The 59,209-nt window shown below is 37.1% G+C and overlaps 5 protein-coding genes and 1 pseudogene across 9 annotated transcripts; 3 read left to right on the plus strand and 3 right to left on the minus strand.

Moving 5' to 3' along the window:
- Positions 1-1,420: 1,420 nt before the first annotated feature.
- Positions 1,421-3,133, plus strand: LOC149000174 (hydroquinone glucosyltransferase pseudogene; annotated as a pseudogene).
- A 1,452-nt stretch (positions 3,134-4,585) lies between these two features.
- On the plus strand, positions 4,586-7,554 carry LOC149000175 (Tetratricopeptide repeat (TPR)-like superfamily protein). Of its 2 annotated transcripts, XM_089141012.1 has the most exons (2): positions 5,000-5,084; positions 5,161-7,554. In XM_089141012.1, the coding sequence occupies exon 2, from the start codon at positions 5,165-5,167 to the stop codon at positions 6,617-6,619; it is 1,455 nt and encodes a 484-aa protein (XP_088997138.1). In that variant the 5' UTR covers positions 5,000-5,084; positions 5,161-5,164; the 3' UTR covers positions 6,620-7,554. The 2 variants fall into 2 exon arrangements, with proteins under 2 accessions (XP_088997137.1, XP_088997138.1); XM_089141011.1 differs by having other exon boundaries at positions 4,586-7,553.
- A 3,878-nt stretch (positions 7,555-11,432) lies between these two features.
- Positions 11,433-15,419, plus strand: LOC149000176 (serine/arginine-rich splicing factor RS31-like). Of its 4 annotated transcripts, none has more exons than XM_089139620.1 (6): positions 11,433-11,521; positions 11,787-11,912; positions 13,699-13,811; positions 13,955-14,193; positions 14,280-14,519; positions 14,616-15,419. In XM_089139620.1, the coding sequence occupies exons 2-6, from the start codon at positions 11,807-11,809 to the stop codon at positions 14,656-14,658; spliced, it is 741 nt and encodes a 246-aa protein (XP_088995746.1). In that variant the 5' UTR covers positions 11,433-11,521; positions 11,787-11,806; the 3' UTR covers positions 14,659-15,419. The 4 variants fall into 4 exon arrangements, with proteins under 4 accessions (XP_088995746.1, XP_088995747.1, XP_088995744.1 ...); XM_089139621.1 differs by lacking the exon at positions 11,433-11,521 and adding an exon at positions 11,528-11,694; XM_089139618.1 differs by lacking the exon at positions 11,433-11,521 and adding an exon at positions 13,114-13,435 and having other exon boundaries at positions 11,824-11,912.
- A 74-nt stretch (positions 15,420-15,493) lies between these two features.
- On the minus strand, positions 15,494-23,959 carry LOC149000177 (Peptidase C78, ubiquitin fold modifier-specific peptidase 1/ 2). Its single transcript, XM_089139617.1, has 8 exons — positions 23,764-23,959; positions 23,563-23,662; positions 23,392-23,466; positions 21,110-22,023; positions 20,882-20,996; positions 19,316-19,411; positions 19,108-19,233; positions 15,494-15,845 (listed from the first exon to the last, which is right to left on the minus strand). Exons 1-7 carry the CDS (start codon positions 23,817-23,819, stop codon positions 19,150-19,152), a joined length of 1,440 nt encoding a protein of 479 aa, XP_088995743.1. The 5' UTR covers positions 23,820-23,959; the 3' UTR covers positions 15,494-15,845; positions 19,108-19,149.
- A 6,054-nt stretch (positions 23,960-30,013) lies between these two features.
- AE7 (MIP18 family protein (DUF59)) lies at positions 30,014-36,446 on the minus strand. The gene is made up of 6 exons (XM_089140408.1): positions 36,049-36,446; positions 34,790-34,932; positions 32,408-32,511; positions 32,214-32,313; positions 31,180-31,225; positions 30,014-30,830 (listed from the first exon to the last, which is right to left on the minus strand). Exons 2-6 carry the CDS (start codon positions 34,916-34,918, stop codon positions 30,730-30,732), a joined length of 480 nt encoding a protein of 159 aa, XP_088996534.1. The 5' UTR covers positions 34,919-34,932; positions 36,049-36,446; the 3' UTR covers positions 30,014-30,729.
- A 12,617-nt stretch (positions 36,447-49,063) lies between these two features.
- On the minus strand, positions 49,064-54,555 carry LOC149000179 (4-coumarate--CoA ligase 2-like). The gene is made up of 6 exons (XM_089139835.1): positions 53,172-54,555; positions 50,914-51,112; positions 49,979-50,124; positions 49,801-49,868; positions 49,599-49,704; positions 49,064-49,448 (listed from the first exon to the last, which is right to left on the minus strand). Exons 1-6 carry the CDS (start codon positions 54,240-54,242, stop codon positions 49,332-49,334), a joined length of 1,707 nt encoding a protein of 568 aa, XP_088995961.1. The 5' UTR covers positions 54,243-54,555; the 3' UTR covers positions 49,064-49,331.
- Between the last annotated feature and the right edge of the window lie 4,654 nt (positions 54,556-59,209).

Consider the following 59,209-nt stretch of genomic DNA (forward strand, 5'->3'; position numbering starts at 1 on the left):
CATAGATCCCTCTGCAAGAGACCAATATGTTAGCTTTTTGGAGATCTAGAGCAAGGAACTTAGTTTTGCCGGGTTGGCTACTCAAGGGAACCGGCGAACTGGCGAAATATCGGCCATATAGAAATTTTCGCCCCTAATTTTTTTGATTATTTTTACTCAATAATTTTGGTAAATTTGATGCTTATCCTAATCTGATGCAAATATGCGGTAAATTTGAATTATTTCCTAAAAATTATTCTATTTAAATTCTCTTACCTAGTCACATTTAATATGTTACCTTATGAGGCCTATATCATTAGGACATAATTGGAACGATTATCAAATCACTCTGAAAATTCTTTTATAAGATTCATTAATAATTTAAATTGTTTCCATAAATTATTTCATTTATACACTCTTCCCTAATCACATTTGGCATGTTGACTTTGATAATTTTCGCCCACCAGTTTTGGGGGTATTTTTTTTGTCATTTTGAGCCCTAATTTGATGCAAATACATGGTAAATTTAAATTATTTCTTAATAAATATTTTCATTTAAATCTCCTGCCTAGCCACATTTAACGTGTTACCTTCTAAGGCCTAAATCATTCGGATATAGTTGAAATGATTAACTAACGATTCTATTACAAAATCTCTTCATAATTTAAATTGTTTCCATAAATTATTTCATGTATATACTCTTCCCTAACCACATTTGGCATGTTGACTTTTGAGGACTAGATCACTAGAATATAGTTGGTAAGATTGCTCATTAATCTTGAAGATCTTGCTATAAATTTTTTTTCCTATTTATAAGTTATTCTATGTAGATTCTCCTCCTAATTACATTTAGCACATTAACTTTTGAGTCTTGAATTATTGTGATAAAATTGGTAAACTGTGATAGAATCGCGAGAAAAATCGCCTAAAAAGTGCAAGAAATAGTATAAAAATCACACACGCAAAAAATTAAAAAAATGGATTTTTCTGAAATATCGTGATATCGCGATATATCGCCAGATATCACCGATTCTCCGCGATGTCTGGTAAATATCGTTTCGCCCCCTGAAAACATTTGAAAATTGCACCAACCCCATCCATGCAAGGCTTTCAATATTACAAATCTTAGGAGAAGGCTCATCTTAGTGAATTTTCTCATAAATTGATAACAAGTCCAAATTAAAGAGTTATTACACAAGCCATATGTATAGGTGACTTCACTTGCCAAAACAATTACAAACATTAAAATCCCACTGAAGAGACGAAAAATGAATTTTCCTTTTTCAATTCATTCTTTCTCATATAATTTCTAGCAAATTCTAGAAAAAGTGAAACCGTCATCCGTCATTCAAAAACCAACCCTACTTTCTTGTGGTGGAGAAGACCAAACTAAAAACACTAGGTGGGGAAGTCTTCTTCTATATATAAACCCACCTCTTCTTCTTACCCTTCATAGCTCCCTGGAAGTCTCAAGTCCAAACTACCATGGAAGAAACACAGCAATCTTCCCACATTGTGATTCTACCGTCACCAGGAATGGGTCACCTTATCCCATTAGCAGAGCTAGCAAAGATAATCGTCTCCCACCACAATTTTACAGTCACTTTTGCTCTTGCAACTGATGGTTCTGGTTATAATGCACTAAAAGCCTTTGTAGATGCTCTACCCAAAGGCATAAACCCAATATTTCTTCCACCAGTTAGCTTTGATGATTTGTCTGAAGATGTTTCTGGTGAAGCACGGATCTGCCTCACTGTGACTCGCTCTCTTCCTTCTCTCCGTGAAACACTCAAAACCCTAACCACCACTACTCATGTTGCTGCTTTAGTTGTTGATCTGTTCGGAACAGATGCTTTTGATGTTGCCAGAGAATTTGATGTTTTGCCTTACCTTTTCTTTCCCTCAACTTCTTTGGTGTTGTCATTTTTTCTCCATTTGCCAAAGCTTGATGAGAAGTACTCTTGTGAGTACAGAGACATGCCTGAACCCGTTAAATTGCCTGGTTGTGTACCGATTCATGGTTCAGATCTCCTTGACCCAGTTCAAGACAGGAAGAGTGAAGCTTACTCGTGGATTCTACACCACTCTAAACGTTATTCTTTGGCTGAGGGAATTATGTTAAACAGTTTCATGGCCTTAGAACCGGGTGCAATCAAAGCTTTAACTGAAGAGGAGGATCTGACCAAACCGCCGGTCTATTTGGTTGGACCACTTATACAGAACCCTTCAAGCGATACTGCTAACGAGTCTGACTCTGAGTGCTTGAGGTGGTTGAACAATCAGCCACCACAGTCAGTTATATTTGTATCATTTGGGAGTGCTGGAGTCCTCTCACTAGAGCAACTCACTGAGTTGGCTCTGGGCTTGGAGCTGAGTGAGCAAAGATTCTTATGGGTTGCTCGAAAGCCAACTCTGAAGGGAGCATATACTGATATCTTGAGTGTCAATAGCTCTGAAGACCCTTTGGGTTTCCTGCCTGAAGGGTTCTTGGAGAGGACCAAAGAGAGGGGCTTCGTGGTTTGTTCATGGGCTCCTCAAATTCAAGTGCTTAGACATGGTTCAACCGGAGGGTTCTTGACACATTGTGGATGGAATTCAACCTTGGAGAGTGTTGTACATGGTGTACCTATGGTGGCATGGCCACTTTATGCAGAACAAAAGATGAACGCAGTGATGATAGTAGATGATATAAAAATGGCATTGAGGCCTAAAGCCAAAGAGAATGGGTTAATCGAGCGTCATGAAATTGCGAAAGTATTGAAGTGTTTAATGATAGAGGAAGAAGGGAAGAAAGTAAGAGATAAATTGAAAGAGCTCAAAGATGCAGCAGCCATAGCATTGAGTGAAGCTGGTTCTTCTACACAGTCGCTATCAGAGGTTGCAAGCAAATGGAAGACCCATGCAGGAATATAAGAATGTTCTCTTGACACCACTATATATGTTGTGTGCTTTCCAGCTTCATAGACTACCTATAGACTACTAAATAATTTGAAGATGATGACATGAAGGATGTGATGATAGTGTAGATTTGTAGTTTGGTTATAATATGCATTGCCTATCAATAGTGGAAGTGTGTGGAAGAGCACCTGACAGTATAATATGTTTTTATTTGCTTAAATAATAAATAAATAACAGCTTAATGTAGGAGGGAAAAAAAGAGTCATCAATAGTGTGCTTTTCATCCTCATAGCAAAACTAGAGATGATAAGATAAGGCATGAACATATTAGAGTTGGTCTAGGCAGAGTAGCTCTGATAAGTGATAAGCTTCGAGAAAGTTGTTTGAAGTGGCACGGTCACGTTCAACGAAGACTTATAAATAATCCCCTGTATGGAAGAGTGATTTAATCGACCAAAGATGACTTTGAGAGAATGGTGAGAAAATATATGCATAGCTTAGATTTTATATCTAATATGACCTTAAACAAAGATGATTGGAAAGCAAGACTCCATATAACTGACTCCATTTAGTTAAACAATGCTTCTTTTTCTTGTTATAAACTAAGGGAATTTTGCTGAGTCAAAACTACCAATACTGCTATAGAATCACACTCAACCCACAATTTCAACACACCAGTGCATTATACTTATCTTCAAAATTCGTCATAACCCCCAAGTAAACACAAAATGCCCTCAGCACTATTATAAATGAATCACAAAACACACTTTTACCCCAACCATCCTCAGATTGCCAAGGTAACTTCCATCAACATTTAGCTTTATCCATCCTTGTTGTGGCTTAACCTAGAACACATCTTGTGGTTAACTTGGACACACCATCTTTAAGTGTAAATCGAGCAATCTGGAATTTACAAAGCTCCCCCATGAGATGTTCTTGCTACTCATGCTTTCTCATGTTGATCAATCTCTGTTTGAACTTGACGAATCAACCACTACATTGAATGTAGCTTCCATCAAATCTTCTTAAATTCCTTTCCGGCGCTCATGCTTTCTCATGTTGATCAATCTCCTTTTGAACTTGACAAATCAACCACTGCTTTGAATGTAGCTTCCCATCAAACCTTCTTAAATTCCTTTCTAGACAATATAATCTGTATTGAAAATTAACTAGTAAGCTGGGGTTGGTTGTGTTTCAGATTTGTGTTATATTATTGTGACAAGATGATTATGATATCGATCCCATTAGCTTCTATAGAAGCTTACACCAGTTAGCCTTCCTTGAAACTAAATCTAAAATCTAGCAACAGCCTCACAAGCACTGTATCTTAAGTCCCAAAGAATCCAGCAAAATGTATAGAATGATCTGAATAAACCCTTAGTATAAATTGTAAGGAAGGAGAAAGAGGGTGGAGGGGAAGGAAGAGAAAGCTAGCTCAAACACTACCTTATTTAGTCGGGTTTGAACCGGGTTTGGACCGGATGGTTTTTATTGACACCCATAAACTCAAACTTTACTGGACCATTCCTTTCGACCATTATTAATTGCTGTCAGATTCATGTTGGCCCAATGGACGTTTTGCATGTGGACTTTACTGGGGACATCTGGTGTCAATTCTCCATTGGTCATTTAATCACAATGCAATCTTTTAAGATAGGATCATAGATTCCCACTTTGTTGTCTTCTGCTTGTGTTTCTTATCCAATTTTTCACAAAATCTGGGAGGGTTTTCCTGGGTTTGTTTCCTCTTCCTCTATTCAAACTTTTACTCGTTCAGATGAAACAGTTTTCTGCAATTGCAACACTCTTCATTCTTTTACCCACATGAGCCATTCCATCTTCTCTAAATCTTCTATATCTGGGTAAATGGTGATGACCATGAACCGGTATCATCGACTAGATATACTATCATGGTTCTGATGACAGGATGATTAGCACTCCAATCCTGAAACAAACCCATCTCTGGATAGCACAAGAGGATCCTTTGCAGAGACCAGATTTATTAAGGTTGAAGGAGAAAGAGTGTCTTTCTCTGTTGCAGAGGTGCAAAAATACTGAAGAATTCAAGCAGTTCCATGCTCAATTCCTCAAGTTGGGATTAGATGGGGACCCTCGCAAATCAGGCAGCCTTGTCGCCGCCTGTGCTTTATCGGATTGGGGCAACATGGACTATGCCTGCTCGATTTTCCGGCGAATTGAAGAAGCAGGTACATTTGAATACAACACCATTATTAGGGGTCATGTAAAGGACATGAATTCTCAAGCTGCCCTTCTCTTGTACAGGGAAATGATTGAGAGAGGTACAGAACCAGATAACTTCACATACCCACCTCTTCTTAAGGCCTGTGCTCATTTGTCAGCACAGCAAGAAGGAATTCAGATCCATGGGCATGTTTTTAAGTTTGGGTTGGAAATTGATTTGTTTGTACAGAACAGCTTGATCAATATGTATGGGAAGTGTGGGGAGTTGAAGAATTCCATTAGAGTTTTCGAGAAGATGGATAAAAGAAGTGAAGCTTCTTGGAGTGGCCTTATTTGTTCTTACTCTAGATTGGGGTTGTGGAGTGAATGCCTAAGGCTGTTTAAAGACATGAGCAGTGAGGGTTGCTGGAGGGCTAATGAGAGCACACTAGTCAGTGTTCTATCCTGTTGTACTCACTTAGGTGCCCTTGATCTAGGGAGGTGCATACATGGTTACCTATTCAGGAATACAAGTGGATTCAACATTATATTAGAAACATCTTTGGTAGACATGTATGTCAAGTGTGGATCTCTGGAGAAGGGTCACTCTATCTTTCACAGTATGCCCAATAAGAATCACTTGTCCTACAGTGTAATGATCTCAGGGTTCTCCATTCACGGACGCGGTAAGGAAGCTCTAAAAGTCTTCTCTGACATGCTTGAAGAGGGATTAGAACCAGATGCTGTCATATATGTGAGTTTGCTTAGTGCCTGCAGTCATGCAGGTCTTGTGATCGAAGGTCGCATATGTTTCACTAGGATGAGACTTGAGCATCATATGGATCCAACAATTCAGCATTACGGATGCATGGTCGACCTTTTGGGCCGCGCAGGGTTGCTTGGTGAAGCATATGAAATCATCAAGAGCATGCCAATGGAGCCAAATGATGTCATATGGCGTTGCTTGCTCAGTGCCTGCAGAGTTCATCAGAACCTAGAATTAGCTGAAATTGCAGGTGAGAAGCTTTTCCAGTTAGACCCACATAATGTTAGTGATTATCTACTTCTATCAAACATCTATGCAAAAGCTCACCAGTGGGAAGCTATGGCAAGGGTGAGAAAAGGAATAGCTCAGAGGGCCCTGACCCAGACTCCGGGGTTTAGCACTGTCGAGGTGAAGAGAACAATACACAAGTTTGTGTCACAAGACAAGTCACACCCTGATAGTGATTCTGTATATGAGATGATTCACCAAATGGAGTGGCAGCTCAGATTTGAAGGTTACATCCCTGACACTTCACAAGTTCTTTCAGATGTTAATGAAGAGGAGAAGAAGCAACATTTAAGTGGTCACAGTCAAAAACTTGCTATTGCCTTTGCTCTTATACATACAAGCCAAGGTTCCAGAATTAGGATTGTTAAAAACCACAGAATGTGTAGTGATTGTCACACATATACTAAATTCATTTCGAAGATCTTCGAGAGAACGATTATCGTTAGAGATCGAAATCTCTTCCATCATTTTGAAGATGGAAATTGTTCTTGTGGAGACTACTGGTAAATGATCTGTCATACCTCCTCCAATTCAGAGGAGCAAGTGACTTTTTGCTTATACTTTATATGGGTGATTTTAAACAACTTTTCTTAAATAGTCTTCCTACAAGGAAACTGGCTCAAATGGATTCTCAAGACCCACATGATGAACACATTGAAGGTGTAACTAATACACAGCCACATCTTTGTTGATCAGCAGTATCATGTTAAGGGAACTTAGTTTCAGCAGTAGAATTAATGTGAACCTCAAACACCGAGAAGATTTGCTCTTTCTAATCAAGATAATAAGATTTCAATTCAGAAAGTTAAGAGGGTCTACAACCTCACAAGTATTACATTTTACAAAAGGTCTTGGGTGTGCAGCATTGGCAGGATAGACCAGCAGGATCCATGGTATATGGTTAACAAGTAAAAACAGAGCCAATCTTTGGAGAGAATACTGAATGGGCAGAATCACTTTCTACTGCACAAAAGCAAAGAAGATTACATCAACAAGAGGAAACAGCTTGTTTGTATTCCTGTACAGTTTCAACCTAATTCACACATTGAATTTGTTTACTGATCTTGCCAGTTAAAAAAAAAAGTTAATTACCTCTGTTTTAATATGAGGACTTGTCTTATACATGCCAGAGGCACAAATCTCCTATGATACATGAATGGAAGAAATATTGCCTGATGAGATTTCCTTCCTTCATGAATCTTCGCTAAACAGTTTCTGGAGTTACCTCAAGTTACTCCAGGAACTCCACCCAACATAACCCCTTCACTATTCATGGTGGCATTCAGAACTCAGAAGCTGAGTCAGTGATTTGGGCTCAATCTGCAAATTTAGAAGAACAAAATAATCAATAACAATGTGCACATACACAAATTCAAACACATTAGAACTCTGAATATGGACCTTAGTAAACTTTCTATTTCATACACTGACAATCAGAACCTGGAAATCATTTCACAATGATAAAACAATAAAATAGCACCAATATGAAACAACTGAACTCTGAATCAGAGGTATCATACAACTAAACTCCACGCCAAGTTAGTAATCTGACCAGTACTGATAGAGTGATAGGTGAAGATTTTCTGAACAGCCTAATTAGCTGCCATATGGCAGATTAGATGGGTTCCAAATTTTGGGGTGAGGTACACCTAAACCTTGAGGTACCCTACCAAGATATCAGTTTCATCCCACACAAAATTGCCAAGTGGAAAAAGAAAGCTTGACCCGAACTCTTGTTCCTAGTTTTGAAGATTGACATGCAAAGGCATCTTGGATAGGCGACTTGAATGACGTACCCAGTTTTTGAGATTTATGATGGAAGCAGAGGACTTTGAAGATTGACCCACTTAATGGGTCTACCCTTTTTCCTGATTGAAACTCCATTATCATGTATGTATCTTGTTCTCTTGTAGAGTTATTGTGAGATTCAAGAACTTTTGCCTTAGAATTTTGAGTGAGAGTTTTGTAATGCTGTTTTGGTGATTGATTGAAAGACCATTGTAATCTTCTTCCTACATGGTAGAAGTTCTTTTTGCCTATCAAAGTAGCACATAGCATTGAATTATGTTAAATCTTTCTGTGTTATGTGTGACTTCAATTTTTGTACCTGAATCGAAGATAGACCCACACCAACATATTTGGGTTGCCAACTGAATGACTCGTTTTGTGAAATATGTGATGGACTTCTCACAAGTAGAGAGCATGGATGACAGGATGGATCAACCCATTTACCTGATTGAAATTATATACAAATGTATCTTATGTTCTCTTATATAGTCATTGTGTAATTTCGCATTTTTGCCTTTATGTTCTAGGTGAGAGTTTTCGTAATGTCATTCTTAGCGATTAATTGAGAATCCCCAAGATGTGGAAATTCTCACTCACAAAAGCCATAACAACATTAAATGAGTGGCACCTATACATCCTCAGATCAAGTTAAATGTAGATGGGTGCCTCTTCCAGAACAGACAAGTAGTAGGCTATGGAGGTATAGCGAGAGATTACCAAGGACATATGCTTTTTTGCTTTGGATGAGGAGTGGAAGCTTAGGATATCCTTAAGATAGAAGCCTTAGCCATTCGTCAAGCACTGATTTGGGCTCTTGACTTCAAATTATCAAAAATTGAGGTAGAATCTGATAACCAAGCGGTCATCAATATCCTGCAAAATCCCCTCCGAAGACTCCTTGGAAGGTATACCCAATAGTTGCAGACATTTTGCACCTCAAAGAATCCTTTGAGTCTATCTTGTTCAGGCACGTTCTACGCGAGGCTAATATCGTGGCAGACTCTTTAACCAAGGATAGTGCTCTTACATAAGAAGTATTCTTAACTATCAACTCCCCTCCACCCTTATTTATTGGCTTTTACTGTTTAATTTGTTAGGTTTAGGTTGTAATAGAGGTTTTTCTTTTCAATAAAACCTTTATTTCTTACCCAAAAAAAAAGATTGTAATTTTTCCAGTTTCGGGGGTTTTCATTCCATTGACACATGGCGATCTTCACAAACACATCCGGTAGTTTCCTTGTAAACAATTTTTTTTTGTGCCAATGGAGGGGTTAGTAGTATAGTTAAGAACCTGACTTCTTAGTGGAGAGGTTGTGCGTTCAAACATTGCCGGCGGCATATGTAATATCCCTATCACCAATTTCCTATATATAAAAGTGTCTTTGTATCGAAAAAAATAATTTTTTTTCTCACATTGATGATCTGAAGGTATTTGAATGCATCTAAAGTAAACAGGGGGGAGAGAGAGAGGGAAACGATTAAGGTAACATATTTTTTTAATTTAAAATAATAATGTCCATTAGATTTTATTTAGCCATGCATCTCAAATCCTAAGTAAAATGAATGGAAATTGACTATATCAGGAATAGACATAATAAAAATCTAGAAGGATTAAGGGCAATATTATAAAGTTACAAAATATTAAGGGTAATTTAGGAATTATGAGATTATCTAACCATAAATTAACAGAATTTATACTATTACACAAATTTAAGAGATATTTTTGGGGTGCTTCTCCCAATTTGATATATGAACAAATTGCACTGGCACCCCAAAATGGAGGCTTTAAAGCACACTTTATGTTTAAAAAATAGACACCCCAATTACATGAGTTTGGAGATTTCAAATCTATGGAGTCATAATTTATAAATTAAATGTTTGGTTGTGGAATGAAATCTGTGGATTCATCCTAAAAAAGATTTTGATCGACTTGATTTTTGTGAATGTGCAAATGTATAGCTTTTTTGAAATCTCTGGATTTCACCCCTTACCCATAAATCTACAGATTCACGTTCTTAGTGTAAAAATGTGAATCTCTAGATTTCATGAATCTAGAGATTTTTACAACCAAACGGGTATAATTCTAAGATTCATGAATCTAGAGATTTCAAATCTCTGGATTCATGTAACCAAACAGGCCCATAAGGGCATCTGGATATTTCAAATATCTAGAGATTTCAAATCCATGGAGTCATAATTTATAAAATTAAATGTTTGGTTTTGGAATGAAATCTGTGGATTCATCCTAAAAATCTATTTGATCGACGTGATTTTTGTGAATGTACAAATGTATAGCTTTTTTGAAATCTCTGGATTTCACCCCTTACCCATAAATCTACATATTCACGTTTTTAGTGTAAAAAGGTGAATCTCTAGAATTCATGAATCTAGAGATTTTTACAACCAAACGGGTATATTTCTCAGATTCATGAATCCAGAGATTTCAAATCTCTAGATTCATGTAACCAAACAGCCCTAATCCATTCTTGTTAGTCAAACTGTTTATTTTTCTTTAATTCCAAAAATGCCTTTACCAAAATTTGAGTAGGAAAAAAAAGTAAAACATCCAAAAACAATGTCTTCATCAAATAAGCTTTGTATGCTGAAGAATGTCTTTATTTTATTTTTTTAGGTAAATGAAAATAAGATTTCTTGGAAGGGTATAATAGTCTTTGCAATAATATAACTAATCATTCTAGTAGAATAGGACCTATGCATTTTTTAAACATAAAGTGGGGATTTAGTGTTTTAAACCTCCATTTTGGAATGCCAATGCAATTTGCTCTTGATATATTCTTGGAGCTTGTGTTTTTTGCTATTTATTTTGGTGGCCATCACAAGGGGTGCAAGTTTGGCCCAGCCAATCCTATCCCGCCCTAAGCCCGCCCAAAACCAAAATAGGGTTTGGGCTCAAGATTTTGGCCTTGAGGGCAGGTTAGGACCAAAATATTCTAGCCCTAACTAGGGCCTGAGGTTATTCTTTGGCCTCCCGGGCCTATCCTAATATCCCTGCTTTTTGGCCTTGACCTTGGCCCTAATCATATCCATAATTTTGTCCATGATAGTTAATCTCAATGAATTAGGAACATAGACAAGAATAGGGTCAATTAGGGTCAAGGCCAGGGACAACTAGGGCCAATCAAGGCTAGCGACAAGGCCAATTAGGACTAGGGACAAATAGGGCCAATCAAGGCTAGGGACAGAGCCAATTAGGGTCAGGGACAGAGCCAATTAAGGCTAAAGACGAGACCAATCAGGACCAGGGACAATACCAATTAGGGTGGGAATAGGCTTGGCCAGGCCCTGTAAGACTCAGGGTCAGGGACAATAATCATTGGCCTTGAATTAGGGAGAGTGCGGGAATGAGCTAAGATTAGAATATATAGGGTGGGCTGGGCTGGGATTGCGAAAGCCTGGTCCAGCCCAACCCTGTTCCAGCCCTAGCCATCACTACACGTGGCGTTATAGAATTTTTTTTTTTTTTTTTTTTTTTTTTTTTGGGTTAACAGCGTTATAGAAATCTAAGACGCCTCTTTTTAAGGGAACGCAAAACCAATTCGCAAGGTATCGGTTATCCTCGTTGCTAGGGTTTCACTTCGCCTTTCTCAAAGAGGATCGAAGGTACGGGTAGGAAGATCTGTTTGTTCGCAATTAGGGTTTCTGATATTGGATTCTGTGGTGACTTGTTTGTTTTGCTTCGTCGCGTTTCCTCTTATTCTATTGTTGCAACGCAATCTCAGTTTATTGATCCATTCAGTTTTCTCTTTTATCGGATAGCGTTAATTTCAGGATAGGTTAGGGTTCCTTTGATTCCTTGATTTCTGTTTTCCTTCTTTTTTTTCCCTTCTTTTGGATTTTGCTTCTACTAAATGCGTTAATTTTTTAGGTTTCCGCTGTATTGCCAATATGAAGCCGGTGTTTTGCGGTAATTTTGGGTATGATACTCGCCAGTCTGATTTAGAGCGCCTGTTCAATAAATATGGAAGGGTCGATCGTGTCGACATGAAATCTGGTAAATCTTGCGCCCTTTCCCCCCTTTGTGTTGAATAACCATACTTTGATCTTAAGTATATATATATATATATATACAGGTTTCTGGTTGATTGACATTCACATATACTGGGTTCTTCCATTTGATTCATATAATTCTCTACTGGTTCATAAACCTTGTCGCTTTGATTCATAGTTTATTCTGGAAGTTCAATTTTTCTTTTTTTTTTTTTTTTTAAATCGTGTTTATTTGCTTACGCTGACTTCTTGATCATTCTACGGGAGTTGATTTTCATGTTTTATTTTTCCTTTCTCGGAAATTCATTTTATTTACTTCTTAGTAATTTGACACTGTTCTAATTGTTCTATGTAAAATAAAATATGCACCAGAGAACTATATTTGTTTTTTTAAATATGAAACAATTTTGTGGTAAAAATTTCTAGAGTTTGAACCTCTGAGTATCTAATCTATAATTTCTGTGTCGGGAAGGGTGATCCATACTGCCTCTAAGGATGCCCTTGATTAGTTTAATCATGGAATAAAACGGGAAACAAGGAAGTGTCTTCTAGCAATTGGTTTTTTCTGTTTAAATTTTACTTGTGTCAATTGAAAGCAATTAACCTCATGCAACCACTGGCTGTGAGAATTTAGCTACGTTTTCTTTTGTTTTCTCTTTTTTCAGTTTCTTTTAGTTTTATCTTATTAGTTTTTTCACTGATTCATTTGTTAGTTCTTAAATGTATCTTTGAAGAATTTTGGTTCTTGGTCTTGACTGACTTATGGGGTGCCGACCAGGGGGTTTTCCTTTTAAGTTTGAACCCTTCTATGGTTTTGCTTAAACCCTTCCATGGTTTTGCTTTAATTTCTCTTTTGAGGGTGGGTGTAAAGAAAGTGTTTTAGATCTGTTCCTTTAAGGTTAAAAAAAAAAACCTGGCTGATCTGGTATATTTACTTATTTTATTTTGAGGTTGGGTGTCAGACTTTCAGCTTAATAGAAAATATTTGAATTTTTGGTTCAAGAATTTCAGTGTATTCTCAACGGTTTTGTCTGGTCAGACACTGGTTTCCCGATCTTCTTTAGGGATAACATGTTTGCTGGGTGTGGATACGTGGCTACAGATGTGGTATCTATATCTTGTAATTGCTTCATTAAGGGTTTGAAAAAATACTGCATTTCTTTTCTTGGAAAAGAACCTGGTGTTAAATGTTTATTTTGACGCAGGAACTACACTAAGGGAAATTGAGCTCCTTTCTGGGCTCAGCATCATCTGTGCAATAACCATCCATGGCAATGGAATCCTTCCTGCCTCGCTGCTCATCAGCACCTTCATTCCACAAATGGCATGTTCTGCATTTTCTTCATTCAATCATCCGTCATTCACCCCACTGTCCAAAGTTGCTATTTTACAAGATTGATAATGAAGGGATCTGTCCAATCAATCATGCCATGCCTACTACTGATCATAGTGAGGTCAATCAATTCAGTAATACCAATGCCAATGCCATCCCATGGCTAATACTGCTGAACACTTGCTGCTTGAATGGTGAACCATGCACAGCCATGACTTTTCACTTCTGAGACTTTTGCGTTTAAATTATTATGCTATCATCATGATTTTGTTCATCATGCAAGGCCTCTCCATTATTCACATCCTTGTGTATCAGGCTTTCCAATATTTGCAGGTGTTGTATTTTTCTGTTATTCCAGGGAAATAATATCCTGTAATTGTTTGCTGACCCTGTGTGGAAGTAAAATCCAGTAATTACTGTCTTCCTCTTCTATCTTACTTCTCTATTGTTGCTACAGGTTTTGCCTTTGTTTATTTTGATGATGAGAGGGATGCTGAAGATGCCATTTCTCGTCTTGACAACACACCATTTGGTTACAGCAAACGCAGGATATCAGTAGAGTGGGCAAGAGTAATAATCTCCTTTTATTTCCTATGTCCATTTCTACTGTCTAGTTTGCTTGATAACGATATTATATTGGATCTTTATGTATATATGGTCATTGACTTAGCTTGGTGAGCTGATTCATGAGATGATTTTGTTCTTTCTTTCAGCAAGGTGAGCGGGGAGGTCCACGTCGTCATGGAGGCTCCAAGTCAATGGCCAACCAGAAGCCCACTAAGACACTTTTTGTGATCAACTTTGATCCAGAAAGCACAAGGATCCGTGACATTGAAAAGCACTACGAATCTTATGGGAAGGTTCTTCATGTGCGAATTAGGAGAAACTTTGCATTTGTGCAGTTTGAAACTCAGGAAGATGCTACGAAGGCCCTCGAGGGTACTCATATGAGGTTTTTATCTTGCCACCATTTTTCCTTTTGTAGTGCTTCCTATGTTATACTGTTCATTATTAATCAGCTTTTCCATTCAAATGCAGCAAGATACTGGACAGAGTGGTGTCTGTTGAGTATGCCTTGAGAGATGACCGTGAACAGAGTGACAGACGGAGTAGCCCTAGAAGAGCTGGTTATGGGAGACGTAGGGAAAGCCCATATGGTGGAAGATCAATTAGTCCTGTGCAACGAAGGAGCCGCCCGAGTCCCGATTATGGGCGGGCTCGCAGTCGCAGTCCAGCCTATGACAGGAACCGCAGTCCAGATTATGGCCGATATCCTAGGTAAGGAAGATCAGTACAATTCCCACTTGTATTGTGGTTTTCCAAAATGTTGGATTCTTTATTGATTCATCTTATCACCCTATGGTTTTGTCACAGCCGGTCACCTGTGCGGTCACCTGTGCGGAGGTCAAGAACCTGAAGCAAGCTTTTTCAGCACTGAAAACAAAAACATTGGGAAGGTCATCGGTGTTATTTTGTGATAGGTATATTTCCATGGATGTAACTTGACCTTTAGTTAGTGCTTTATGTTCCTGCTTTGAACTGGTTAGTCTTTTTGAAGGTTGTACTCGTTCTTTCTCTGGTTTTGATGTAAAATGCTGTAAAGATCAGAGGGTTTAGTAAAGTACATGATTTTATTTCTTAGAAGAAAAAAAGAAAGTTAATTGTAATTGTCGTTATGTTTTGATCTCGCATTTTCCGGAAACTATTTCGGTTTGAGCCATCTGCGGCTTAGCTTTCCTTTGGTGCATGTCAACTGCAGCTCCTACTTCCCCATTTCTTCTCCTGTTAGAAGAATAGAGAGTGAACCCAGATGAAGTTCAAGCTGCAGACTTCTTTAACTGCCTACGAATGATGATTCTGGAAGAAAAAAAAAGAAGAGGAAAACATGGTAGTTGCAGAACATCAAGTCTTCAACTAATATTATGACTGCGGTTTTGATATCTAAGAACGTTGCCTCCTTCATGAAGTATGCCTTGAGAAACCAAACCCACCAACCCGAGACCCTCACCACCATAAACATGACCTGGGCCACCAACATTTGCAGGATCTCAAGACACGAGTGAGAATCTGGGAGACTGGCTGACTGGGTTCATGGTAATGCTTTCAATCTGGGCGTTTATTTTTTGTCACTTCTACCTTCACCTTCGCCTCCTTTGTCCACGCAGTCACCACTTAAGGGATGCTAGCATACGTTTAACATATATATATTCCAAAAGGTGGAAAAGATTGGATGCTAAGAGATTTCAACACACCCATGAAGATATGTGAATGGATGAGACCATTATACATCGACTGCGCATTAACATAATGATACATTGTCGTTACAAATGTTCAGGAGGATCTACAACAAATTGTGTCAAATGAGAGTACTATTAACATGAGAAACATTATCTGGGCATGCTAATTGTTCAACATGAAACTGTCCAATACAGTTCTTCCGAAACATCTTCCTATGGTGGTATCTGAACAACTTGTATCTGTGAATTTAAAATGAAGTATTATTTACAAGACACTATCTATTTGTATAATGGAGTATCCTATAATGAGCCGCTGGACACCTTTCGCTCCAGCTTTCGCACTGGCACCGGAGTACGTATGTCTGCTCTGTAGAAGCACAGTAACTGGTGAGCAAATAACTCAGGAAGAATACATTTAATCATGCTCATGGATACAACATCATGTTATAGTTAAAAAAAAAATTGGAGAAAGAAAACCTCATGCTATTGCATGATCAAAATCTATAAATTTGATATACAATCACTGATCATAAAAGTAGCTGTCAGGTAACCTTGTCAAGTAAATTCTTTTTGGGGAATTTTCAGTGCCCTAAGGAACCCCTTCAAATAATGCCTGCCACCTCGTGAGGTATTCAATTTATCAACCAAACCCCCTATAGGATGAAAATATATCAATGACACCCTTTGCCGTTAGAAAAACAACAGTTAAATGCTTATATAAGCAGTTAAACTTTTAGGGAAAAAAAAAACATGAATAACCTTAAACGAAAAACCTTACCCTCGCCTCATTTCTCCATCTTCTTTTATCGTTTACAATTTCTTCCTCTCTCAATTGTAAATCCTCATAGTTTGGAAGATACAGTCATGAGTACGAAAAACCCTACCCTCACCTCATTTCTCCATCTTCTTTTATCGTTTACAATTTCTTCCTCTCTCAATTGTAAATCCTCACAGTTTGGAAGACACAGTCATGAGCATGGTAGAAGATCTCGCTCGAGAGAGAGATCTCGACCATCTCGGTGAGATCTCGGTCGAGATATACAATTTTTTTGCGTCAACTCGGTGGCCCATCTCGGTGGATTTTAGGGTTCCAATTGGGTTGAAACTTGATATTTAGCTTATTTAAGGCCTTTTGAACACGTTGGTGGCCTTGGATTTGTCATAAACAACCCTATGTATGATTTCTAAGTCTACTCATAGTGTGAAACCGAAATGTAGTAGGATTAGGGAATGCAATGTTATACAACATGTAATATAGAACCTTTAAAGCATATAAATGAAAAGCAAGTATATCAAATGCATCAACTAACTTCAATGTTATCAAAATTTCATCCATATGAGTATCATAATCTCAATTTTCAAGAATAAAATCATTATCAACCATTAGAAGTTCTATATAAGTCATTAAATCATAAATTCATAAGACAAGTAGAGAATGATTGATCTTCCTTGTTGTAGATGTGTTAAGAGTAGTTGCAAGTGAAAATTCAGCCAAAATCCACAAAAAAAGGCAAAAATTGAGAGTTCCAGCGAGATCCAGGGCGAGATATGGCGAGATATGGCGAGATATGACGAGATATAGCGAGATATGGCGAGATATAGCGAGATATGGCGAGATCTCGAGCGAGATATCCCAACTCGCAGATCTCGACCTCCATCTCGTCTCGCCAAGGTGGAAAAACGAGATATCTCGCGAGATCTCCCACCATGGTCATGAGTAGTGTTTTTAAGCTTAGGATATAGGGGTAATATTGAAAATTTGTAATAAAAAACCAACCGAGACTAATTGTCTTAGTAATAGGGGTCTAATGATAAATTGGGAAACTCAAAAGGTGGCATTAATATCATGGGGTAACTCAGAGGGTGGCATTAATAACCGTAAATGGAAAGCCTTATGCTCCACTCATTTCATCATCTTCCTTTATAGTTTGCGAGTTCTTCCTCTCCCAATCGTTAAATCCTCAAAAAGCTTCAGAGATATGGTTCGTAAGTAGTGTTTTAAAACTTAGGATGTAGGAGAAATTTTGGAATGGCTAATTAAAAACTAAATGAGACTAATGGTGTTAGTAATAGGGGATCTGACAGAAAATTTGGGTAACTCTGAGGGTGGCATTAATATTAGTGGGTAATTCAGGGGGTGAGACTGATTATTTTCCATCTTTAATATACCGTAGATCAAGTGTAAGGAGCTATTTTAATGGATTACTTAGGTTGGTCTTGATAAGATCTTGGTTTATGTGGCCCTCATCCAATTGAGTCTGCATCAAGAATCCTTATTATCCATCTATCAGATCTAGATCTCCTTCTAAGGGAATTTTCTTCCGCACGTCACCTTCCTCTGATCCTAAGCACAGCCCAAACTTCCATTAGAAGAACCTCCATTCCTATGACTTCTCAACTGTCCTGACTTTTAGGACTCTGTGACCAACCAGCAGAATTCAATCAAATTCCCGAAACCCCCACATTATTCCCTGAAAGCCCCATCTCTATCAGATTATTAAAACCCTTGATCCAGCCCATTCTTGGATTTTCAGATTCCCAGAAAAACCCTAATTCCTAACTAAGACCTAGTGCAATCTAACCATTAGAGCCCTTCAAGACTGGAACCATGTTTGGTCTGTACCTACCCTTTTAATTGATACAAGTTACAGCGACTATGAGGTACATATTATAAAGAGAAAACACAAATCATTCTCATAGCCTAAGAAGGATTGACAGTAATATTAAGGTCACAGAATATGGTCACGACCAGGGGCTAGATTGAAACGCACAGAAAGCAAGCAAAATCTGTGCACCCTAGGCCGAAACACCAACAAATTATCACGAGCTGTAGGACGGATTTAGAATAAGAAGTGAAATATTCTCACAAAAAATAGTTACGAAAGAAGTTACAGCACAGTTCTTCTACCAAAAAAGGAGTTATAACACATCTCCCAAATTAAAAACTAACAGACAATCATAGCAGGGCCAAATGGAAGCAATGGTTTCCCCCCATAGGAAGCTTGAGAAGAGGCAGGATCGAAAGAGATGTTTAACAACTATTCCAACAAAGGGCACAGTTGAGGTTGATGAAGAGGAGTCTATGGATGAGAATGCTTGGTGGGGAGGCAGAGTTGAAAGCTCTCAAGACCGTGAAGGCATGGCAGGTAATGTGGCCTTTGAACCAAACCGGGGGATACCAAGTGACTGGTTGGCTGGGTGTTCGGGCTATGTTCTAAGCAGAGGAGCAGAATGTTCCAAACAACATATTTATGATCATAACCATAAGTATTGATGATCATACATTGAATATTTATAAGATCATTAATTAGCTGCCACATGGAATTTACAATCAATAACCACAAGTCCAAATCACCCTTGTACTCTGGGCACAGGTCTTACGTACCAATTGCAGATAGATGGATAAGGATTAGGAGTTGACTTGGATTTTCACTCAATCTCCATACAGAGTTTTCATTATCAAATATGTAATATTTTGCTGAACTCTCATGAAGACTATTGACTTTGAACAATAAATCAAAAATATTTCCACACAAGTACACATCAAAGATACTAAACCAAAAAGCCAGAGAATTTGATAGCTTTTCCTGATGAACCTCAAAAATATTGAACTGGATTCTGATAAATACCTTAGAAAATTGTAGAATTCCAATTGTTGACTGCCTAATCTTCTAACATTCAAAATATAAACTATCCAGGGTCTTGAGCTGCTCCATCTCCTCCACTTGTGCAATCCCAGGATCAATATAACATAGCTAAAGAAAAAAGAAGACAATGAATAAGACCTAAATATGGAAATAAAAAATAAAATTAAGATTTCATTAAATGCAGTGTAACCTGGTACTGGGGCTTCTTCAGTGTGTGTACCCCTCTTTTTATAAATCTTTGCCAGCCAATATTTTTCCTAAGTGAGTTTTCTAACTCCACTGTTCTCTGCAGTCCCAGCACAACATTGGAAAGAGCTCTGTAATTAGTGAGTTGGATAATAAAAGTATTCTAATCTTTTTCCAACCGAGAGAAGAAATACAGAATTGACTATTAATATCCAAAATAAATTGAGCTAGCTTTTTATGAACATTTCCTTCCAGCAGATTGAAAGCACCGGATAAGGAACAACTTAGGCTCTTCCTAACCAGATCAGGATTTTGTTGGACCTTGGGCCAAAAACACAGGGAAGCATACCAAACTGAGTTATATATGGTGACGATGATGGGGTAATGGTATATTTGGTCCAACCTTGGGGATATGTAAAACTCCAGTGTGTCCATGCATAAGGCCTTTTTTTTTGGATGAATTGATTATCCCTAATTATTCTTGCTTGTTCCTAGGTTAACTCAAAACTTCCAGAAGTGCACCTCCAGCAATTAATAATGATGGAAGGTTGGACCATCAGAAAATGAATCTAACCATCATAATATATACAGGTAAAATAAGATATGTGCTGGAAAGTAGCAACAACCAAAATCCAATATTCCAGATATTGTTGTGGGGATAATCAACAAGAAGGCCATAGACATGCTTCCCAGGAAGATCATTTAGATTCACAAGTATCCGGCCTATCTGGCAAGGAAGACCAAAATGCAGAATCCTTCACATGTTCATGTGAACATATAGTTATGCATTTAATTATCAAGAAAACTAACTGTTCAGAAAAAAGGAAGAAAAAAAATTTTATCCACCAAATTTAGCACAAAGCATAAAAGATTATTTATTAAACTCAATTAATTCAGAGAAATCTGGCCTATGTCATGCAACGTGCAACATCCAAGCATCAGTATAGAAAAAATACCTCAGCTTAAAAACTGGTGTCAACCTAAGAAACTAGGAACCACAGGGGATTAAAGGTGCTATATCTAATCCTAAATCCGCAGGCATTGAGTTTCTGTTTCTTTCCCTTTCTCACTGCCCTTTCTGCTTCTAATGATTAACCAAAGGTTGTGATGTTTACAATGTGAAGAAGGAAGATTCTATTCCCAACTAGACCCCAATAAGAAAACAAAATATAATAGCCCAATACCCATCCTAAAGAACAGTTATAAACTAAAACAGTATACATTGAGCAAAATAATGATTCATCCACATGTTTCAACTAAAAGGTGGGCCTTGGTGCAATGGTAATGGTTGCTTCATTGTGACCAAGTGATCAAAAATTAAAGTCTCGGAGATAGCCTCTCTTGAAAGCAGGGTAAGCCCACATACATTATGAACCTTCCCAGACCCCACAGTGGTGGGACTCCTGCGCAACTGCAATCATTATAATGCATCTGTTTGCTACCGAATCATGAGGTTTAGTCACAAAAAAGAATCAGACAAAAATTGTAGAAGAAACAAAAGGGCAAGGCAGAAGGGAGGATGAGCTGTCACTGTAGCATTTCATGAAGTTGCAGGAACAAATTTACTTACATGACCAGGATCTAAAACTAATAGGAAGTATTGTTCTGGGATCCCAGGACGCTGTCTTTGAACTTGAATCCCAACAATTGTTCTTGAATGCCCAAAATGCTGGAAGTACAATGGCCTGCATATTGGTGTTCATAAGTCATAACAAAGTACAGCAGTCAAAAACATAATCTTCTGAAAGCTTAACAGAAAAGGTGTGTAATGAGTATACAAGACAGAATTACCACTCACGTTTTATCACTGACAATAACACGTTGATGAATTCCCTTCTCAGACTCGTCCGAAAAATATTTCCATACCCAATTAACAAGGACCTGATGACCTTTAGTCATTCCCATCAGATGGGTACCAAGCTCATCATGATCTGGCAAGTTACCATTGATCATTGAGATGGAAGTGTCCAATTCATTCCCACTCCCATTCTGAACACTAGAAGTTTTACTGTCTTCATGCTTGGTGGTTCTTGCCCAAACAACATGATGTCTTCTAAGTATAAACTTGTCCATTGGTCCATAAACAGATTCTACTTTCCGCTTATTTCTACCATTGCTTTGCACAAAGTCTGTTCTAGGAATTTCCTCCCTACCGAAATCTACTATGCGTGCACGAAGCCCAAAAGAACGGAATAGTGCAGCACATTCTGTGGTGCCAATCCATTTTTTTGTGCCATAAATTTTTTGTTTAAATGAATTTGAACCAACTGCATCAAAACCCCTTTTCCAAGCGATTTCAAGCCATCTCTGAAGTGATGGGATATCTGGAACAAATCCTGAACCGCCAAAAATGATTTTCCTTGCTTCCTGCCTTTGTATTATCAAATGGGAGCTCAGCATTTGAATATTACGCCATCCACAACCCCATCCAGAATCCTCTGATTTAATGCTCTGAAAATGATCAACATGCTGACATAAAATAGTGGTGGAATTTCCCGTTTCCAGTTCCAAACACTTCTTCAACAAGTCCATTAGACCACCCTCAACTTTGTAAAAAGTGCTTCTAATCTGTAGTCTTTCCAAGCTAGTCACTTGTTGTTCAATAGAGCTTTCTCTGTGATCAGTTGTGTTGCCACTCGAAGTTGAGGAACTAGCTTCTAAAGTCTCTTCAGAAACAGATGAGAATGGTCTTTCCTCACGTACATGTTCATCCTAGAAATGGGTTATTATTGAGGATTGGATAAACAAGGAAACCAATACAAATTAATACTGAGAACTAAACTGCAATCTAATCATTGGTTAAAAAAAGCTTCTAAAGGTCAGATGACAATGTAGTCTCCCTCTGCTTATGTGTAAAATGGAGACTGGAGAGTAAGATTAACTCAAGTGGAGATTTTTGTGATTATGAATAAGTATCTAACATAGAATTTACAAAATTTGTCATTTAAGCTCGTCAAATATATTTCTTAACCAAATAATCTCATCATTTCTTCATACAAATCCAGATTATTTTTTTAGAATAATAATGAAACATTGGAAATGTATGCCTTAACCCATTAATCCCATCATATTTCCCTATTCGGTCCAGGTAACATTGTGAGAAGTGCAGCAGAATAAACAACATCTAATGGGTTTTCTAGTTAGTCATGCTATCATTCTTGAAATGATTAGAAAGGTCCTTATTTCTTTAGTTACATTTCCCTACATTTTATTATATAGAAACCTCACAATGCAACTAGGTGATAGTTAAGGTGATAAATAGGCAAATCGACAACAACGCACCCCGGCGTCATATATATAGGATGGACACCTTATAGACATTATAAAATAATTTGAAACAAATTAAAGACACCAGCACTTGGAAAGAATAGTTGCATATAATAGATTAATATCCATTAAAAAGCAGACCAATCGTTCAGAACAAACTAGCTGTAAAAAACAGCAGCTAGATACAAATTAAACAAAGAAGATATTGTGCTTCACTAAATGATACTTGATGTTACCTTGATCAGAGCTGATTCTAGTAGAGTATTATCAATTAAGTAGAACACATACAATTTTTCAAGATTCAACAGCTCTGTGTGTAATTGGAAAATGGTACATAGAATGTAGCCCCAAAAAAACCAAAACACAAAACAGAATAAGATGCCTACCCAGCCGACAAGGCGATGCCAACACGTATGCCTACATCCTACATCCAGTAAGGTGATGGATCACCCTGACACCCTGAACTCCTCAAGGCGCTTGACCTCCAAGTGATGACTTGACAAGTATGATAGCAACCGGACAAACCATAAAGTGGTGATTAACAAATGTATACAAATAGATGCACTCAAGCTAGAAGCAATGGAAACAAGAAAGTAAAGAAGCATAATCAGGGATTATAGGAGAAGTATCTTCAGGGGCTAATGATATCAGTTAAGCCAACTCCACTGCCCTAACAGGTTCATTCAGACAAAGGTAGTTTTCCCGGTTCTACTAAGCATAACATATAATTCCAAATTATTAAGCATTAGATAAGAAATAACGAGAACAGCGAATTGAAAAGATAACATCAAAAGCACATACAGAAGCACATACAGGGAGGTTAAAAGGGCTTTCTTCATGAGCTAAGGCAATGAGATATGCTAACTCCATGTCCCTAGCAAGCTCGTCCTGAAACATATAATTGCAAATCGTTAAGCATAAAAAGATTCGAAATTATGTCAAAAACCAAGCTGAAAGGAAAGCATCGAAGAACAAAGCCCATACAGGAAGACTAGAAGGGCTTTCTTCAGGGGCTAAAGCAACGAGTTTGGCCAACTCCATGTCCCTTGAAAGCTCCTCTTCTACGAGATGATTGTTAGCGTGCCTGTAAATTCACCATGAATCCCCAATATCCAAGCATTCAATGAACCCTATTCTAAAAGAGAATCAAACAGGAACAGAAACAAGCATAAAAAGATCGATTACCATTCGAGTTCTGGTGAAGGAATGATTTGATTACAGAAGGGACAAGATGAAGACATTTTATGATTACTAGCTTGTTCTGAGAGGATGAAAAATACAGAATAATCTTTTCTTCTTCTTCTTGAAGATACCAAGTCACATCACAGCAACGTATCATATCTAACATTGGGGAGAACCCATTCACAGTTGGTGATGCTTCTCCTTCGCGGCTGGTTTTTCATTTTTCGGCTTTCGAAATCTCGAGTTAAATAGGTGTGTTAAATTCTTGGACCGGATTGACGACCCCAAACCGAACCAATCTTATAAGATTTGAACCAGACCAAACCAAACCTTATTGGTCGAGGTTATGTGTTGGACAGTTGGAGCTTCAAAAACCTATCGGGTTTGGTCCGATTAATCCAATTCGATAGTGGCCTGTTAACCCAAACCTAATGGACCAAACCAACGAGCGAACCAAATAGTAAAAGCATATGTAGTGGAAAAATTCTAATAATTCATATGGTTGATGCTTAAAACCTATTCGATCCTGCGGGGTGGTGGTCAAACTCATCTCAAAGATTTTTGCCGATAGACTCAAAGGTTCACTCTCAGGTATCATTTCCCCCTCTCAATCGGCCTTTGTTCCTGATAGACTTATTTCAGACAATATTTTTATGGCTCATGAGATTTTTCATTATGTGAAACATCGGAAAAAAGGGAAAAAGCGATTTCTAGCTATGAAAATGGATATGCGAAAGGCCTATGATAGGTTGGAAAGGCCTTTCATCAGAGCTGCCTTATTAAAGTTGGGATTTTCTGTGAGATGGGTTGATACGGTCATGGAATGCACTACTTCTGTTTCATACACACTTTTGGTCAATGGGGTGGAGAAAGGTTCTTTTTGTCCTTCTCGTGGAATAAGACAAGGTGACCCCCTTTCCCCTTTCATCTTTATTCTTGGTTCTCAGGTTTTAAGTTCCATTATACATGTGGTAGAAAATCAAGGTTTGATTAGGGGCATCAGTGTGAAGCGAAGGGCTCCTTGTATCTCTCATCTCCTCTTTGCTGACGATTGCTTATTGTTCTCTGAAGTTAATCTTCATCAGATCTGTCATCTCAAAGCCTGTATGGATCTATATTGTCAAGCAAGCGGTCAGGCAATTAATGAAAGTAAATCCTCCTTTACCTTCAGTCCCAACACTCCCATTCGGTTTCGAAGGTGGTTTTCTCGGGTTTTGAGAATCAAGTATGGGGATGGGCCATCCAAATATCTTGGTTTGCCTTCAGATTTCGGGATCAAGAAATCAGATATTTTCAAAGAAGTGGGGGAAAAAGTCGTTAAAAGAACCCAAGGTTGGAAAGCCAAGCTTCTCTCCCAGGCTGGACGAGAGGTCCTTATTAAATCTGTTGCTTCTGCCATTCCTTCATATGCAGGGTCTCATTTCCTTCTTCCGGTGGCTCTTCACAACACTGTGAGGCAAGCAATATCGAATTTCTATTGGGGTCAGAAAGAGGAGGAGCATAGGACACATTGGATGTCTTGGTCTAGATTATGTAGATCTAAAAACAAGGGGGGACTTGGTTTCCGTGACCCCATTCTTCACAATAGAGCTCTTCTTGCTAAAGTAGCCTGGCGTCTCTGGGCTCAGCCGGACTCTATATGGGCCAAATTTATCAAGGCTGTGTATTTTCCACTGTGTGACTTTATGGATGCGAGGAAAGGTACTGGTTCTTCTTGGGCATGGCAGAGTATTATTATTGGGAGAGATATTCTTAGACTGGGTCTCATTAGCTTGATTGGCACAGGCGAACAAACCCAGATCTGGGACTCAAACTGGATACCAGGCTTACCAAACTTTCGGCTCTTTTCTTCCCAGCCTAGCGGTTGCTCTCTTCAGTTGGTCTCTGATCTCATAGAGCCAGTTTCAAGGTCTTGGAATAGAACATTGTTACAGCAATTATTCACAGATCAGGAAGTGCAGGCAATTCTAAATATTCAGCTTGGCCAACTACCAGTAGAGGACTCTATCATCTGGGGAGGTGCATCTAATGGAGTCTTCTCTGTTAAGTCAGCCTATCATGTTCAGTGCAACCACAGAGATACACAAGCTGCCTTCGCTCCCTCATCTTCCCGTCAGCATACTTGGGATGAAGTCCGACCCGAGGCATGGAAAAGAATCTGGAAAGCACAGTGCTATCCAAAAATTCAGACCTTTCTGTGGAAAGCTGCGAATCAAGCTTTGGCTACAGGGGAGAATCTGCAAATTAGACAGATAAGAGGCGACCCTGCATGTAGAAGATGCGGCTCTGACGAGGAATCCATTGACCACATCTTGTTTGCCTGTGATTTCTCTCGAGCATTATGGTTTGGTATGGGGCTTTCTGGCTTGTTTGGATCACACAACCAGCCATCGTTGACCAGCATTATCAATACTTGGGGGCACTGCCCATTTCCTGATTCAAGTGCAAGCAGAGAGGCCCTCAGCATCTTTTTCTTTACATGTTGGTTCATTTGGTTGGCTCGAAATGATCTGCTTTTTAATAGGAAATCGTGGACGCCTGAGCAAATCATGGAGAGATCTTGGAAAGCTTACCGGGAATTTGGAGGTTCTAGAAATCCAGCAACTGATGACAGCTCTGAAGTTCTTCGGCTTTGGACTCCTCCTTCGGCTCCTTTTCTTAAGGTCAATTCTGATTTCTCCTTTTCTCCACCCGAAGCTATTGCAGGTCTGGGTTTTGTAGTGCGGGACAGCAGAGGCCAATGTATCCATGCGTGTTCGATCAATAGCTCGGTTTCTTCAATTCTTACTGGAGAATCCCTAGCTCTCAGGGAAGCCCTATCTTGGGCTGCGCAGGCTAGGATTCCTTGCTTGGTTTTTGAGTGTGATTCTCTTACCTTGTGTCACGCCGTTGCGGATCCTTTCTTTCCTTTTGATCTGGAGGCTGTGCGCGTGGTTGAAGACATTAGGCTCATGCTCTCTTCTGAACCTTTGTGGTCGGTTCATTACATTTCTAGGTGGGCTAACTCTGTAGCCGATACCCTAGCTAGGAAGGCCCGGTCCGTGGCATGTAGGACTGTCTGGTCTAATTCCATTCCTTGGCTTCTTGAAGCTTGTAATCAAGATGTCTTGGGTTTTTCATGCCCAGCTTCAATTTAAAGATACTTTTACCAAAAAAAAAAAAAAAAAAACCTATTCGATCTAAAAAAAAAATCTTCTACTTTTTTTAAGAAAAGAAAAATTTTGAGTTTGAAAAATTATTGATGACCCCTTTCCCGGACCTTGCTTGGGTCATGCATCATAAATGCACAAGACCATCAAGCCATGCACTTTAGGCTGTGGGACCGGAATTTCGGTCAAAATTTCGACTTGATGATCCTGCGCATTAATATGTGAATATATATAGTGCTGTCATTTCTTCCTTTCTTGCTTGTGGTCATGTCATATTTTTTGGTAAGAATTATAGAATATATCATGATCTAGAGTAGGTTTATAATTAAGTAAATAAATATTAGGACTGACAGTATTATTTTGTGCAAATGAGACACATGATAACTCAGGAGGTTGGGTATTGTTGGGGAATATAGTCCACCCAGTGTTATCAAGGCTATATAGCCAAGGGAATAGCTCATGGATTGAAATTGATGCTGCAATTCGCAATTCGGCTTGATTCCCTTTGAGCCAACCAAAACCGAATTAAGGATCTCGTACTGATTCCTCAAAAACAAGGATTTAATTCCTACTCGTAAAGAAGAAACCCAATCCATGTAAAGTAATCAAGTTCACGAATTTCCTCGCCTTTGATTTGCAAAACCCTAACTTCTTTAAAAATAATCTCTTTGGGAATTTAAATTTACTTGTTTTTCCCTTTGTTAATACAAATGACCATATGGATAAAGAAATTAACTTAAGAATGAAAAAAGCAATGAAGAGAATAATTTTTTTTAAGGTTCTCTAATGATGAAGAGAACATTAAGTTCGGAAATCTAGAAGACCTTCTCCAACAGCATTTGCCCCCCACAAGGACACTGTCTCAACTGCTTTTGCAAGTACCTTAGGGACACGCACCTTGCTCTCAAGTTCTTGATCTTTCTTCATTTTTTCTTGTTTAAGTTCAAAAGCTTTTCTGCTAAAAATACTTGAAATGGTAAGATATCTTTGGATCTCTTCATCAAATTTTTTCAACTTAGCTCTCTCAGCTTCTCGCTTCATCTTCATTTCTAAAAGAATCTCAGCTGCAGCAATATTATAAGTGACTTCCTCAACCCTTTGTCTTAACCAACCAACCTCCCACCCACTCGCTCCAGCATCCAACACTTCTTCTTGCCACTTCTTTACTGTCTTTCTATCCAAGCTATTGTAGCCTATCGTGTGCATCTCAAGAACTATTTTGCAGATAAGAGCAAAAATTGCAGAACGAAACTGTATTGATTGAAGAACACTGTTGACTCCAATATCTCCATATTTATCCCATATAGCCTTTGCTGTGTCCATAAGAGCTGGTGCAACTTTGTAGGGCATTGGAGCAGGTGCAAATGGATTAGAAAATGCTACTACGTCTGAGGTTCCTCCTGAATCACCTAAAATGTCCCACTCGATACCTGGATGCTCATGAACGTTTGATACTGAATGATGCAATGGAGATCGACGTCTTTGTGGTGCATTTGGATTAAGTCCTTGTTCCAGGAGAGGCGATGAGTCTTGGATGATCTTTTTTTCCACCAATGCTACAACGAAGGTTGTTAGAACAAACACTAAGAAATCATAAACAAATTGAAATAATATAGAGATTTAATGTAATTCACGCATTAATACGATGTGCTACGTCCACGGATGAAGAAGATGAACTTTCACTTTATATGAAAAATACTACAATTGAGATCTCTTAATCAATTCCCAAAAAAACATTAACAAAAAATTCACTCAAATGTTTTTCAGCCCGAAACCACACCGTTGACACCCCTAGGTTGAATCTTGAATAAGTGATAAAGTAAAATATTATTTTTGTTTTTGTACAAAGTTTTATTTTAAGATTAACTCTTTATATTTCTAGAACATGATAACATATTTGGCAACACATAATCTATCTCTGGACCATGAAGAAAACCTTTTTTTTGGACTATGAAGAAAACATATACATATCTATTATGCGAAATAATTTATATTTGGAATTCAAATTAAATTTCAAAAATCCCATCAAATACTCAAAGAAATTGGTGCAGATGGTGATAATTGTGATTATAGTAGTAATAGTGGCAGAGGTGATAGATCAAAAACCAATCCCAAATGGGTAATTAGGTTAACCTGATTTCTAAATTAACTACTTGATCTCATGTTTTAGAAACTCATTTGTGGAACTAATAATTCATTATCAGTAATTCAAAAAAGATTATATGGGCACTCACCATTTTCCTCAGGCTTAAGTTGATGCTCTTCCGGTTTTGTTTCATTCTTTTTTATTGAATCATCTTGGGGAACCCTGTTTGAATCCTTCCCTGGCTCATCAGCTTTACCTGGATATAGATCACTGGGAGATCGCGGTTCAGCCGGCGGCGCTTCCATCGATCTTGATCTTCACGGTGGCGGCGGAGATGGATGTGGAGCTCAAGGAACCAAATTTTCTTGTGTTGTCTTAGAACTTGAACAAAAAATTTTAGAACCAGTGATGGAATTTTGGATTTGAACCTTCCCAAGTGAAGCTATATACCAATTTCCAACTAGTAAACAGTAGCCATGAAGGCATTAAATGGACAATTTGAAGGTCAACTATTAAGACATGTTCTATGTTGTTTAACCCAGTCCCAAGCATGCTGGTACATCTTCATGAAAAATGGCTTTTCTTCTGATCAAGTTAACATTTGATTTTGGACAGAAAAAAAAGAAAGTTAAACATTTGATTTACTGTTATTAATTCAATAGATGACTCTATAATGACCTACCATGTAGATTAATTAGCAAATTTTAGTCTCAATCCTTCAAAAAAAATTGGAATAAAGAAGGTCTCTATTATCTTTGAAAAAAGAAAAGGAAAACTAATGTTTGGATATGAAAACATTTCTAGATTCGATTTTCAATTTGACTAGGATTTAAACTCTCTTCACGCAAAAATACATTAGACTTACAAGGATATCGATCTAGAGTACAGGACCTCTACCCATTAAGGTAAAGATTTAAACTCTCTTTATACTTCTATACCACACATTAAGAAGGAAGTCCACCTCTTAATTTTACTAGGGCCCTCTTGGCTTGGGAGGGAGGTGTATGTGCCGACCAATCACCTGGGGGTGCAAGTTTGGCTTTGATTGCTCAAACTTGCCATGAGCTTCACTAGGGCTTGAATTTAAGATTAGGGTCAAGGAAGAGTGCTTGATCTGACCCAACTCAAGCCTGTAAAGTCCAAGTGTTAGGGTTATGTTATATCTGTCTAGACCCAAACATAGCACAGGTCTAATGAGATGACAAATTCTCAGGCTGATAGATGAAATAATTGAATTGAAAACTACAGTCCACTTTTAACTCCAAAGATTAAGAAAGAGAAATGAAGAATACAAAATTGAATTTTTAATATTACAACCTGAAAGAGAGATGTGTCTGTCTCTCTCTCTGTCTGGGTTTGAAAGAACATCCAAAGCTTAACATGCAGAACAGATAATGTATCTTCTGAAACTACAAATTTTACAATGAACCTGGCATCAAAGACTATAAATTTCAGTAATCCCTTCATAACATGTTTTGTACTAAAAAACAGAACATGTATGATTTATATTTACAACTACAAGAATAAATGGAAAAACTTAGTCAAAAAGGCCACCAGAGTAGGAGCACTGTAGTAGTTCATGAACAGAAGGATTAATTTGCTCATGATAAAGAAATAAAATTCTTGAAGGATCTTGGAGATTGATTTTCAAGCAGAAATGAATTTGCTGTAGATAATGTTGTTGCTCGTCTTGAATTTCTTGAAACAGGACAGGGATTTCTGGATGTTGTTTGGTCAACCGTAAGTAGGAGCCAGACATTCATCAACCATATTCAAGAGGTTCGGGTTTTCTAGGGCTGCTGCGACTCGTTCTTTATCATTCAACTGCTTGTTTACTGCAAGTTAAGAACAACATCAGCAACATATTACAAAAAATTGAATCTCTGAGGCCAATATATAAAGAAGAAAAGAAAGATTGAAGTGAAGGCCATAAAAGAAATTCATCAAGAACAATAAAGACATTTGATAATAAACAAATAGGAGTTGCACTACTTTTCTGCAATATCCTCATCATGTACAACCAGTCCATGAGTGCAGATTTTAGAAGATAACGTATAATAAACCGGACAACATCTGATCAATATCAAAAAACTAAGTTTTTGAGGTGAATAACACATGTACTATTAGAAAATTTAACTGTTTCAAAGTTGCTTCTTGAGAGAAGTGAACATCAACCACAAATACCTGCAGCTTCAGTTGCATGTGTTCCTGGTGCTACCCTGACATCCACCTGATTAAGCAAAAGGAAAACTTAGCCAAAACAGCACTGTGAATATCAAAATTAGAGCCATCTAAATATATGGAGCATATATCAGGTTTTACATCTTAGGACAATAGCTGGCAGCTAGAAGACAACAAAACTAAACATCACAACCCTTGCAAAAAGAATTAGCGACCACCATGAAATTAAATAAACACCAATACAGCCACTGTAAAATATATTTATTTGAAGGTCAATGCTCCTCCCCCCAACCCCAAGGAAAAGAGGGGGGGGGGGGGGAGGACAAAACGCATTTCTTCCAGAGTGGTAAGAAGAGACTGCAGTCAAAATTGTCTTGAATTTCATATAAATAAAGAAGACATGGATCACCTTTTTAACAGGGTGGGTCATTCCAGCTAGGAACTTTTGGATATTTTCTGACTATTATTTCAACATTGTCTGTTATGTAAACTAATCGATTCTGAACAGAGAAAAACTATCAAAATCCATGGTAATATTTTATTAAACATTTTTACATCAAGAACTGACTTTGGGTTGTAAGCTGACCAATATCAAGGATTCATTCTCCCAATAGTGGACTGTTTTTATTACACCAGCCTACTTTTTATAAAAGACTGACTATTGAATGACATTAAATATAAGTACTAAACTGTTCCTGACTTGGTCGGGGAAAAGACTGATTCCAGACAAAAAAAAAACTGCTTCCCAATTTTTAGTAAGATCCATTTTCCCTCTCCCTCAAACTTGCAAGGCAAAAGAACAACAGACAATAATATCTATTGATAAATAACAAAATTGGCATATTGGCCAGAGAAGAAACTAGAACTCAGAACCTATGTGTGCCATTTGAACAACCCCTACCTCAGGCTCATGTACAAAAAGAAAAAAGCAAAAGAAAACTGAACAACTCTTCAAGAGAGACTGGTAGCACTACAAGAAGTATTAAAAATCAAAAGCCTTGTTCAGGTTCAAGCATCATGGGTGAATAGGAACACACCTTATAACGAGAAGGTAGACTCCGCATTAGTTTCACCTGTAAACAAAGGCCAATCACTGTAGCCATACTGCAATGTTCAACTGTTGGAGTAAAAGTGATCCTGTTATAGTATACAAAATTAGTGTTCTACAAAAAAAGGGGGGAAAATAATGATACATCACAAATCTGTAATAGATTCAATTTTGTGCCCTCACCTGACACAATTTCGCTCGTCATCCACTTCAATTGCATCTTCAGTAATTACTTTCAGTTCTTCCAAAGAATATGGATGCTCAGGATCTTTTATATCTCTAATATGATTTGTGATTGTCAAGGAAAAAGCATTCTCTTACTCTAGACCAGAGTAGTAACAAAAAGCAATATGGATGCTCGGGATCTTTTATATCTCTAATATGAGATGTGATTGTCAAGGAAAAAGCATTCTCTTACTCTAGACCAGAGTAGTAACAAAAAGCAATATGGATGCTCAAGATCTTTTATATCTCTAATATGATTTGTGATTGTCAAGGAAAAAGCATTCTCTTACTCTAGACCAGAGTAGTAACAAAAAGATGCCTGCTAGCTGATACAAAAACACAACAGATACACTGCACAGAAAAGCTTCTGAAGAATCTCTCTATTTTGTTCTCATTTACTTTTGCTTTTGAAGCTAACCAAATTAAATAAGGTAGCTGAGTCCCACTAAGACCATAGAATGTTAAACAGGCAACTAAATCAGCGATTTAAGAACTACTCCAGAATAGTATGACACCTACATTATACTACTCGAATAGTCTCAGATGCAAACTGATTTAAAATTTTATTGGGAGCCTGGCATAAGCCAAACCCTTTAGATCGCAATGCCCAAAGTACTACTACATATGTTCCTTAACACCTACCTTATGCACAGGTTCTCTGTGCTTCTCCATAACTTGGCTCCTCCTCCCAAAAAGGCTAAGAGGCCATTTGTTTAATGGAACAAAATGGGGTGGACAAAAAGGTGCAGGAAAAGTGTACCTTTCCTGACAAATTATCAAAATGTAACTTTGTTTGTTTAGGTGAAGTGAGAAATTGTCTATTGAGCTGGTAAGCCTTTCTTCCCACCCTATGCTTCAAAAAGTCATACCCATTTTAGTGAACTCAGTGACAAATGACAAAGAACTAACTTTTTTTTATTGTGGAATCCACCTTTTCCACTTTTTCCCACTTTCCTATCCTTACATTTTCTGTTCCCTCATCCCACTATACATGGATCCAGCATATCTAACTATTTCTGTCCCCTCATCCCACCACCAACATATCCAACTATCCCACCCCTTTATCAAACACACACTCTTAGACTAATTCTAGTAGGAAGCATAATTCTTTAGCCTTCCAAGGCCAAGTTGCTGAGTACGAATTTACCACTATTGCATAAAGGCCACCCATCTGTTCCATCCTACACCCACTCAGTAAAGGCCAAGTACAAGCACCTGGGCAATAAGAAGCACAAAGGAAGGACGTGGACAAGATTTAATTAGGAGTCTGATAGTGACATAAGACATGTCACAAGTATTGTTAGTATTACAGCATATATATCTGAATAAAGTTTTACTTCTTTGCATTTACCTAAATACATATTGGAAATTTTGATCATTTCATTCAGAAATTTTGGGAATTTAACCAATTTCAGTCTGAAAATGGACCCATTTTTCTCATCTGGTTTGGGTATTTCAGCATCTTGCATCCTGAAATGGCCAAGCAAAACTCATTAAGAAAATAAATACAAAGTTTCAGTGACATTTTGGTCTTATCTGGTACTGATTCAAGTTAAGGATTTATATTTTCTGATCAATTACTCTTCAACTTGTAATCGGGAACATTTCTGACTAATTTTTAAATCTCAATTCTCATTGAACTTAAAATTGGACATCAGACCTCATTCTAAACCATCCTATGATTTCAAAATCTGGTTTTGACATGTCTTAACTGACAATTGAGTTTCTACAATTCTCATAACAGGTTTTTATGTCAGTCCTAGTTTCCGTTTTCTTATTCTAGCTTGAAAATTAACTGTTAATACTTGCATTTTTGGTTGCTAGTTGATCATCTTTCTAACACTGTTTTGGATTCACCATAATCTGAAAAAGATCCATTGATCCTATTCTAGGGTCATACACCCTGTAAATCGTCATTTGAGGGATTATTCCCAGATAAATTACAGGCCTTTAACCAGAACATTACCTGCACTTAAACTTCAAGTTGTTACTTACCAAATTTCTCCTGAATATGGTGACATATCGATCTCTGTTTTCTGGTTCAAATTAATTTACAGAACATATTTCTTAGTATTCGAGAAACCCATTACCAGCTTTCAAATTAGACATACAATCAATTAATGAATATGATGCATATTCCTACAGAAAATCTCCTGAAATGCCTATTCCTTCCTATTTTCCATTGTTGGCCATCACAAGAGACTTTGTAAGATAAAATACGGTAGTAACTATGACCATATTCATGCCAAGCTACCAAGATATGGATTCTGAATATAGAACAGAAAAACATAATTGAGTAACAACTAACCCCACAAACTAACTCAGATGAAGTAAAAGGATATCAAAAATTTCTTGTTGGTCAATAGGCTCGGCCGTATATTCATCAACAACAGCTGGTGGTGCACTACGGAGTCGACGCTCTTTTCTCTCATACACCACCGGATTAGCATTAATTAAGGTGGAAACCATTTTCAGAGCTTCTTCTGCAGAAAAAGAAGTGAAATGATAAAAATTAAAGGTCAGACTTGTTATTGTTGGATTGGTTTCAGTGTAGGAAAACAATTCATAATAAAATTTGATAACAAAGAATTTACTGTAGAAACATTCCAACTACTCTCTGCCACATTATTAACTTCCTTTTCCTAGATCCAGTTTACATCAGGAAATAAGTTAACCAATCACTATACTGACTGTTTTGCACCTTACTTTCCTTTTATAAATCTTACACCAATTGGACTTAAAAGGACGATAAAGAAAAGCATGGTGAACGGACCAAGAACAACAAACTGAGTTAGTATCTGTATGCAAGTTTCTGTAGAAGGTGCCACCCAGCTCCTTTTATATCAGATATAGTCAATTTACATATTCAGACTTCAGGGAGCATAATTTTGTTCAATAACCTAAAAATAAAAATTTAAGCTAAAAACGAAGTTAGATTTACGACAAGACTTAACAAGAAAGAACCAACCAGATGAATAATCATCATGAATCTGTACACTAGCTATGTCAGAACCTAATGAAAAGAGCTGAGTGACAGATAATGAAACACAAACACAGACTAGATAATGAAAAACACACACACATACATAGACACATCAAGAAAGAGAGAAAGAGGAGTTAATGTTCAGGAATAAACAGAAGAACAAGGAAAAAGACACATAATATCTGATTCAGCCTTAATCATAAAGCAGAAAGAGAAAAAACAGTACCATGGAAGCCCACCAAAAAAAAGGGTATAAAAAATATCATTCAAATCACAGACAGAAAAATTGCAAAAAACCAAAGAATTTTCAATTTATTACACAGTACCCAAGAGCTGCTAGGGCGTACAACAGCTAAAGTGCCTCCTCTTCCCCAGCCACGTTTCAACCCAAACAACCCCGCCCCCTTTATTTAGGGTTCTTCAAAATGAATCCACTCTGTCCAGAATTTGAGATTCACTTAACTCCCAGACAGAACCACTCTTAAGAAATTAGAATCCCTTCTCTAAAAAATAAAAAAATATGGCAGATTTCATGGAGTGTTAGAAGATTGATACATACACAAACAGAGAGAAGCAGAAGAACGAACATGAAGAAGGAAAAAAAAGGATGACCCGCCTAGGATTATAGCCAAGCTCGTTTATTCCCGCTTAAAATCTTTTCTTCGATTACACTCCTCTTTGATATGGTTTTCACTTCTGATTTTTACCTATTTTCAAAAATCAACTAAAAATCATTTTCAGTCAAAATTGTTCAGTAACCAATAGGTAACATTGATTTTGTACTAAAAAATACGTCTAGTATATATTTCTGCAAAATGATTTCTTTTAGGTTATATAGCTTGTATTGGAAGAGCTTAGGAACCCAAGGACTAGTTTGGTTGACTAAGTTGTTTAATAAGATTATGAGCACAACATGTGCTCATAACTAATCAGGTTAGTTGGTCTTCCATCTGCTGGCCTACTTCGGAAGGAGGCCTGGGTATCCGTCGAATCTCTGATGTTAACCTAGCCTGCCTCCTCAAGCTCATCTGAAAAATTACCTCAAAGCATGACTCCATTTGGGTTAAGTGGGTCTATTCTTACCTTCTCTGGTCTGATTCCTTGGACTGCTCTGTTATCCTCCAACCCTTCATGGGTATGGAGGAAAATCCTCTCGCTATGTCCCCGCGCCACCTCTACTATTTCTACCATCATCTCCTTCAGCTCTTCCACTTCCTTTTGGTTGACCTGTGACATTCGATGGGCATTCTCTATAACCACTTTGGTCCCTGCACTGTCTATGATTCCCATATCCCCAAGTCCACCCCCCCTCCACTTTCATCTCTAATGGTGCCTGGTCCCCCCCCCCCCCTTCTAGCTCCCCTAGTGACCTTACTATTTGGCTCCCTTCCCCTCCAAAACCTTTCCCACTTCCTCTGCCTGGAACCTCCTCAGACCCCACAACCCCAAACCCCTTGGCCCCCATTGGGATGGTTCAAAGGCTTCATTGCCCATCCCTCCTGTACCCTTTGGAGAGCCCTTAACCTTTCTCTCCCCACCCAATCCTTCCTTATTAGCCATCACATCCCCACTAACCCCAACTGCATCCTTTGCTGGAATAGTTTAGAAGACCTGAAGCACATTTTCTTTTCTTGCCCTTTCTCCAAAGCCATCTGAGGGAAAGCCCTAGCCACCATTTGGCCCCGTTCAAGGCGATCTTTCAAGTTTACTTGTGATCGGTCTTGGCACTTCCATTTACGATCGGATTGGTAAGCTAGTGTTCAATGCCTCCATCCACCAGCTTTGGTGGGAGCGCAATCTTCGAAGATGGACTTCCAAATCCCGCTTCATAGACTGGATTTGGAATGCCATCTATTTTGATGTATCTTCTAGATTGACAGCTATCCCCCACCCCCGGCCAGTAACAGGCTCATTGTTGTCTCCTAGGGTCTTAGTTCTTCTTTTCAGTCTTCTTCTTAAAGACCTTGTTCGCTTTTTCTCTTTTAAAATAATTATTTATTCATTTAAAAAAAAGATTATGAACACAGGGAAAATGTCAGATGAATGGAGAAGAAGCATCGTGGTTCCAATTTACAAAAATAAAGGAGATATTCAAAGGTGTAATAACTATAAGGGCATTAAACTGATAAATCATACTATGAAATTATGAGAGAGAGTAATTGAAACTCGTTTGAGAAACTTAACTACAATTACGGAGAACCAATTTGGGAAGATCTACAACGGAAGCTATTTATCTAATTAGGAGACTTATGGAAAGGTATAGAGAATGTAGGAAAGACTTTCATATGGTATTTATTGACCTAGAAAAAGCTTATGATAGAGTTCCTAGAGCGTTAATTTGGCAAGTACTAAAGAAAAGAAGTGTTGCAAGTAATATGTAAACATAGTTAAGGATATGTATGATGGTTCGGTGACAAGTGTAAGAACAGTGGGGGGACAAAGTAATGAATTTTCAATTACAGTTTGGCTACATCAAGCATGGTGGGGAGCGAGATCTCGCCACTCCAAATAGCGAGATCTCGGTCGAGATCTACCAAAATTTTGGCGTAATCTCGGTGGGTTTTAGGGCCCCGGTTGGACTGAAATTTGGTATTTAGCCTATTTAAGGCCTTTTAAACACATTGGTGGCCTTAGATTTGTGAGAAAATAACCCTAGGTATGTCTTCTAAGTCGACCCTATGTGTAAAATCAAAGTGTTGTGAAATGCAAGGTTAGACAACATGTGTAATGTAGAGATATCAAGTAATTCATGTTATCAACTATAAAGTATCAAATACATTACACATCAAACTATCAAAGAACTTAAATGTCTTCAAAATTTTACAACCATAAGAAGTTTTAGACTTTTAGTAAGTCATAAATCATAATCCATAAGTTCACAATCACAAGAGTATGTGAGTAATAAGATTACAAGACTAGAAGACAGCAAGAATATCACTCAGCATTCTGCATCAACTGATTCTGAACGGTGGCCACATATGACTCCTAAGTCAACTCATCACTGTAGTATGTCACATATCGGTCTAAATGTCACATTAAATTGGTTTCCATGAAAGTGTAGATCAAAGCTTGTGGATCAACATATATTTACATTAAACTTACACACTCATTGTAAAACATTCTATTTGAAAAATCAAATTTGAGGGGAAATCTTACCTTTGTTGAAAATCCAGTTGAAATAAGCTTGAATGATGATAATTTGATGTTGTAGATGTCTTAAAGATATTTAGAAGTTGAATACCCAACAAATTCCGGCCAAAAATCAAGTTTTTGGCAAGTTTTGACAGTTGCAGCGAGAGAGAGGCGAGATCTCACCGAGATCTCGACGAGATGTGGCTAGATCTCGGCGAGATGTGGCGAGATCTCCCATCTCGCAGATCTCGCCTCTCCTCTCGTCTCGCTATCTCAAAATAGCGAGATATCTCGTGAGATCTCCCACCATGACATCAAGGATCAACTTTAAACCCATATCTATTTGCACTTGTAATTGATGAATTAACCAAAGACATTCAAGATGAGGTCCCCTGGTGTATGCTTTTTGCAGATAATATTGTGTTGATAGATAAGACTCAAGTGGAGATTAATACCAAATTAGAATCATGGAGAGCAGTTTTGGAATCAATAGGCTTTAAACTAAGTAGAACGAAGATAGAATATCTACTTTGTAACTTTAGTCATGATCAGGCAGATGATAAGGAGATTCCTCAGAGTGATTGTTTTAGGTACCTAGGTTCAATCATAAATAAAAAAAAGGTGATACAAAGGATGATGTTTCTTAAAGAGTTAAAATAGGGTGGATGAAGTGGAGAGGTGCGTCCTAGGTCTTCTGTAATCGGCGTATTCCATTAAAGCTTAAAGGAAAATTTTATAGGACCGTTGTTCGACCAACCATGATGTAGTAGAGTGTTGAGCTGTTAAAAAGAATCGTATAGATAAACTTAGTATAGCAAGAAATGAGGAGCTAAAATGGATAAGTGGCAAAACTAGGAAGGATAAGATAAGGAATGATCATATTAAAGTTGGTTTAGGAGTTGCTCCTTCGAGAAAGTTGTTTGAGGTGGCATGGCCACGTTCAACAAAGACCTATAAATGTCCATATATGAAGAAGTGATATAATTCAGATTGAAGGGACTAGAAGAGCTAGGGGCAAGGAAAAAAATTCAGTAAAACCAAGATTTCAACTCAAGAAAAGGACGAATTTTTTAGGTTTCGACCGAAAAACATGTGATCTTTTTTTGAAACTTTGACCCTAGGTTTCAGGCCTTATATGACGTACATTTCATTTGATTTATTGCCTCTTTCCTATTTAAAGCATAATAAACACAATGGAACTAGTATTTTGACAATAAAATACCATTGAAAATTTATCATTCAATTATACTAACAAATGACTTGGCTCCGACAAGTACAAAATGTATTGCATACAAGCATAGAATCATCAACATACATGATTGTATGGTAGAATGGTTACATATACAACAAATCAACAAAATAAAATGACCAACTAGATCAAGTGATGGTGTCCCACATATATTAAGTTGAAGCCTATATATCATATATACATAAAATAAATATACATAATTTTAAAAAATAATTATTAAATCAGAAAATGAAAAATGGAAGCAAATAATAAAAAAAATAAGTTTAACAAAACACCATCATAGATTATAGTCCTAGGCTAAACATATATTAATTTCAAGGCAATACAAGATCATTTAAGGCATGAACAAAACGAAATTAAAAAAGGGGAAGTTTGGAACTGTTGGGTATGGCCCATGTTCACATTATTGCTGCAGGAGTTTCCTTTGTAGCTCTTATGGCTTAGGAGGTGTTTGGAGGCAAAGATAAGCAAAAGAGGTGCTTGAAGGCAAAGGAGTCGTGGAAATTAAGTGAAAATGGGATAGAAAGCAACAAAAACTAAGGAAGAACAAATTGAAATGTTGAAATGGTCAAATTTTCGGTCAAGATGGTCGAAATTTTGGTCGAAACCTCCGAAATGGCGAAATCTCCGAAATTTCGGTCAAAATCTGTAACTTTTTCGAAATAATTGGAATTCCGTTACTTTTTTGAAAAATGCTGACATTTGGATCGAAATTTCAACAATTTCAGTCAAATTTTCTTCTTCTAGGCTAGGGGTAGACCTAAGATACCTTAAAAGAAGTGGTGAGAAAGGATATGCATAGCTTAGGCCTTGTATCTAGCATGGCCTCAAACAGAATTGATTGGCCCACCCATTTAGTTGGGACAAGGCTTATTGTTGTTGTTGTTGTTGTTGTATAGCCTATATGGGAAAAAATTAAAGGTATAAAAATCCTCTAGCACCATGAATGGTAGGTCATTCATTATAGCCTTTCATAAATTTAATACCAAACAACACATCTAACACGAAATTTACAAATCCACCAATCATATGCCATACCAAATAATAATAAGAAAACAATTAATACATAACCCAGCATATCACCCAATCATCAATCCTCAATCCTCATAGGCTTCATTGTTTTGGTTTGCAAATTTTCCCCAATACGCTTCCCATCTTCCACATTGCAATGTTCACGACCGCGTCATCATCACTATTAGTATCATCGTTTTCATCATCAAACACTCTCCTCTCTGTGTTTTCAAAAATTCCAATATGATCCTGTTTGTTTTATGATAAAATAGTGTCGTTACACATGAAACCACAATCAATATTTGTGTCATCACTATCAATATCATTGTCTCTCAACATTTCAAAGTTCAAATTTCACTCACCATCAAAATCCAATTTTTGTTTTTGAACTTGAGGTTATTTTATATCCTTTTTTATTTTTTTCTTTTATGTTCTAACTACTCAACATTTCGAGTTGAAATTTCACTTACTGTCATCCAGATTTTGTTTTTGAACTTAAGTTGATTTTGCATCCTTCTTTATTTTTTAACTTTTTTCGAATGGAAGCATTTGCTTATCTATGAATATCATTCTAAAAGGGTTTGATAGAAAATGATACTACTAAAAATTTAAGTGTAATAAAACACATAATGATACATTACATGTTTAATACGGCTGCTCTGTAAAGAAAAAATGAAGGCACATATGTTAACTAAATGACAATCACTCACCACCAAATAAACAAAATAATAGGATACAGGCAATGATTTTATCAAAAAGACATCATGTTACATCATAAGGTTATCATATAACATATTTATGTGAACAAGGTTGACCCCCCGGCTGAAACCCTAAATTGCGCCAATCTAGGGCTGGCCGAACCCTAAAGAGGGCATTGTGGTCAAAACCAGCCTTAATTATTGGATAATTCTAATTTTCAGAAGAGTTTAGTCAGTTAAGAAGTCAATTTGAGTTGAAGAGTTCTTGAGTCTTGGGACTCCTCTTTTAAGACAAAACTCTTAACAGTCTTCAATTACAAGAAGAGTTCCTTAAGTGTTTTAAGTCTTAGAGGGACCATGAGATTCCATTAGATCTCTTATTATTTATTTGGATGGTTGAGACAAATTGTGATGGGATCCTAATTAAAGGAGTCCCCACTTAGGTTTAGAGTCTTTAGTAGATTATAGATAGCTTATTATTTTTTTTGTAAAAGTTAAATCTGGTTATTTGAACAAAAATATTTGAGTTGAGAACCGTGGTTCCTATTGAGGGGGCCACGGTGGATTTAAAGATAAATTTCTTCTTCAAAGATCAGCAACAACGTTCTGTCTGGCACTCTTCTTTCAAAAATTCCAGCAAGATTACAAGTAAACAACCCCCAGCTCCCTTCCCCTCTCTCCCTTACCATTGCAGGCCATCCCCTCCCCTTCCCCTTCCATTGTAGCAACCCCAGCATCCTCCCCCACCTCCCATCCCATAGCAAGACCCTTCCCTGTTCTGTGCAGACCTAAAACCCCCTCCCCCTTGCTGCTCCACCTTGGCAGCAGCTTCCTCAGGCCCCCACAGCACCCCTAACCCCTTCCCCTACCCCTTACAACACCCTCTAGCCCCTCCCCTCCAGCACAACCCCCCCCTCCTTCTAACCCTCTTGGCCTCCCTCTCTATTTCCCATCTTTCTTGTGGCAAACCAGAAACAGAAAAAACAGAAAAAAGAATGAAAGAAAAGAAATAAAGAAAGAGAAGGAAGAAAAGCGAAGATCCCAAAAAGGTTGCCCATGATCCATTCTCAAATCAAATTCCATTTTGAAGCCCTAAATTTTCATGAACAATCCTTTTCACTTTCTGTTACCCCAAATCCCACAACCCATAGCCATTCCAAAATTCCCTCCCATACCCAACCGCAATTCCAGGCATCTTTGATACATCCCCTATTTGTTTGTTACATTCCCTATTTATGCATCCCATATTTCTTTGCTACATCCCCTATTGATATCCTATTATCAAATAAACCATCCCATCTTAGGTTTTGTTAAAACCCAACTCTTCCCATATTTCTGTGTTGACCAAATTCTTTCCAAATTTAACCATACTATCCATTCCAATCTAATTAACTGCTGGCAGATTCTGTGCAAACCCTCAATTTTAGGGAATTCTTCCAAGAAACCCAAACTCTAAAATTGGGTTTCCCATCACACGTCAATAACAGTATCTCATCAATCATAGCATTTGAAGAAAAAAAAAGTATTGTAGATGTTTGCATTGCAACTTAACTGAGAATCTGGGATGAGAAACCATTACAGACAGGGATTCTGATCTGAATTGGAAGGTAGTAAATCTAGGTTTTCTTGATGTTGGTACTTTTTTCTACAGAAACTATGTAATTTTATCACCATCCATCAAGTGCTGTTCTTAATCTTTAAACTCTGATTTTGAGTTGGTTTGATATGACTGATCTTGCACCTATAATTGATATTTAAAACTTGTTTTTTGTGATTAAATATGCATCCCCAGTTCAGTGTCCTAGTCTAGCGATAGAGCTTTGTGTGGTTTCAAACAAATCTGCTGATCAAATCCTGTCATTACTTTAGGATTCAAAAGGATACACTAGCGGCAAACATTCAACCATAACTTAGGCCTTATTTGAGGCATGAATCTTCCTGCTACTACACATCTCTGATTTCTCTCTCGTTCCAGAATTTTCGTTTTAAAAATCAGATTTTTATTCGATCACCAAATTTCAGAATTTTAGTTTTCAAATGGTGATCCTGCGTTTTCTTCCCTCTTTCCTTAATTTTTTTTCTCTCTGGCAGTGCCAGATAGCATTACATCCTCCATTCAGCCCCAATAATTATTCCAGGTATTGAAAACTTTGATCACACAAGACTTCAAAATTTATTCAGAAAGCTCATGATAATTTGCTGCTTTCTTTACTAGATTTGGGGTAGAGAAAAGTGCCCCCCCCCCCCCCCAACAAAAGCACCAGTGGTATATCTCTGAGAGAGAGAGAGAGAGAGAGAGAGATGCACCTATATGAAGGAGAAAAAAATTCTAAGAGTGGCCCTGCTTGACTTAAGGAAGACTGAGAACATAAGAAAAACATGGAGAACCCTAAAGGGGAAATCTATCCATAGGACCATAGCTATAAGAAATGACTATTACTTGTTACCATCAACATTGAAATTAACGCCAAAATCTCATTAGCATCACAATTAAAGATTAAGAACCTTGAAAAACAAACAATTCAGTGTCTGTTCTCCACCTGTCTAATTTATGGGACAGGAACAATCGGCCGAAAAGGTATGCGCCGTCATTTATCTACACTTTTTCATTTGTAGATGATTTGAAACTCTAATCCACACATTACAAACTAAAACGAACAATACAGTTTCACATATTTATTTGGTTATGGACTAAAAGGAAGTTTCATTGAGAAACAGAGGTAATGGCCTTATACAAGCAGAGACTTTGCTTGTTCTCTGTTTTTATGGTACCCAAAACCGAGAATAATCGTTTTCAGGAAGGAGGACTCAATAAATCAAAACAAAGATGGATATACAGAAAAATCCTTACAAAGAGAAAGAAAAAGAAAAAACCCATCTGATAAATTTTGGGGAAAGACGAAAGCAATAAGAATTATATGAACATAGAAGAATCCTAATGAGAAAAAAAAACAGATTTATTTTACTGACCTTAACGGCGGTTCAGCTTATTGCAATCCCAGCAGGAGATGCCGAGAGGAATACGATTGAGAAGAGATGAACCGCTGCAACAAACTGATTTCGATGAACTGGGTCACTGGAGACAGAGAAGACGAAGAGGAGGATCTCTTCCGCAAGGACAGCAGCTAGGCTCAAACATTCGATTGAGAACGCGACACCCTTTCGATCGTTTTCTTCCTTTTGGTTTTCAGTTTTCTCCCTCTTCCTTGGAGATATTTACATATACTATAAAACGATTGCGAAATACCCTTTTTGACCATACTTGTACACGTTAAAAACACGTGTTATTGAAATCGATTTTTTGGGAAACATATTTTCTATATTTTAAATAAATAAATAAGTTGTCAGACTAGTTTGTTTGCAAAGGTGGGGTAGGAAAAAAAACATGTGAGTTCCATGTGTACTGGGGTGAGGGAGAATGAAATGAAAGCTGCGTTTGTTTGCTGGAGTAAAAGTGGGGTGGGAAAATTTTTGAAAAAATATAAATTTCTTATTTTTCCTTAAATCCCAAAATTTTAGATTCGTTTGGTTGCTTAGGGTGGGAAAAGTGAGAGACTGTCTGGTGATGTGGCAGCCCAACTTTTCCACCCCAAGTCATTTTAAAACCCCACAAATTTGGTGAGATTTTGTGGAAAAAATTGAAAAATTAAAAAGTGGGACCCACCACTATCACTTTTTCACAAAACCTTTTTCCTTTCCTTTCATTCTCCCTCACCCCAATACACATGGGGCCCACATGGTTTTTTCCCATCCCACCTTTACAAACAAACGCAGCCAAAAGGAAAGGGTTTTGTGAAAAAATGATAGTGGTGGATCCCACTTTTACTTTTTCCAACTTTCCAACAAAGTCCCATTTTAAAATGCTTGGAATGGGAAAGTTGGGTTACTACATCACCAGACAAGTCTCTCACTTCCCCACTCTAAATTATTATTATTTTTTTTTTTTTTGAAAAAGAAAAAAGTTTTCATTCACTGAAATTTAAAGAGATAAATAGATGCATGAAACACAAGGTTCGAAACCTAAAGCGCATGTAGCTCTTTCTCCTTTCTCATATCTCCTCTTTTACCAGTTTGTTGTCTGATTGTCTCCTTCTTTGGATTTAGAAGTTCCGATGTATAGGAAAGTTAGGGAATGGTAATAATTGCATATGCCATAAGAAGAGTCAAACTCATAAACTCTTCACTAAGAGGTATGGTTATCAACTGAACAAACCTTCGATGGTGTTTTAAGAAAAATACAATCTTTTGTTTAAGAAGTAAAATATATTTGCAGGGCATGTAAATATGTACTTGTATTTCCTTTTCCCCACATCCCTTGTAATTTTCACCACATATAAAAGATCAGATAATTGGGGAAGAGTACATTATTTTAGGGCTGTTTGGTTACGCGAATCCCAGAGATTTGAAATCTTTAGATTCACAAATGGGAGATTTTTACCTGTTTGGTTGTGTGAATCTCTAGATTCCATGAAATCTAGAGATTCACATTTTTACACTAAAAACGTGAATCTGTAGATTTATGGGTATGAGGTGAAATCCAGAGATTTCATCCATACTATTAAAGCGTTAAAGATTTGAACCATAATTCAATAAATATTTTTTTAGGATAAATCTAGAAATTTCATTCCAAAAATTCAAACTAACCAAACAGTTCCATGACTCTTAGAGATTTGAAATCTCTAAATTTTTGAAATCTACAGACTCAAGTAACCAAACAGGCCCTTAGGGTATCTTTGGTTACATACATGAATCTGGATATTTCAAATATCTAGAAAATTCAAATATATAGAATTCAAATCTATATGGAGTCATAATTCATAAAATTAATTATTTGGTTAACTTACATTTGTGAAATGAAATCTATAAATTCATCCTGAAAAACTATTTAGTCGATGTGATTTTTGTGAATGTGCAAATGTTTAGCGCTATTATAGTAGGGGTGAAATCCAAACCCATAGCCATAAGTCTACATATTCCCCTTTTTTGTGTAAAAAGATGAATCTCTAGATTTCATGAATCAAGAGATTTTTACAACCAAACAGGTATAAATCTCACATTTATGAATCCAGAGATTTCAAATCTCTACATTCATGTAACCAAACAAGCCCTTAGACATTCTTTTCTAGAGACACTTCAAATTTATTGGATTGGGGTGAAATAAACATCAATCAATGTAAATCAGCCAAGCATACAAGTTATAGAAAATTCAACTCATGTTTTTTTTTCTTTCTTTTTTTTTCTTTCGATAGAAATTCAACTCATATCTTTGGTTGTATGGAAAATATAAATATCTCTTATGGATATGAAGTATATTTCAAAGATAAGATTCAACAAGTTCGGAGTTTTTTTGGGTAAAAAATAAGTTTGGTGTTTTAGTTGTGAGAGAATTGCAGATATTTCATCTAGGAAGTCAAATGTATGTACAGGACATGCAAAGATTCTCTTCTATTTTGATTTTTCCAACCTTTTCTTTTCTTTTTTTTTGAAGGAAATATAATTATTTATTTATTTATTTATAGGGAGAAAACCCAATTTTACAACCTAGCCCTAAAATATCAAACAACAAAAACTAGAAAAGATGTTTGGGAGGGGATTTTATTGTTAAAAATGCATGGGATTTTATTGTTAAAAATGCATTTTGAATAAGAGTGTCTTCTTTCGCCAAGACATCTGCAACCATATTAGCCTCTCGAAGTACATGCCTTAAATAGATATATTCAAATGAAGCAGCTAATCGTAATATGTCTGTTATGATTGGGAATACCTTCCAACGTGCTTCATCTGGATTGTTCTTCAGGATGCACATGAGAGCATGGTTATTCAACTCAACTTCAACAATAGGCAGTTTAAAATCGATGGTCCAGAGTAAAGCTTGCCTCATCACCAGTGCTTCAACAATGAGTATGTCTAGAGCAACAATTCCAAACCAAAACAGAATAGCATATGACCCCTATGGTCCCTTGCAATTCCAGCTAGTAGCTACCATTCTTTCTTTAAATAGTGATCCATCGACATTCAACTTAAAAATTGGAGGTTTTGGGGCCACCCATTTAATCAACAAATTTCTATCATTGTGTACCTGCACTTTCTTAGGGTCCTGGCTATGGAATTGAAGACATTTCCAAATTTGAAATTTTACCTGTGAAGGAGAAGTGATAACATTCAAATCAATTTGCCCTGGATAGGCTTTCCTCATAAGCCATAATGCCATCAAGTTGGCAATCACCACCTCAACAGCTACCCCAGCATGCTATTGAGTCACTAGTTGAATGAATTTCTCCACTAATGTCCCATCTGTGGTCATCACAGGAAAATGTAGCTCATCCCATACTATCTTTGCAAGAGAGCACTTCAAAAGATGTGATTTGGGGAAGTTTGCAGCTCCCCACAGTGAAGGCATATATTGGAACACGAACACCCTCTTAGTATTAAAAGAGAAGCAGTGGGCAGTTTTTTACGGATCACCTTCCATAGAAAGTGACTGACTCACAGTTGGACTAGAACTTTCCACACTGCAGCCGACATGGTAGACCTATAGTTGTTATTTAGAGCTAGCCTGTGCGTTGAACAAACTGAAAATTTCCCTGACGATGTCCAATACTAAATAAAACTATCTTGTTGGGCTGAAATTGGTAAAGGAATTGCAACTATATGTTTTACAATATCTGGTGGCCACCATTGTTGCAAAGTATACATGTTCTATGAATGAGATCGTTCATCAATGAGTTGAGCCACCTTCACTGGAACGGAGGAGAAAGCAAAAGGAAAGCATCCTCTATCTTTGATTGTATTTGGTATCCAATTAGATGTTCAAGGATTAATCGATTGGCCATCTCCAACCTACCATATGATTCCAAGATCCCTACCCAATAAGATTGATCGCCAACCCCACAAATCAAATGGTAATGGGGTTACTTCCGGAAAAGAGCTGTTCTGACAATACTTCTTCATCATCAGTCACCCCCATAGAGAATGTGGATTGAGAAGTAATTCTCATGCTTTCCGAGACAGAAGAGCAAAGTTAAAAGCATAGAGGTTCCAAAAATTCAGACCTCCTTCACATTTCGGAGAACATATAGTACTCCAGTCAATGATATGCACCTGTTTCCTTGAAACTAAACCTAAAAGCCAACTTAACCAAAGCAAAAAACCAATTCCAACAAAAACTAAAAGAGCTCAAACCTGGTGTGTGAAGCAAACTCTATCTTACAGTACCAACAAGGGTTAGTATAGAAATATTCATCTATTGTTCATTGACTATCTCTTAGGTTTTGACTCACCTTCCATGTCTGAACCTTGCAAAGTAACCGTTTTAACTTTCGAAGCATTGTATTCCCACCAATACTTGTGTTTCTCAAGTTGACACTCTCATTTTTGCTTTGTTCGCATCTGCTTGCACTGATACTGCCCCCCTCTAAAGCGGAACACTCCCCTACCAATGTATTTTTACTTCCCACAACTTCAGCAAATCGTTTAACCCCTTAAAATTTGGTTGATTCTTCTATTAAGAGTAAAACAAATTTGGAAACAAGGGCTTTCGATTTGAAGAAAAATGAAATCTCTTATTATAAGAATTTAAATACACCCAAAAAAAAAAATTTAACATCATACAATTTAGAGGTCCATTTTCCTCTCCTTGTAGTTGCAGGTTGTAGAATTGCTAATCTGCTTCATCTCTTCTTAAATCTTTCCCTCTCATTGGATTTGTATCCAATAGCTTACAACTACACCAAGGCCACTGGTTCAATCTAGATTTGCACCCAAAAAATACCAATAGAAAAAGAAAAAAAAGAGGCTTCTTTATCCTCTCTAAGGAGCTGATGTGGCAAGTTTGGCTTTAAGATCCTTTCTCAAAATCTTTCCAGAAGGAGACTTGGGAATTGCATGGATGAAATAAACCTTGTGTAACTTCTTATAAAACACCACCTGTTAACACAAACAAAGAAAAAGATAAATGGTTAATAAACCAAACTCATAATGGATTAATCCTTACTATTGTCTAATTTAGGGTCAAATCTGCAGTCATGATAGTGTTTGTGATCATATGCATGCATAGAATTAGGTTATAGAACTTACTTGTTTAGCTATGAACTCTTTCACAGTCTCTTCAGTGAGCTCAAACCCATTTGACCTAACCACAAATGCAACAGGAACTTCTCCGCCAGCACCATCATCTTTTTGTCTGGCAACAACAATTTGGGCAACACACAGTTTACCTACTGTATATCATTTTACAGCAATTTTTTCATGGTGAAATTAAGCTATTAATTTCACTTACGGGACGACGGCGGCATCGGCGATGGACGGGTGGCTGACAAGTAAGGCCTCGAGCTCCGCCGGCGGCACCTGCAAGTTCAAGTACTTGGTATCAGACTTGGTAAGAAATAGAAGATAGTGTTAAGCTTCTTTGAGTATATAAACATGTAAGATGGTTTAAGAGGAATAAGAGATCATGCCTGGAAGCCTTTAAACTTGATGAGTTCCTTCACTCTGTCAACAATGAAGATCTCTTCTTCATCATCTACAAAACCTATGTCACCTGTGTGGAGCCAACCCTCAATGTCGATGGTTGATGTAGTAGCATCAGGATCATTCAGATACCCTACAACACCATAACCAAACCAACTCATTGATCATATCTGGTTTATTTAGACTGCTCAGACCATTTCCAAATCTAAAACTTAGCTCAGTTTAAACTTGGGTAGAGGTAGGTAGTCAAATGCTTGAAGGAACACAAAAAATCACAGATAAGAACAAAAATGAGCCACAAAAACACAGAAATTTAAAGTGATTCACACACAGCAACACGGTGTGCTACTGTGCTAGTCCATGGGCTAAGGAGAAAAACTTTTACTTACGAAGATGATTACAACAGATATCTACATGGGGTACTTATCTATAAATTTTAATCAAATAAGAAGTCGAGCCATCCTATTGGCTCAAGCTCTCTGCTTCTATTACAAATCTCACGAATCTTATATTTGAGTTTAGATCCTCTACCTTGATGGATAGAATAAGTCTACGCTCCTCTCACATTTCTCCACCACACATCAAGAGGGGACCCATTGGAGGGCCCACCTTTGATTTTTTTGTCAAAAGTCAGAGGTGGGGGCCCTCCTAAATCCTAATATAATTAGAGATGTGTAAGGGGGAGCACAGACACGATGAAGGATTCCAACTCCTTATCTTTTAGGTCACCCACTAAAATATGTCGATGTGGGTCCATCTTAAAATCGAGTACAAAAATTCGGATCACAAATTATCTCTGTCTCTCTCTCCCCCTTTGAAATGACATTGTTATCCTTTTGTCCTTAAACTAGATTTGCCTCATTAAACAAGAAAGATGCAATTAATTATGTTAGATTGGTTGAAGAAGGGCTATGATGAGTACCTTTCATGATCTGGGGCCCCCTGATGCATATCTCACCGGGTTGGTTGTGTGGAAGAGATAAACCGGTCTCCGGGTCAATGACTTTAAGCTCTGCATTTCTTACCACCGTACCACATGAACCGGATTTGGTTGGGATGGGCTGCTTTGCAAATGCCGGACACATTGATAGAACCGGTCCGGCCTCTGTCATGCCATAACCCTGGACAAAACAAAACATCAATTTCAATATTATTTTCAATTATACATTATTTTCAATGGTTGTCTAAGGTTTACATTAATTATAGCCTCAAAAGTTGCTTATTGGGATTAATGACAAAAGAAGGTAGGTCACCAAAATTAGTTGTTAATTAATTACATTGATTAAGAGCATCTAATGTTTTGAGGAATTTCATGTTCCTTCAACTAATTTTGAAGACTATATGGAGTTTTTTTTTATTGGGAAGGTGGTGGTTGAACGGTCTTAGAAATCTTACCATTAAATTTGGTAGGATTAAATCTGAATCGTCCATCATAAACCGTTCAGCTTTAATTTAATACATTTAATTGTAGGATTTATTTAGAGAGTTGTTCAGCTATATTTATGCTTTTTATTATTATTATTGAGATTTTTCAGACCAACTTATACGCGCATCTTGATGATATCAAGGGGGTCACTTTTGTATATAATTTAAATATAAGGTGGAGTTTCACCCCTGACCTTGAAGGAATTCGAACTATTGACCACATAACATAAGGCATTGATCTTTTGCCAACTGAGTAATCTCTCGAAATTACTATAAAGAGTCTGTTATCCTTATTAAGTCATTCTCCTACTAGACATACCACACACCCCCAATGCCAAAGACCATTTTACCCCTATCAAATATCAAATGAAAACCCTCCTCATCTAATTAGGGTTAGGGTTTCTACCCTATGTATATAAGCTCCTTCTTGAAAACTAGTTGAGGTGCGTGTAAATTGGCCCAAACACCATAGTTCTGACCTAATTACATTTCTACCCACTAGTTTGGTTTTTCTCAACTTTTTCACGTGGTAGATAAAAGTAACCTGATTTTGTTCAATAAAAGATATCGTAACCTAAAATTTGGCCACATGAATTACCTAAACTTGGTAGTTTGCTCCGTTTGCTTATAGGTGGCATGAATATATCCTAAGAATTAAATTTAATAAATTTTAGAAGTAGAGAGGAAGATATGGAGGACTAAAAATTCGAACATAAGATCTCCTTAGTCATACTATCTTTATATAGGAGTCTATCACTATCATGCCAGAAATATGTCCATAAATTATATCATTTTTTAGATAGGATTGATTGTATTATATATATATCACGAATTGATTAACTTCAAGGGTTTCCAAAGATAAGATTGTCATAAGAAATTATGAATAAGATTCTTGAATATTTTGAAATAATATTCCAAATTAAAAGAAGAAGGAAAAATTGCATAATCTTTATTTCTTAGTTGTTGTTTTTGATCTATTTATCCTAAAGTGAACAATAGACAATATTTGACAGTGACAAGTATAAATTCCCTTCACCTTTTTTTACAAGATTCTTTCTCTTTTTGCCCAATATTTAAGAAGATTGACTCTTAAAAATGAAATCTATCTATCCAAGAAATTGCTTAGGAGCAGTGAACAGTTGAGACCGTCCATTTGCGAAAAGTATATTTTCACATTTTTGAAAAACGGACGATTGAGATCGAAATCTCGGTCGAGATCTAGCACAGTGCTACGCATTAATTGCACAACACTAAAATCAAGCCCATCTACCCAACGACGATAAAGTGGACAATAGAGAATATTTGACATGTCAAAGTTAGAAATATTCTGACTCTCTTTTATGTAAAAATGTTTGTAAGAATTCTAGGTTACAAATATATCCTAGCAAAATAATTTTACTAATATTTCTCCATAATTGGGAAAGAGTTCCTCATGAACAAGCATTTACAAGAGTCAGTATGAACTTGCCTAGAAATCAATTTAGAGGTGTTATTTTTGAAGAGTCATTTCTCCCCACAATATGTTTAGGGATGATTTGGTTATTTGGTACATATTCCCTATGTGTATCTCCTACTAATATTTGAAGAAAAAAGAGCCTAACGGACTTTTAGTTGTTTTTTAAAATTATTATTTGTATTCGATCAACATGAAAAATCCCACCACTATTGATGCTTCTATATGTATTTCCTTGTTTATTGGAAAGAAGAAGAAAAAAAATATAATTTATTAATAATTTTATAAGAAATAGCAATTACCTGACCAAAGATTGCTTGAGGTACTCTATTGTGTAGTGCATCTTCAAGCTCCTTCCCTAGTGGTGCTGCTCCCGACAACACGATCCGAATCGAGCTAAGATCGAAATTCTCAACCATTTGATTCTTCGCCAAGGCTAAAACCAACGGTGGAACAACTGGGGCCACAGAAATTTTGTACCTCTGGATTAACTCTAACAAAGACCCAATCTCAAATTTCTGCATCAAGAGAATCCCTGCACCAGCTCTTAGCGAACAGAGCAGAACAGAGTTTAAGGAGAAGATATGAAACAGGGGAAGAACACAGAGAACAATATCATCTCCCTTTAAATAAAGATTCGGATTCTCTCCATCAACTTGCTGTGCCACACTTGAAATCAAACTCTTATGAGTCAAAATCACGCCTTTGGGTAACCCAGTTGTTCCCGAAGAGAATGGAAGAGCAACCGGGTCATCAGGATCAATAGAAACAGTCGGCAAATCCTTCTCATCTGCTTCTGAAATTACAGAGAAATGGAGGCAATTCTCTGGTGGATCATCGATGGTAATCACCTTGAAATCTTCTCCCATTTTAGGATATTCATCAGAGGAATCTCGAAGCTTGTCGACGTATTGAGATTGGGTGATTATCAGTTTTGCACCAGAAGCTTTGAATTGCTTGAAGACCTCTGCATGGGTGTAGAATGGGTTTGCTGTGGTTGTTATAGCTCCAATCATGGAAGCTCCCATGAAGGCAAAAACAAATTCTGGGTTGTTTTGCAGGAGAATCATGATAACGTCTCCCTGTTTAATACCCAAATTTGATAACCCAACTGCAGTTTTTCGGCAGATGAGATGAGTCTCTGCGAAGGTATAGATTTTCCCATTGGAGCCAGAGATCAAACAGGGTCTTTCTGAGAACTCTGAAACATTTTCAAAGCAGTATGTGTGGAGGGGAAGGTTATTGGAGAGAGGAATATCAGGGAGTTTAGATCTGAAAATGAAGGTTTCTGGGTGTGATTGAGTCTCTGCTGGTGCTGGTGTCTGAGATGAGATCTGTGGTGGTTGGGTTTCAGGGGAAGCAATTGAGATCATGGTTGTTCAGCTTGAGAACTTACCAGAGAGCTCTATCTGTTGGGAGTTTCAGTTGCAGAGAGTGAAGAATGGGGCTGAGTTGAAGAGTTAAAAGAAGCCTTAATGTAGAAATGGAGACCAAGATAGGGAGAAGGAGAACCCACAGAGAGAGACAGAGAGAGAGAGAGACAAGGAAGGGTAGAGAGAGAAGGGTGTAATAAATACAAAGAGAGAGGCAGGAGTTAGGTGCAATTTCAAGGCTTGGAGAGGTAGCTTAGAAGATGAGGTGTAGAACGAAGCACGCCCATCTTACCTTCAAGAAAACCTTGCCTTTCCTCCTCTCCTGCTCTTAATTTCCCCCCTTACTCATCAACACTCTCACCTACCTACCTGCAAGGCTGCAACCCCCATCTCTCCCTCTCACTCTCTCTTTCTTGTGTTTTATAAACCTTCCAACAACACCCAAACGTGCATGGCTAGAATTCATGTTGGGGTTCCAAAATTGCCACCATAGTTCTTTTCAATTCCAAGGATGCCCTTCTCTAACGAGCCCTGATCGCCAAGTCCAAATCGTCTCCCCTGACGGGTGTGCTTCCCCGACAACTATTGACCACAAATTATAGGGGGACCCACAAGGGTTTGGGTGATGGGCTATGTGGGCCCCACATAATTACTGGTTGTAATGGCATTAGGGGAGATGATCCACACTCTTGATCTCCTGTCGTTAAAGGAGAACAACATACTCCCCTGATGCTTCTCAACCGTATAGTAGGAGTAGGATCCACTGGGGTCCAATTTCTAATCCATTTTGTCAGCTCTTGTTCTATTATTGAAAAGCATCCGAGGAGCAAATTATTTTCTCCTGAACGAAAGGTGATCGGGACTCTTCTATGATGACATACTAATGAAGTGTGAAGGGTAAGTAGGATTTAGCATTCCTTGCACCATATTTAATGTAATGGTTGGACGAGTAGTTATGAGTGTTCTTCTTTGGTGGATGTAGACTCTTTGGTCACGCATGAAACCTACCAAATTTTTTTCCTGATGTGGACTAGAAATTCTTTTCTAGTCTCTTTTGTTGGTTATATGTTAAATACATCCCACATGGTGCATTAGAGGATGTAATTATAAAATGTTTTTAATTTTATCTTCTCAACTATATAGATGCACCGTGATATAACTGTGACGCATCACACCGTTCAATGCATCACATGTATCATATAAGTTCGCTTGTTTTGCATTTAGATGTTACAAAAATATTTTTTATGATCGATGGTGACAATTGGATGTATCTTATCATTTATGGTCAACGTGAATATCTTATATAGATGTCATTTATGATTTGAATGGAAATTTCGGATTTGAAAGATCTACAACCATTCAAGAAAGATCTATTTTAATGGTAAATATCATGATATTATTGTGTATATCTTATAGTTTTTATCGTAATTTTCTAATCTAGGTATATCTCGTATTGTAATCTTTTAATTTAAGTGGATATTATTGTAATCTTCTATTACAAGTATTTTTTTATTGTAATTATTTAATTTAATAATCTTTTAATCTAAATAGGCTTATCTCCTTGTGGAGAAAGTTTATCTCATATTCTTGTATTTATATGCATTAATTTCTCCACAACATACATAGTAATATTCAGCCAATTATAGGAAAAATGATAACACTACTTTAATTTACCTTCAATTAAATTACTTTTTAATTCTTGATAAATAATAGGTATGCAATTTGAAATGGGGAGACAGTAGTAATTTCATAAAATATAAATTTTAATATATAATTTCACTATAACACAGGAGCATTAGTAATTATCCTTTTAATTTTTTTTTAATTTATATCTACAATAATATAACTTGGGTGTTAATTAGAACTGATTTGACTATTGTGGTTTTGTTCAAAATGGTACCTTATTAAGCTCTTATTTCAGATATATGAGAAATCCATCCACCCCATCATCCACCCCATCCCATTGATCTTGGGTCCCAAAATAAATTAGCTCCACCTTGCTAAACCCTCTAGAGATTGTCCCTTTCAATCCACCGGGTTTAACTTTAGTGCTGCATATGGTCACGATCAAATGAGTGGTCGAGGTTGAAATCCCAACCACTCATTTTGTATATTTTTTTGGTTGGTTACAGGTAAGTATGATTGAAAAAAAACAAAAAATAAAACGAGCGATCGAGATTTCAACCTTGACCACTCATTCCATCCTCACGCATGCAGTTCAGTGTTGTGCATTAATGCGCAACATTGAAGCTCTATCCCCATTCCCATGAGTTTGCAAAAGACGACATCAACCACAATAGCTCCCATAATGGTCACCGCACAAGGCACCATACCCATCTATGTTGTCTTTGATGGAACCATCTGTGTTTAAAATGACCCACCCACCATCATGAGGATTCCAGTGATGGAATGACATAATTTGGAGTTCTCTCACCTTGTGAAGAGATCATGGCGACAAAGGGTATCTTAAATGGATTTTTTTTTTTTTGATTAAAAAAAAAAACCTCTATGACCATGGAGATGATGGCATTTTAGGGTTTGAATAAAAATCATAAGTGCAATGTTATCAGTTCTCCAAAAGCATTAATCAAATAATAGAATGTTGGGTATGAAACTTCATTTGGTCTAGTGATAGTAAATTAGACATGAAGAAGAAGATGATGACTTGCTTTGTTGTCCTACCAAAGAAGGAGGTGCTAATATTTGTAAGTAAACAAACCAATTAGTTTGATAACAATCACATCATTAAACAACAAGAACAACAGCAAACCATACTCCAACTAAATAGGGTTGGCTAAGAATGTCATTATATGTAGATATAAATCTTCTATCTTGTCGGACTTTTTTTTCTTCCTGTCTTGTTGGACTTAAAATGACTATATATGGAGCTTTCTTAAAACAAATGAATAAAGGTTACGGCAAACTTCACTTAGGTTGCGTTTGTTTGCAAAGGTGGGGTGGGAAAAAAGGAATGGAAAAAAAATTAAGTGGGTCCCATGTGTAGTGGGGTGAGGGAGAAGAAAAGAAAATGAAAGGGTTTTGTGGAAAAGTAATAGTGGTGGGTCCCACTTTTTACTTTTCCCAATTTTTCTACGAAGTCCCATCAAGTATGTGAGGTTTTAAAATGGCTTAGAATGGAAAAATTGAATTGCCACATCAGCAAATCAAACAATATACCATTTTGGGATTTAAGGGTAAAGTAAGAAATCTGCATTCTTTTCAATATTTTTCCCGCCCCTTTTTCCCACCCCACCTTTATTCCTGCAAACAAACGCAACCTTATGGCCGTATAACTAGTTTGTTATAACTTAGATTGCTTCTTTAAGTAACCAAGACTTCATTTTCTTCAATGAAAAAGTGGCTCGCTTTGCTGACTTTTTTAAAGATGGACTATAGAGTTTCTACGGACCTGTTTGGTTACATGAATCCAAATATTCAAATCTCTGGATTCATGAATTTGAGAATTATACCCGTTTGGTTGTAAAAATCTCTAGATTCATGAAATCTAGAGATTCACCTTTTTACGCTAAAAACTTGAATATGTAGATTTATGGGTAAGGGGTGAAATCCAGAGACTTCAAAAAAGTTATACATTTGCACATTCACAAAAATCACGTCGATCAAATAGTTTTTTAGGATGAACCCAATTTCATTCTACAACCAGACATCTAATTTTATAAATTATAACTCCATAGATTTGAAATCTCTAGATATTTAAAATCTCCAGACTCATGTAACCAAACAGGCCCTAAAGTAACTATTTATTTTGTTAAAAATATTTGAGGTAATGAAGAATGTCGCATTTTCAGAAATTGTAAGGGCCTGTTTGGTTACGTGAGTCTGGAGATTTCAAAAATCTAAAGATTTTCAAATTTATGGAGTCGTGATTTATAAAATTAATTGTTTGGTTAGCCTGAATCTTTAGAATGAAATTTGTAGATTCATCCTGCAAAAATATTTATAGAATGAAAGTCCGAATCACCTTTTCGCTAGGGAAGCATTAATGCTTTTTCACCACACATATTGTATGAGCCCTTATAAGATCAATTGAGGGTCCCACATCTGAATTATTTTATTATATTAAGGTATAAGCCCGCATATATTTTGTAGGACCCACACATATTTGAAAAAAATAGATAAATTATTGATAATGATATTTTTTCCAACAAAATATAGGTAAATTAAAACAACAATATAAAAAAAAAAAATGATACATGACTTTAACCCTAAAAAGTGTAATGCAAATCAAAATTTTCATTGGTAGGAGATGCAAACCAATGATAGTGAATTACCTTACTAATTATAGACATCTTATTCACAATATAAAATCAAATAATAAAAATTGCACAAGAAATAAAGAAACAATGAATATAAAATCAAATAAAAATAATAACAAAAAAAAAATGAGAAAAATAGAAAAAATAAATCATTGAAGAAAGAGAAAGAGTACCTTATTGCGGAGAAGAATTTTTTTTTAATTTTTCTTAACCCACTTACCCACGTTTATATAAACTGAAGATAATAAATAAGAAGAAAAAAAAAAAAAGAGAGGGAGGAGATAATAAATAGGAATTGAGGAGTTAATTAGATTTCTAATTAAGAATGACAATTTTTTTTTTTGGTAAACGAAAGATTAATTAAAACTGGGGCAAGAAAAGCCGGAGACATCCTGACTCCTGAGTTCAAGCTTCAAGAAGCCAAGGAGTGGAATTGGCCCATACAGTCCTACTTGTCATGGACTGGGCCTTCCTAACTAGATTGTCAGCCACCAATTGACCCATCTAGAGATGTGTTTAACTACCCAACCCAGTTCAGATGAGAGGATATAATGCATCAATATGTATGAAATTTATTTTAAATCATTGGTTTTGAGCTATGAGGAGTGTTCTTGTATATAAGCACAAGAGGCCCGACCAAAAATGTTATCTCTCAAACTTCTCTAAAATTCCTCAATCCTTATTTATTCT

This window comes from Hakea prostrata, chromosome 11 (assembly GCF_041222555.1).
Source record: "Hakea prostrata isolate BN-2017 chromosome 11, UWA_Hpros_2, whole genome shotgun sequence".
In the NCBI taxonomy this organism is placed as follows: Eukaryota; Viridiplantae; Streptophyta; class Magnoliopsida; order Proteales; family Proteaceae; genus Hakea; species Hakea prostrata.

What these genes read in the sequence shown, in the direction of transcription:
- LOC149000175 (XM_089141011.1), top strand. Translation starts at nt 4,805, where the DNA reads ATGATTAGCACTCCAATCCTGAAACAAACCCATCTCTGGATAGCACAA.
- LOC149000176 (XM_089139618.1), top strand. Translation starts at nt 13,177, where the DNA reads ATGGCAATGGAATCCTTCCTGCCTCGCTGCTCATCAGCACCTTCATTC. An exon ending in GAACACTTGCTGCTTGAATG is followed by an intron (nt 13,436 to 13,698) that starts GTGAACCATGCA and finishes TTGTTGCTACAG; the next exon opens with GTTTTGCCTTTGTTTATTTT. An exon ending in GATTATGGCCGATATCCTAG is followed by an intron (nt 14,520 to 14,615) that starts GTAAGGAAGATC and finishes GTTTTGTCACAG; the next exon opens with CCGGTCACCTGTGCGGTCAC.
- LOC149000177 (XM_089139617.1), bottom strand. Translation starts at nt 23,819, where the DNA reads ATGTCTTCATCTTGTCCCTTCTGTAATCAAATCATTCCTTCACCAGAA. An exon ending in AAAGCCCTTCTAGTCTTCCT is followed by an intron (nt 23,467 to 23,562) that starts GTATGGGCTTTG and finishes TATATGTTTCAG; the next exon opens with GACGAGCTTGCTAGGGACAT. An exon ending in TAGTTTTAGATCCTGGTCAT is followed by an intron (nt 19,412 to 20,881) that starts GTAAGTAAATTT and finishes CTGGGACTGCAG; the next exon opens with AGAACAGTGGAGTTAGAAAA.
- AE7 (XM_089140408.1), bottom strand. Translation starts at nt 34,918, where the DNA reads ATGGTTTCCACCTTAATTAATGCTAATCCGGTGGTGTATGAGAGAAAA. An exon ending in GACGAGCGAAATTGTGTCAG is followed by an intron (nt 32,314 to 32,407) that starts GTGAGGGCACAA and finishes ATACTATAACAG; the next exon opens with GATCACTTTTACTCCAACAG. An exon ending in ACATGCAACTGAAGCTGCAG is followed by an intron (nt 30,831 to 31,179) that starts GTATTTGTGGTT and finishes CTTAACTTGCAG; the next exon opens with TAAACAAGCAGTTGAATGAT.
- LOC149000179 (XM_089139835.1), bottom strand. Translation starts at nt 54,242, where the DNA reads ATGATCTCAATTGCTTCCCCTGAAACCCAACCACCACAGATCTCATCT. An exon ending in GCCGATGCCGCCGTCGTCCC is followed by an intron (nt 49,705 to 49,800) that starts GTAAGTGAAATT and finishes TGTTGTTGCCAG; the next exon opens with ACAAAAAGATGATGGTGCTG. An exon ending in AAGAGTTCATAGCTAAACAA is followed by an intron (nt 49,449 to 49,598) that starts GTAAGTTCTATA and finishes TTGTGTTAACAG; the next exon opens with GTGGTGTTTTATAAGAAGTT.